Source organism: Microcebus murinus, chromosome 5 (assembly GCF_040939455.1).
Source record: "Microcebus murinus isolate Inina chromosome 5, M.murinus_Inina_mat1.0, whole genome shotgun sequence".
In the NCBI taxonomy this organism is placed as follows: Eukaryota; Metazoa; Chordata; class Mammalia; order Primates; family Cheirogaleidae; genus Microcebus; species Microcebus murinus.
Window position 1 is genome coordinate 60,241,547 of NC_134108.1, and position 72,089 is coordinate 60,313,635.

General features: G+C 34.1%; 2 pseudogenes; both read right to left on the reverse strand.

Moving 5' to 3' along the window:
* Positions 1 to 7,146: 7,146 nt before the first annotated feature.
* On the reverse strand, positions 7,147 to 7,281 carry LOC105874028 (small ribosomal subunit protein eS27-like pseudogene; annotated as a pseudogene).
* A 4,053-nt stretch (positions 7,282 to 11,334) lies between these two features.
* On the reverse strand, positions 11,335 to 11,414 carry LOC142871178 (uncharacterized; annotated as a pseudogene).
* Positions 11,415 to 72,089: the final 60,675 nt, after the last annotated feature.

Below are 72,089 nucleotides of genomic sequence, written 5' to 3' on the forward strand. Positions count from 1 at the left end.
ATATTAACTGAAGCACAGAGAGGGTAAGTAAATATCTCCAGAGAGGGTAAGTAAATATCTGCAATGAGTTAATATAAAATGACTTAGCAAACATATTACATTGCTTTAATTTACTTTAAAATATTTCAGCATAGAAAATTCTGTGTACATGGGTTTTGATTTATATATACCCCTGGAGTGCTTAACATGGGGTGGATGGGTGAGTGAGAGAGAGTTATCAGAATTTGAAAGATTTCATTTAAGGTCTTTATTAAAGACTTCAAAGGCAGCAGCTACAAGCAAGTCAAACTCTCTTTATCTCTGGTTAGAACTGGCATAAAGGATGTGAGAAATTGTTTGTGTTGATGACATTAATGATGTTTAAGATTTGTGGATTGGCTAGAGATATTAATCAAACACAAGTGCCTTTGCATAAACAAGGTTTAAAATCAAGAAGCTCATTCATTCCCTTTGGAGCAGTATTCGAAGGCCTAGATTCGTCTTGGTCCTGAGATGAATCACAAAACATGATTCCATTGCTTGATTTGGATTAAAGTCTGGTTGGATTCTGCCATTAGTAATTTTTACATCTGTTTCAAGTGGATCCTTTTGTAAGATAGTACAGTGCATAGAATGCTTGAAAGGACAGGGAGCTGAAAGATCATCAAGCTTCATACAAACAGGCTGTATGACTGTTCTTGTGCCCTTTGTTGCAATCTAGGTAGATGTGGCAGGGTTGAGACCAACTGTCACTGAAACATCCAATCTGTTATTGAGTATTGAGGTAGGACTTGTAGTCCTCTTCTGCCTTTAAGTATTTTAGGATTCTGATGTCTGCCATCTGAAGAATCTAATAATTGTAGGAAACAAATTGACTTAGTTCATAGTAAATAGGTAAATTTAAAAAAATAGACACAAATTTTTAGAATATTTTTCAGGGAAATATATTTCAAATACAAACAAAATAATGTTGGATAAAGAGGATCATTTTATAGTAATTAAAGGTACAAATAGGACCAAAGGCATGATAATAACCTGTTCAATAATAACCCTAATACCTAATAACCTAGGTGCTTGCAATGTGCTGAACTCTTCAGGTACATGATCCCGTTTACAGTTTCACACCTGTTCTGTGAGGCTAGGATTTTTTGTTATATATGTTTTCCAGATAAGGAAGCTGAATATTGGAAATATTAAGTAATTCTTCTGGGAGAAATCTATCTATAAAATGGCAGAGAGAGAGAGACTCAGAATCAAAATTTTCTCCCTCCCAAATCTATGCTACTAAGCACCATGTTGTACTATTTGGTACATTCTGAATAATAGCATCTATTCACTCATTTTTACATTTAGTGAGTATCTACTGCTAGGTGTTAGAGTTTGAAACTGGTAGTGTAGATATTGATACAACAAACAAATAAGACAGACACAATCCACACACTCATGGAAGCTAAATTCTGATTTTAAACTAGTAATTATACAACTACCTCCAAAAGTATAATTCTGGTGTTAAAAAAAGTGCTATAGGATGAATGAAGAGAGCTCTGAGAACATATAAGAAGCAGAACTAACCCACAGTGGCAGAAGGTAGAGGATTGATGGGCAAAACCTTCCTGTGGAGAGACTAGAGATTAGCAGACCTGATATCCTCCAGGAAATACAGATGTGACAGATCTGGGAGGTGCCCGGTCATATTGTTAAATAGAATTCTTACCACAGCTTAAACATATTACTATTAAATATATAAATTAGTGGGAGAAATTATTCACATCCACAGTGAATTTCTCACACCACAAAAAAAGACACAGAATCCTCTTATGTAGCACTTTGTCAAGTGTTTGTTCAGATTATTCAATTCTTAAAGACAGAGAACCAAAAAGCTGAAGGATTCCACAGTACCTGCTGTGTAAGCATCAACCAGAAATTGAAATGAAACTAATCTCAGCTATCATGAAAAATACTATCACTTGTTGGAGGGTTTTGTTTTCATTTTAACCAACAGGAAACTGAAATATTAAATTGTTTGTTTCAATTCCAGGTATGTTTTACATGTGTGGAATCATTCACTACAACCCAAAGAGATATGGACTATTAACCCTTTTATTGTTGGGAAACATCATACATAAAAATGTTATTTTAACTTGCCAAAGTTCACATGTTTAGTAAGTGGCAAAATTGGAATTCCACACCCCCCGCCCCCCGCTCCAGATTCAAACCTGTTTTTAACACTGTTAGATTGTTTAGGCACTTATGTTGAATGCTAATATATTAATATTTAGAATATATCCATATATTTTTATGTACCTATGAGTTGATATACCTATGAAATACATATATGTGTATATATATTTTTTAATTTCCAAATTTTTCTTAAACAGAAAGTAGAAGATAACAGAGGAAAAACTTCAAAATGTCTTAAAATAATCTGCTGAATGCTCTGGGAATAGAATGCCTTATTGGTAAATTCTCTTGAACTTTTTGGCATATATAATTTGTATGCAGTATATAATACTCCATGGTCTGCAGTTTATGTGGGGTATACTCCCATCTTATTTCATAAAGCAAACACACACTGAAACTCAAACTGGGAAAGATGGCACAAAATATTAGCCATACCCATCTCACTTTTAAACAGGAATGTCAAGTTTCTAAAAAGAATTTTAGGGAATATAGTTTACATAAATAATATACTATAGACAAACATAGTTTGCCTTAAATTGCAAACACAGTTAAATATTATCATCTTAATTAATATTATGTAATTCAATATTATCAATATTACATAATTTCATTGGCAGTTGCTTTTGTAGATATTTGGGATACATAAGTACATAAAGCAAGGATCCTTGCACTTGTGGATTTTATACACTAGTAAAGAGAGAGATACACAATAAAAATTAAATCCAATAAATAATCAAATTATGTTGTATGTTAGAAAGTTGATTAATTTTATGGAAGGAAATAGAAAAAAAGAAAAGAGAGCATGATAATGGAGATTTGGAGTGTTGCACCAGATGGAAAAGCCAAAGTACTGCATAGGGTGGGAAGCTGGTTATAATTTCAAACAAGGTTGTCACAGTAGACCTCACTGAGAATGTGACATTTGGGCAGACTTGACTAAGGTGAGAGTCCACCCTACAGTTATCCTGGAGGAGTCCATTATAGACAGAGGGAACAGCTAGTGCTTCAGCCCATGGTGGGAACTTACCTGGCATAGTTGAGAAATACGGGGAGGCTTGTGTGTCTAGCATGGACTGAGCTAAAGGAAAGGTAGTAGGAAATGAGGTGATGGAGACATCTATGAGAGAATAGACATATGGAGACTTGTGGGCCCTTGTAAGAAATGGGGAGCTATATTAGGTTTTGAGCAGAGCAGTCATATTTGAGATATGATCTAAAAGAATCCATCTGGCTGTTCTACTTGAGAATGTACTGTAGGGGAGCAGAGAGATCAGATTGGAGCCAGACAAGTAATTTGAGCCACACATGAGAGTAGAGATAATGAAAATAGGTCAGATTCTAGTCGAATTTTAAGGGTAGCCCCAACAGTATGTTGATGCATTGGGTTTTGGGTGAGAGAAAAAGAACGAGGTCAAGAATGTCTATAAGATTTTTGCATGAGCAGCTAGCAGGGGAGGATATCTGGTAGCACAGGCTTAAGGGTAGGGAGATGGGAGGTGAGCCAGGAGACTAGTTTGAAACACATTGAATTTTAGAAGTCTCCTGAGCACTAAAGTGTCAGATAGACAGTTCCAGGTATAGGTGAGATTTCTGGGGCAGTGGTACTAATTTGGGATTCATCTGCACAAGGATGGCATTTAAGGCCCTGAGAATGGAAAAGATCACCAAGTGGATGAGTATAGGTAGAAAAGAGAAGAGATTCACCATGGTCTGAGTCCTGGCACATTCCAACATTAAAAAGTGATGGACGGCTGGGCAAAGGGGCTCAGGCCAGTAATCCCAGCACTTCTAGAGGCAAAGGTGGGAGGATTGTTTGGGGCCAAGAGTTGGAGACCAGCCTGAGTAACATAGCAAGACCTCATTCCTACAAAAAATTTAAAAATTAGCTGGTTCTTACCTGTAGTCCTAGATACTCAGGAGGCTGAGATGGGAGGATTGCTTGGGCCCAGGAGTTTGAGGCTATAGTGAGCTATGACTGTGCCTGTAAATAGCCACTGTACTCCAGCCTGGGCAATATAGAAAGACCCTGTCTCTGGAACAGAAAAAAAAAAAAAAAAAAAAAGAGAGAAAAAAAGTGATGAAGTAAGTATAAGCCAGCAGAGAAAACTAAGAAAGGAGAACCAATGAGGTGATATTTAGTAATATACAATTAAATAAACTGTGATTTTTGTTTTTGTTATTGTCACATGTGCTATTTCTTACAATAGCTGAGGAAGTGATGGTGCTACCTGCAGTTGTGGGGACTTTTCTTTTTTGTCATGGCTGTTGAAAGTTGTACTGGAGAGTGAATACTGCTCTGAGCCTTATGAAACTAATATCCACTTGTTCCTGTTTGTAAGACAATTCCCAAGTCTGTCTGAATCTGTCTGTACAGCAGGTCTCCTCCCCTTCCCTCCACATCTTTTCCTCTCTCACTGAACACTACTCAGATCATACCTCTTCTTGCCTCACGGTGGCCATGGATACTAGTTTTGTACAGTGACATTTCCCAAGCCAGTATTTCTTGGTACTCTGTTCCACAATATGTTACTAGGCATTAATAAGTGTGCTGTGAAAGATCAGTTTCATGCCCTTCAACGTCGGGCTCTCTTACTCACCCTTTAAGCTCCAGTTCAAAGCCACTATTCTTCCCTGACATTGCTCCTCCCAAGCAGGAAGAAGCCTCTTTTCCTCTGCACTTCCATAACTCTTCATGTCCACCTGATTTATGGGTGCTTATAACTATTATCTTATGTTAGAGTTATTCTCTCTTGGACTCTAGGTTCTTTGACATCAATGTCTAGATACTCTCAGCAAAATATAGCACCAATTCTACCTCTCAATACAAATAACACTGAGTTACTTGAAAGCTAAAGATGAAAATACAATGGTCACCTAAGCCTATCCTGTTGTTATTTCCCTGTCCAGAACAAATCCAACTCTGAAAGAAGTTATAAATGCCAATTAGATCTATGTGAATGCTTTAAAAAATTATTATTAAAGAGTAGTTCAGGCATTGAAAATCTTCTGTAATAGTTTTATTGATTGATTCTAGTTGACTTTAAAAATCTGCCATGAAATATAGTGAATATATGTTTTTCAATACACAAAGCTAATGATTTAGAACAGATTTTCTTTCCTTAGAAATTACCTAGTGAAACATAAAAATGAAGCTTTATGGAGATATAAAGCAATAAGTATGAAAATACCATAAACAAGGTATCTGAGGTATAACCTACCATTAGTTTTCTATTAGCAAGGGTATATGATAGTTCCATTTGTTTTAGAAAGATGTATTATATAAGGGACTGAAATACCAGACACAGAAGGGAATGTACATTGATTTCTTTGAAATGATTTATGATTTAGGCTCTGGTGGGAAATCGCTGTTTTCATTTTACATCTCACTTGAAAATGTTCACCTAATTTGGTCTAAGAAAGTTCTTTTTCTCCTAAAAAAGTCCACTATTAAGTGAAAATTTCTGTAAAAATTCTACATTTTCTTATTGTTTGGGGGTTCAGAGTTTTTAAAAAAAGTAACTTGGACTTTGAATTCTTCTGTAATTATGTTAAGGACATAGATCAATTATAGCTTAGTGATACACTTTAAAATAGTATATGTTATGGGGAGACAGAGTTAGGTCAAGTTAGCTTTGTTTATGAACAGAAAGCTGTTCTTAAGTGGTTCATTGAAAAGTCTGATTTACCCATGTGATTTATATGAGAAATGATTTTACTGAATAGATTTTAATTGTCTAACTTCTTCTGTTATATTAAGAATGATCTAAACTTTGCTCATAGCATAATATTTAATATCACATCATTACTACTGCAAAAGTACTAACGTTTTGTATATCTAATAATACAGAAAAGATATATGAAATTCCAAACTTTCTTAAAAGTGGTAAATTTGGTAAATTTAAGATCTACAACTCTGATCTGATCTTTCTTAGATGTTAACATTAGAATTATTTCTACATAATAGCAAACAGGTTGATTAAGGCATGACTTATGAAAGATTTGCAGATAAAAATTGTGTAAGAATTTAGTTTTGATAGTTTAATTTTTAGCAAAAATGGAATAATATTATAGAAGGCTTTACAAAATTTTCAAAATTTTCCCAATAGTTCAAATATATGACTATAGAACAAGTTAAGAAATTGGATTAATTGCCCATCTGGAGTCCTCTTAAAAACAGAAAATGACAACTGAACCAGAGCCTTGACATTCTATTTGAACAATTCATTCTGTTTGTGGTTATCTGAGTATCATATTAAACAATTTTAGATTACTGTTTCTATAAAGAAACTTAGATTTTCAAACAAAATAGTATCTGTCTTTTTCTGGATTTTAACAATGCAAAATACCAATGTTTCTCCATTACGCTTAGAAAGCAAATACTCTACTCTTCATTAAAATCATGTTGATTTTAGTGATTTCTTTGTTTTCTGTGCTATTCTTAGCATTATTTAGAACTTTGTGAAAACTTGTATGTGGAATCAGCTACACGAATCGTATTATTCATCATCTTCTTTCAAGGAACTCATGGAGATATCTATTCAAGCCTATTACAAGGTCACAATGTTTAATGGCCAAGTCATGAAAGGAGTCATAGTACTGTGCAATAAAGATAAACTGTACACAAGTGTTTATGGTTTACAATGGAAAGTTCTATTAATATATGTATAGCCAGTATACTACACTATTACTGATATGTGTCAATTATTTTTCTTCCCCAAATTACATTAATTTCTTTCTTTCAGTTTCCTACTTCCATACCACCCTTCCCCTTATTTTTGCCTAAATACATTTAAAGAGCTGTATTTTCCCCCCATAATCAAAACTTTATTGAAAAATTGTTACCTAAATAGGAGAACACTGTTGTATACCTTACAAAATTATTTTGGTAGATTAACTAGAATTACTGAACTTATGATAATGCTTTCTGTGAGATAACACAAATTCAGGAAGTTGTGTAGATCATTAGTGTTGCTTTCTTCTAAATAATCACCCTTCTGTGGGTCTGGCCCTTCCTCCTGCAGGCTGGCAAAGCACTGTTGAACAACCTACACAAAGAACCACTGTCTGAGCATAGCTGAAAACTGTGGTAACCTTGTAGCAACCTGGACATTTTACATCCATAAAATAAGAGTCTAGACTTTGACCTAGGTGTTTTTTTTTTTTAATGTTTTTCCTTTTCCTCTTCCAAGGACAAATGTAGTAAATCTCTAGCCAAAGGCATCTCAATCCTTTCGCAAGCCCAACTGGTCCAGACCACTCAGACGACACTGGAACTGTGTTCCTGAATGTCATCTCCTCCCAATACCTCACCCTGATCCTGCCAACCAAAATTCATAATAAAAATTACAAAATAGTCATATTTTATTCTCTCTCCGGATTATAAATTGTATGTGAAATTAATTTTTTTGCTCCAGAAACTTGAATTACAACCTGTGTGTTAGATACAAGTACAGTAGACTCATTTAAATGACAGCAAAAAAAGCAACAAATCATTAACAATTAGAAGATACACAAAGGTTAAAAGAAAAATGTATGCAATATAATATAATTCATCATAAATTCTGAAATTTCAAGCTTTTGGTTTTATTTTAATGAATAGAAAGAAGTGCTCAAGAAGACAAGGGAACTATATAGCTTTTAAAAAGAAAGAAATTTTGTCATTTGCAATAACATAGATAAACCCGGAAGAAATTGTGCTAAGTTAAGGCACAGAAAGACAAATACTACATGATCTCACTCATATGTGAAATCTAAAAACATCGAACTAATAGAAGCAGAGAGTTGAATGGTGGTTATCAGAGAATGAGGGGAGGAAGAAATGAGGAAAGGGAGATGTTGGTCAAAGGGTGTGAAGTTTCAATCAGATGAGAAGATAGGTTTTAGTGATCAGTTGTATGGCATGGTAACTGTAGTTAATAATAATGTATTGTTAAAAAAAGTAGCTTTTAAATGTTCTCACCACAAAAAGTGAAAAGTGAGTGAGATAAAGGATATGTTAATTAGCTTGATTTAATCATTCTTCAATGTATACATATATCAATATATACACATATCACGTTGTACCCCCCAAATACATACAATTATTGTCAATTAAATTTTTTTAAATTACAAAAATGAAGACAAGGGAGCAGTTACTGACTTTATTTATGTACATTGCTATGAAGAAAATTGCTTACAGTCTTGAGCCTGATGCCACAGAGAATAGCCTGAAAGCTAAATTAGCATGCCATATGGACTGGTTAAACTCTTAGCTTTGCCACAAATGTACTTACAGGTATGGTAATACAGGCATTCATCATACTGTTTATGATTTAAAACTTTAAATTGTGCATAATTATAGTTGGACGACAGACGGTTCTGGAGTTTTTCTTTGTTTCATCAGTCACATTAACTGATATTTCAGCTTGGATGCTAATTTCTTAGTGCTTAAAAGACAACATTATGAATGTCATAGGTTAAAGGGAGAAAATGCAACATCAATTTGATTAATATTTTGAGCTAATGGAAAAAGAATGATTGATTTTAATCTCCTCCACTGCAACAACCATGCCAGTGCAACAATCTGCAGGAGAATGAAGAAAAGAATTGATGTGGTACTAGGCAGCTCTATTGCAAAGGTTAAGAGCGAAGACTCGGCAGTGTGACAACTCACATTCTAACAGCTTGACATTTATTAATGCTTGTTTCCACATAGGTTTATTGATGATTATGTAGATATTACACACAAAACACCTAAAATAGTACCTGGGACTGCAGTGTGATACCTGTACAAACCCACCAGAATGGCTAAAATGAAAAATTCAAACACTAATAAATGTGGAGAAAGAATGTGGAATATCTAGAACTCATATATGGCTGGATGCAAATAACAGAACCACAATAAATAAATAAATGAAACATAGAAAATGTGTTAGCATTTCACTGGTATATCAAGGCATGTCTAAATTCATATTACAATAATTATTTCATTGTTGTCAGCCTTATTGTTGATACCAAATTGGGACAGTATGTCTCATTAATGCTGGGAGATAACATACTTCTAAGAAATTGTTATTACTTAAAGTGAGTTTTCAATATTTGATAATCACAATGAAAATTTGGAGCAGATAATAGAGCTTTAATATTTCTTTTAATTTAATGAAGAGATGGTATATGTCAACAGATAAAATGACAATTTAGGAAATCAAGAGTTATATATTACCCACATTTAATACTGAATGAATTGAATAGTGTTGAATATGGGTAATATATATTCCCTCTGCAGTCCCCAAACCCCTGTTTTTCTCATGTAAATATTATAACAACAATAAAGAGATTAGAAGACAAATTTACTCTCTATCCCTCACTCTAACTCAAAAATCATTTTTAACTTTTACCATACACATACATCCGCACACAAATATGTATGTATTCTGAGCATGTACATGTATGTATTCTGAGCTTAGATTCTATTTTCTGTTCTGTACTTTTACTTAAAATAATATACTAAATTGTCATTATTTTTAGTATTTAAAATTATTGTGTAGTGGTTAATTGATCTATTCCATAATTTTCTCCTCTCTTCTTATTTTTTTAATGTTTAGGATAGGTGTTTTATTTTTTGAGGAGGATAGGTTTTATTTTATTTTTTAATTTATTTTGATAGAATTAGGGAGTACAAGTGTTTTTTGTTACATGGATGAATTGTATAGTGGTGAAGTCAGGGCTTTTAGCATACCCATCACCTGAATAGTGTACATTGTACCCAACAAGTAATTTTTAATCCCTTACCCTCTTCCAACCCTTCCCACTTCTTGGTTTTCAATGTCCATTATCCCACTCTGTATGACCATGTATACTCATCATTTCGCTTCCACTTGTAAGTGAGAACATGCAGTATTTGTTTTTCCTTTTTTTACAATAATGGTCTCCAGTTCCATCTAAGTTTCTTCAAAAGATATTATTTCATTCCTTTTTTATAGCTGAGTAATACTCCATGGTGTGTAGGTGTATGCATGCGTGTGTATACACACACATATATATCATATTTTCTTTATCTAATCATCATTAATGGGTACTTAGTTTGATTATAGATCTTTGTAATTGTGAATTGTGCTGCAATAGCAGGTTTTAATATTGCTTTTAGTTATTATTACTTTGGGATTACTAGGCTAAAGTTATATACTTGGTTGTGATTCTTGGGTAAATACTGTCATTTTGCTTTACAGAAAAGTACTAATGTATGCTATTTTCACACTGTACATTGCAAATATAACCAAGTTTAATTACATTCTGGTTATTAAATGACATCCTGATTAACATGAAATATCACTGAAGAAGTTGCTTTTACCAATTTATCATATAATAATGATACCATGTTTTAACTTTGATCAATAATGTGGTTATATATTTCTCAGATGTTTGCTTAAGATTGGATTTACTTTTCTTTTAAATAACCTCTTTATGTCCTTCGTCCATTTAACTATTTGAATCCCGATGTTGTTGTATTATTAATATAATCTATACAAAGTTGGGGTTAATCCTTACCTGCCATATTTGTCAGATTCCATGTATTTTTATCTTTTTTATAATAGCCAAAGCCATATATGTTTTCCTTTTGTGTTTGACCTGTTTTTGCACCAAGGATATCATTTAAAAGAAATTCTTCTGCACATCCATATCATTGTCCTGTGAGTTTTCCTCTACTTTAATCTTTTACATTAAACTCTTTAATTTTCTTAAAGTTTACTTTGTGTATGGTATTTGGGGTCTTCTAAATAATTTTTCTAAGTGTTTTAGCTTCACTACACATCACCAAACAAACGGACTAAATAAAACTAATTTAAGCCTTGCTAGAGGTGGGCATCACCCCTGATTTTGACAAGTGTCAAATACAATGTGATAATGAAATTGAAAGCCAAGAATTCCCTGGAGTTAGGGTTTATGTTTTTATTTTTACACTCATGACTCATAACCAGATGATAGCATAACCCAGATGTCAACTAGGGTCATGACACATTTTGAGAATTAAACACCAATTAGGCTAAACTTTTATCAGAAAAATGATGAGGATAATGTTTCTTTTAGTATGTCAGGGATGCATGGAGGAAGCATGCCTGCATTTTAGAATTCTGTAACTTCTCAACTTCTATTTTCATTGAATTCTGTATTTCATAAGTTCTTTTTTTTTTTTTTTTTTTTATTTTTTATTTTTTTAGCAATAATCGCGCCTCGGATAAACCTCATTGGCTACGATACTGCCACTGCGCAAAGCTTCATAAGTTCTTTTCTCCTGGGACTGTTCTCCTTTCTCTGCTTCAGGCATAAAAGAAAGGTCAGATAACTCCCTTTCCAATAATACACATGTGTCCAGGACTTTCATGTGTGCAACAAATTTTGTTATGTTTTTAGCACTTTTTTTCTTTTTGACTCAATAATGAGATTGTATATTCTTAGCATATATAGAAGAAATTAAAATTAAATGATCCTGTTCTCCAAAATATTTTAGACAGTCCACCAACATTTTTACTTTTATTCTTCTTGTCCAACATCCTGCTATGTTATTTGAACCCATTTCTTCCTCAGTCACAGACTCTTCTCTCAACTCCAAATTTCTGTTAAATGGTTATGTAGAGCAGTTTAGCTATTTTTTCACTTTGCTATTTCCGTATAGAACATGTCCCCAAGGGCTTGGTATTTTCCTTCCTCAGAGTTCTATCAAGGTATTTCCTAAGAAAAGAGAGTTTTCTCTGGGAATTTGGAGTCAAAATTTATTTCTAGTCAATTCACCATAATTCACCTCCTTATTTGACCAAAATAAAGTGATATTTTCTTCTTGTTTCACATTTGCCTATGGATGATGAATGGCATTTAATTTGTGGGAGAAGCCAAGATTTCAACTGTAAGTTTAGTTTTTATTTCCTAGATCTGACATCTGTTAAAATGAGCAAATGGAGAAGAAGTTCTGTTTCCAGCTATCCCACTTTCCTTGAGATTTTAGGAAAGTCATTTAGCCTCTCTAGTGGAAGTGTTCTCATTTGTAAAATGAATAAATTGGACCAATTGATCTCTTTCCAAAGCAATAATTTTGGCATGTTTAAAAAATCCTATTTTAAAATACATAAACTCTTGCTTCCAAGCTTGTGACCTTTTTGGTGTATACCTCTACATATTCAGTAACTTCTTGAATATTTTAAAAATAACATTTCATTTTTTAAAATTCTAGAATACTTAGGCTGTGTGGTAGGAAGCACCATTCTAGCTATAGGAGGATATCAATATCTACTACAAAGAGCCTAACTGTGGAACAACCAAATTTTCTTATTATTTCACAGTTTCAGTTCACATAGCTTAGAAAACAGATATCCCAAAGAAAAACTTATCAAGTGAAAATGATAGATAATGGACCACAGAGAGATAACTTTGAAACACTGTTTTTTAATAGTTGAGTTTTAAGTACATTATGTTCTGTTCTTGAATATTTTTATAGGAAATTTAACACAGTTTTCTCTTTTGTTTATAATTAAAACAAATGTGAAATTTAATACTTTAAAAAGTTAATGATCTATCAGTATGTATAAATATTTTCAGTATTAAATGATACAGTTTAAGGTCCTTATTTTCAGGTTTTTAGGCAATTAGCTAATCACTTCATGCTTAAGGAAAAGGAATTTTTTTTTCTTAAGGAAATTTTTCATTTTTTTTATTATACAGCTGATAGAAATGTTGAAAAGATACTAATACCCATGCCTGTGTGAGTATAGGTACACTGTGTTGGGTGGGGTGATTAGGTGAAGAGGATACAGCTGGGGTTGGTAGGTAGCACTTTAGGTTTAGAGTCCGAAGACCTGAGTTCCTTGAGAATACTATTGCACATTCACTGGGTTATCTTGAGGGAAAAATGATATCCTTACAAGGTACAATGTGCTGTAAACTACGTCAGGAACCAGCATGATAAGTAGTTGCCGTGATGACTTTGCCTGGGTCATCATGTTTCCTTTGGGGACTCTGTAGTTCCTGTGTTTGGAGCTGCATGGATAGAACAGGAAGCATGCTTTTTCCTTCATTTACATTACTATAAACACAAATACCAGGTACAATCTCCTGACTTCTCAAATGAGTGATATAGTCTATGAACAAATGGGTTATGAGATTCAGGTTTTGCAAAGAAGACTGGGAAAATATTTATTTTATTTTATTTTTTTAAATTTCAGCATGTTACAGGGGTACAAATGTTTAGGTTATGTATATTGCCCTCGCCAGATCCCAGTCAGAGCTTTAAGCGTGTCCATCCCCAGGACAGTGTGCACCACACCCATTAGGTATGTATATACTCATCTCCTCCTCCCCCTCCCATCTGCCTGACACTGTTATTACTATATGTGCACTTAAGTGTTGATCAGTTAATACCAATTTGATGGTGAGCACATGTGGTGCTTGTTTTTCCATTCTTGGGATACTTCCTTAGAATGAGTTCCAGCTCTATCTAGGATAATGCAAGAGGTGCTATATCACCTTTGTGTTTTGTGGCTGAGTATACATATACCACTTTTTATTAATCCACTCATGTATTGATGGGCACTTGGGTTGTTCTCACATCTTTGCAATTGTGAATTTTGCTGCTGGATTTTTTTTTTTAATAAGACCTCAAAAGCACAGGCAATGAAAGCAAAAATAGACAAATGGGATCACATCAAACTAAAAAGCTTCTGCCCTACAAAAGAAACAATCATTAAAGTGAAGAGACAACTTGTAGAATAGGAGAACGTATTTGCAAATTAAGCATCTAACAAGGGGTTAATATCCAGAATGTATAAGGAACTCAAATATTAGCAAAAAAGCATAGTCTGGTTAAAAAATAGGTAAAGGACCTGAATAGATGTTTCTCAAAATAAGACATTCAAATGCCCAATAGATTTTGAAAAATGCTCAACATCACTAGTCATGAGAGAAATGCAAATCCAAACCATAATGACATATCACTTCACCCCAGTTAGAATAGCTATGATCAAAAAGACAAAACCTAGCAAATGCTGTCCAGGATGTGAAGAAAAGGGAGCTCTTACATACTGTTGGTGGGAATGTAAATTAGTACAGCTGCTATGGAAAACAGTGTGGTAGGTCCTCAAAAAATTAAAAATAGAGCTACCATATGATCCAGCAATATCATTACTGAGTATATATCGAAAAGAAAGAAAATCAGTATACTGAAGAGAAATGTGCACATGCATGTTTATGGTAGCACTATTCACAATACCCAAAATATGAAATTAACCTAAATGCCCATCAGCCGATGAATGGATAAAGAAAATGTGGTATATATACACATTGGAATACGAATCATTCATAAAACACATGAAATCCTGTCGTTTGTGGCAACATGGATAAACCCAGGGGGCTTTATGTTAAGTGAAATAATTCAGGCACAGCAAGACAAATACCACATGACCTCACTTATGTGAGATCTGAAACAGTTGATTTCATAGAAGTAGAGAGTGGAATGGTGGTTACCAGAGGCTGGGGAAGGTTGGGTGGAGGACCAGGGGAGGTTAGTTAATGGGTGCAAAGCTACATTTAGACAAAAAGAATAAGTATTGGCATTCTGTTACATAGTAGGGTGACTGTAGCAAATAAAAACATACTATATATTTCAAAATAGCTAGAAGAGAAAATGCTGAATGTTTTCACCACAAAGAAATGGTAAATATTGAAAGTGGTGGATATGATAATTACTCCAATTTGATCATTATACCATGTATATATGCACTGAAACATCACATTGTACCCCATAAATATGTACAACTATTATGTGTCAATTATTTTTGAAAAATTGAATTAAAAAAAGGATCAGACATGGATAGACTGCTGCTGGCAAACACAGGAGGTGTGGAGGTCACCTCATTTCAGCAACTGTGAAAATCTAATAGCCCTTTCAAGACTTTGCTAAATTCTAGGGGATAGAGCGAGGGTGGGAAAAGAAGAAGGAACTTTCATTCTTAAGTTTCTTTTGACTGATTTCTGCTTTTGGACAAAGTCCTTTATCTTTGCCCTGGGGTTGATCCAAATGTGGAAACAGCTTTTACTCTGGGATCATAGCACTCCAGAGCTCTGTGGATAAAAGGAAGTAAAGTGAAACAGCTTTGTAGCTCAAGCTTTACTAACGGGTCACCTTGTTCACCTTACAATAACTTACAGTCACGCTGTTTGTTTCCCACCTAGACCTTGGTGGCTATTCCTATCCTGTTTGCACCCCGGCCTACTGCCAACTTCCTTGTTCTTTTTCTAACCTTCCTCTCATTTTTCCTCACTCCTCTCTCACTGTTATTTAAGGCAACATTTATCTCTCGTTCCTGGCCCCAAAATGTAAGTCTGCATCCACAAAAATGCTCAGAGTACAAATTAACAATATTTCTGCTCCTCTGAAGTCACTTGTGTTTATACATTGACAATTATTTTTATGTTAGGCTTGTGTAGCATATTCTATCTGTAAACATTTTTATAATATTATTCATTGGCTTATACAAAGCTGAGATATAAACCACTATTGGGATCACGTCATAAACCTAAGTGCATACTGACATTCTGTGAAAGCGACATTAGAGTGAAATTTTTCTCAGGCTGTGCCTTGAAGGGTGGTTTTGGAGGTTGCATTTTGAACTCTGTTCACATTACTCTGGGATTTCTTAGCCATTTTTTTTTCCTGAGTGCTATGCTCACACTCTGGATTTTTCTTCTTGTTAACTTGTTTAGTGACTCTACTTATAAATACAATGTCGTAGTTCTTATTTTTTATAGAACTGTTGATATAAGTCTAATGAAATTCACTCCTGGTGTTCTTGACCTTTATGTAAATAAAGTATGCTTTAGTATTAGAACAGCTAAGCCATTAGCAATTGCAAAACATCTGTTGTAGCATTTGTGATTAGATTTCAAATGATTTTTTTTATCATCTTATGTGCTGACATCATAGTTGTTGACAATCTATATATTGGTAACATAAGGACTCACTAATTTCCTTATCTGTGGCATCACTGCAAACCATAATGCTCTTTGGGCTGAATAAAGACAGTCTAATCTTTGCAGTATCCTTGGGTATATTTAAAGGGTCTTTTAAAATGTCAGTTGAGAGTTAGAAAGGACACTGCCACCTTCACAATAAGAAAAAAGCTAGCCAAAGTGAAAATTAAGGAATGTTCTTGAATCCATCAAAGAACTGTGGGTAGAGAGCAAACAACTAACTCAAAAGTGGGGAAAAACAGGATTCTGGAATTTGTTTACTTGGATCCACACACCATATAAGCTAGTAAGAAGATGTAGCTAAATTTTTAAAAAGATGTTGCTAAAGGCCAAACATGGGCTAGTGTGAGAGTGTGAAATCTTTGGGGGCCATAGACCAGGGGGATTGTACCCCTTGTAGGCTTTTCCTCCATGAAAGCCACCAAATGCTCAGAGGGAATATTATGGAGAATACTGAGAAAGAGGTTCCCTCTGGCTCTGGTTTGGGAAGGGGAATAGTAATCACTGCTAAAATACCACCCAGATCCATGTCTTCTGCCTCCACTGTGGAATGAAAATCATAATGCACAAGAAAGAGCAACAGAAAGTGTTGTCTTAGATCATTGTTGGAAACTCTTTGCAGCTGTGGGGAGCTCTACCTCTGAGGAGGGGCAGGACTACATGCTTAACCCAGAAAACCAAGCATTATTGCTGGAGGAAGAACAGAAACAATTGTGAAAGTTGTAGCATCTAGGCACAGCCTAGTGCCTGCTTAAGAATGAAGTTTAATCAGAACATCAGAGAATGCACACACTGATAGCTGGAGACTTCAACACTCATATATCAGTAATTGATAGAACAAATTGGGGCCAAATCAGTAAGGATGTAGAATACCTGAACAACACTATCAACAAAACTTACTTAATTGACATTTATAGAGCACTCCACTCAGCAACAGAATACACACTGTTCTAGTGCACATGGAACATTCACAAAGATAGATCTGTTTAGCCAGTTTACAACAGACAGGATCAATATTCAAAAGCAACCATAGCAGACAAAAACATTCACTGGGGAAAAGAATCTCTATTCAATAAATGGTTCTGGGAAAATTGGATAGCCACATGTAGAAGACTGAAACAGATGTGCACCTCTCATCTCTCGCAAAAATCAACTCATGACAGATAACAGACTTAAACCTAAGGCACAAAACCATAAGAGTTCTAGAAGAAAACATTGGAAAAACTCTTATAGATATCGACCTAGGCAAAGAATTTATGAAGAAGATATCAAAAGCAACAACAGCAACAACAAAAATAAATAAATGGGACTGGATCAAATTAAAAAGCTTCTGCACAGCCAAGGAAACTATCATTAGAGCAAATAGACAAACTATCGAGTGTGAGAAAATATTTGCGTGTTACACATCCAATAAAGGGCTAATAACTAGAATGTATATAGAACTCAGGCAAAGCAGCAAAAAAATCAAACAACTTCATTAAAAAGTGGGCAAAGGACATGAATAGAAACTTTTCAAAAGAAGATAGACCTATGGCCAACAAACATATGAAAAAATGCTCAGCATCTCTAATCATCAGGGAAATGCAAATCAAAACCACAGTGAGATATCACTCAACTCCAGTGGGAATGGCTTTTATCAAAAAGTCCCAAAACAACAAATCTTGGAGTGGATGTGGAAAGAGAGAAACACTCATACACTGCTGATGGGACTGCAAACCAGTACAACCCTTGTTGAAAGTGATATGCAGATACCTCAAAGAACCAAAAGTAGAACTACTATTTGATCCAGCGATTCCACTACTGTGTATCTCCCCAAAGGAAAAAAAGACATTCAATAAAAAAGACATCTGCACTTGAATGTTTATAGCAGCAAAATTCACAACTGCAAAGATGTGGAAACAACCCACGTGCCCCTCAGTACATGAGTGGATTAACAAAATGTGGTATATGTATCCCATGGAGTACTACTCAGCCAAAGAAAATGATAAACTATCTACTGTATTATTCTGGATGGAGCTAGAGCCCATTCTTTTAAGTGCAATATCACAAGAATGGACAAACACACACCACATGTACTCACCATTAAATTGGTACTTATTGATCAACACTCATATGCACATATGGGAAGTAACATTCCTAGGGTGTCGGGCAGGTGCAGGGGATGGGGGCATGGGTAAATCCATACCTAATGGATGTGGTGTGTGCTGTCTGGGGGATGGGCACACCTGTCAGACAGTGCAAAAGCAATTTATGTAACCAAAGCTTTTTTACCCCCATAATACTCTGGAAAACAAAAAACAAAAACAAAAACAACCATACTCCTAACAACAATGAACAACTGGAATTTGAAATAAATTTCAAAATATCACTTAAAATTGCTCAAAAACTGAAATGTTTATTAGGTATAAATCAAACAAAATATTTGAAGATTTTAAATTCTAAAAACTATAAAACCCTGCTGAACTAAATCAAAGAATATCTAAATAAGTGAAGAAATATGCCATGTCTTCATTGATTAGAAGACTTGATGTTGTTAAGATGTTAATTGTCACCTATTTGATCTATAGATTTAATGCAATTCCAATCAAAACTCCAGCAAACTTTTTTTAGAGATCAATAAGCTGACTTATGTGAAAGGCAAAGGAATTAGAAGAGACAAATCAATTTTGAAAAAGGATTAATTTAGAAGATATATTATTTGATTTCATGCCTTACTATAAAGCTGAAGCGATAATTTAGTATGATGTTGGTGAAAGGAGAGCTACATATATCAATAAAACTTAATAGAGAGCACAGTAGTTGGCCCACACATATATAGACCATTATATTAGCAAGCTGGTTTTGACAAAGATACAAAAGCAATTAAATGGAGAAAGGATAGTCTTTTCAATTAGTATTGCTGGAATATCAAAAATATCTTATGCAAAAACAAAATCAAAAACAGAACCTAAACACATATTTTATACCTTATACAAAAATTAAGTAAAAATAGATCATAGTCCTAAGTATAAAATGTAAAACTATAAAGCTTCTAAAAGAATACATAGGAGCAAATCTGCATAAACTTGAGATTGGCAATGAGTTTTTAGATACAACACCAAAAACATAAACATAACAGAAAACATTAATGTGTTGTTCTTTATTAAGTTTAAAATTTTGCTCTGCAAAAGGCACTTAGGAAAATGAAAAGACAACCTACAGATTGAGAGGAAATATTTGCAAACTATATATCCAATAAAAGACTTGTTTCAACAATATATAAAGAACTATTAAAATTTTATAAGAAAAATAAAATTAAAAAATAGAGAATCTGAACAAATCCTTCATTAAAGAAGATACAAAAATGGCAAATACACATATAGAAAGATGCTGGACATCATTATTTATTAGGGAAATGCAAATTAAAACCACAATGGTATATTACTACAGACCTATTCTATTGGCTAAAATGAAAAAAACCTGACAATACCAAGTGTTGATGGGAGCACAAAGCAATAGGAACTCTAATTAATTGCTGGCAGGAATGCAAAAATGGTGCAGCCACTTTGGAAAACAAAGTTTTCTTATAAATTTAAATACATAGTAACCATAGAACCTGGTGATCTCATGCAGAGGTCTTTACCCAAGAGTATTGAAAACTTCTATTCACACAAAGACTTTCTGTGAATGTTTATAACCCATGAAAATTAGAAAAAACTCAGATATATTTCAACAGGCAAACAGATAACAAAATCATAGCACATACATACAATGAAATATTGCTCAGCAGGAAAATGGAATGAGCCATTGATTCATGCAATAGCATGAAAGAATGAATCATAAATGTACTTGGTCAAATGAAAGAAAACAGACTATATAATATACAATTTTCTATATAATATACAATTTTATTTATATGTCATTCTTTTAAAACCAGTGGGGTGAAAAACAGATCAGTGATTGCCAAGTATTGGAGGTAAGAGTAAGAGGTTGTATAAGAGAACTTTTAGGGTGATTGAACTGTTTTGTATGGTACAATGGAGGTGGTTATAAGATTCTTTTATTTGTCTAAACTCATAGAACAGTAAATGACAAAGAATAACTTTAGTATATGCAAATTTTAATAACTAACCAAACTTTGGAGGAATCCTAGAATGGAATACAGACTAGAAAAAATAAATCCTAAGTATATCATGATATTATATAATACGATACAACCTCACTGGAAGTGGTAGGGGAAGAAAAGAACTTGCCTACATTTTTTGTTTGTCTAGAGATTCTGTAAAGCTGAAAAATGAAAATTGTCCACAAAAATCTGCACTCTAATTGATCTACTTTTTCTCTCTAGGGTATATTTTTGCTATTCTTAAATGATTTTATGTGTAAACTAGGATTGAACAAATAAGTAAATATACTGTAGATAATGAAAACCAGGTTTCCCATTGTCAAAGAAAGAAGTTACCAGTAAGCGAGGCAGGGGAGGCTTGAATAAACCCCGTGGTGCCAGATTAGAAGTGGTGATATCAATATGAATTTCTGTGTCTTTTAGTATAGATTCAAAAGGATATATACACAGAAATAAACACTATGGTTGATAGATTTGGAAACTAAAAATACTATACATCTAGTTAAATGTGAATTTCAGACAAAGAAGTAATTTTTAGCATAAGCATGCCTCCTGCAATTTTTGGAACATACGTATACTGAAAAAAATCATTGTTTATCTGAAATTCACATTTAACTGGGAAACTTGTTTTTTATTTGGCAACCCAATTATAGAGATGTGCGTGTACATAGCTGAATGTACATACTTAAATGTCCTAGCTGTGTTCATTGAAAGGGCCTTGAATCACTAAACTCTAGTAGCAATAAGCAAAACTATTAATAACTCCCAGATCTTGGTCTCTAAGTATTATTCTGTACAAAAATGAATAAGGGCTCTTTGCAGGAGTGGCTTATTCAAGATTTGGGGCAGAAAAATAAATAAAGATGAACCTGGGGTGTTTTTTAGTACTAGAAAGTTAGGAAGTACTTGAAATAAAACAAAACAAAAAGAAGTAATAAAAATATAGGGGCATGTCAAAGTACACTGGAGATATCCTGAAAGAGTTCCAAGTAGCCAAAGCTACAAAATTGGAGTAACAAAATAAATAACAATAGTATTAGATTATATAACCAAAGAATAAAATAAATTTCCTTAAGTGGATACTGGTATAAATAAATGAATAACGAATTAATGAATAGTAAATGAAGAGAAATGATAATATTTCTTACAGAAGAATTCTAATTAATAAATGTAGAAGGAATAAGGAAAATAGAAAATGATTATTAGTACTCCTCCGTAGTAATAATTATAGACAAGATACTGATGCTTGCTATAATCAGTGAACAAAATATTTAGGAGTAATAAGATATTTGCAGAGTATCTCACAGTATCACTATCAAAATGTTTACTGATTACTATGGTGTTTTCAGGATACATCCACAAGTTCTTTCATAGTCTTCTTTCTAGGAGGTAGAGCTTAGTTCCCCTCTTCTTGAGGGGGCTGGACTTAGAAATTTGCTTCTAATAAATTTAGAAAGGTAAAAATAATAATTTCTACATTAGAGAAAATGGACAGATATCGCCTTAACTAAGTGATGATAGTTAACTTCAGCAGTAGTAAGTCATGATGATAGTAGGCACACCAGATACAAGGCCATGAAGAGGGAATGTGATCTCTTTGGTAGTCTTCCAAAAATTCATGACCTCATGCAACAACATAAGACAAAGCTAAATTGAAGGACACTGTACAAAATGGCCAGTACTCTTCATAAGGGTGGAGTTCATGAAAGATAAGAAAAGATCAACAAAACTATCACAGATTGGAGGAGACCATGGAGATATGAGGATGTGGTACCCTAGATTGAATCCTGGAAGAGAAAAAGGACATTAGTGCCAAAACTGGTGATAACTGAATAAAGTTTATAGTTTAGAATAGGGGTTGATGAACTCTGACCAGTGTGCCAAGTTTAGCCCCATTGCTGGTTTTTGTACAATTTTTATTAGAACTAAGCTGTAACTGTGTTACATATTGTCTATAACTACTTTCAAACTAAAATGTCAGAGTTGAGTAGTTATGACTGAGGCCATCTGGCCTGCAAAGCCTGAAATATTTAATATCTGACCTCTTTATAGAAAAAGCTTGCAAGACCCTTGGTACATGGGAACATCTGTGTACTGTTTTTTTGTCAGTCTTCCATAAGTCTAAAATAATTTCAATATAAAAAATTTTTAAATGTCATTTGAGTTAAATCATCAGTACATTTTTAGCTACCATTGTTTGAGAGCTCACTATTTGTGAAACACTTTGCCAAGTGCTTTTTAGGACCTACCCTAATTAATCCTCTCTGCAGCACTTTATAGCTCATCCTATTTTTGTCCTCATTTTATACTGAAAGAAACTAAGGTTAGTTAAGTCAAATGACTTCCTGAAGGGCACAGAGTTTACATGGCTAAAAATGCAGAACCAGGGTTCAAACCAAAGTCAGCCTGGGATCAAAGTTCATATTATCCTGTTCTGTCATCCATACGTGTAGGTTAACTGCAAGTATCCAGTGTCACCTGCAGACAAGGCTCTGAAGTCATTTTTTAATGTATTGGGAACCTACCACATACTAGCTACCGTATAAGTAAGAGATCAACATGCCCAACACAATTTTCCAAGATCCACAGAAGGACAATTTCATTACTAACTGCACTGCCTGAACTTGCCCTTACTCTCTCAAAGCTCTGATTCGATTTACAATTATGTATATTCTCCTACCTTTCTAGTTACACGGCCTCAAAGGACAAAATATATGTCAAAGAGTAGATTTATGTGGCCCTTTCCTTTTCCTTGTATTTTAGTCTGTTTTCTGCTGCCATAACAGAGTACTACAGACTCGGTATTTATACCGAGTATTACAGACTATATACAGAGTGTATATATTACATATATATATTACAGAGTATTACAGACTATATACAGAGTATATATATATTACAGAATATATACAGAGTATTACAGACTCGGTAATTTATAAAGAATAGAAGTTTATTTTGCTCATGTTTCCAGAGGCTGGGAAGTCCAAGAGCATAGTGCCCATACCTGGCAAAGGTCATTCCATGGTGGAAGATGGAAACAGAAGGGAATGTGGGAGAAAAACGAGGTGTCAGGGGCCAGATTAGTTTTATAACAACACATTCTCATTATAACTAACTCACTTCTGCAGTAATTACATTAATCCACTCATGAGGGCTCTGCCCAATTGCACGTGACCCAATCACGTCTTAGGCCCCACCTCCCAAAACTGTTACATTAGGGATTAAGTTTTCAACATACGAACCTGTGGGAATACATTCAAACCATAGCACCGTGTTACATAGTTTTCTATTCCTTAGTGAATTCTGTGTTCCTCATTTGCCACCTTTAGTATCAATAGCAGTTGTCCTTGATGCCCTTTTACTTTTTTGTTAATCAATAAACAGACATACCCCAGTCTTTACTTGAAACTTATTAATAGTATGATTTTCTTCAAATTCTTGAAGTGATATGTTAACTTTTTTTCAGACCCTTAAAAACTAAAATAGCAGTTTCTGAAGTTTGTTGGTTATTTGCATTCCCAATGAATGCAAGTTCACTATACTTCTTGCTTCTAATTATTAAGTATTACTAATAAGTTATAAACATGTCCTTTGAAAACTAACCTTGGAAAAACAAATGTATTTGGTATTTACTCATGCTGAAGAGAATTTCTGGGTACTGCAGTTTCCATTAGTTAAAAGAGAAAAGGAAAACAAATAATCTCTTTGTTCTCTATGAATACTTTATGGTTAGGGAAAGGGGGGAACTTTTCCTTTGGAGGCTTGCAATTCATTTTAGTAGAAATTTACTTCTGCTTGACAGTATATTTTCAATGTGAAGATAAATGACTGACAAAATATTAAGCCCTATTGAACACAGTTAAAGCATTCTTGTTATCTGAGCCCTGGTTTGACATAACCAGAGAATGATTTTATTTGAGCCACACTTAGAATTCATGACAGGTTCATTTTCAAACACCAGATCACTGATGGCATTGCTGCCTATACATGATGCTTCAAGTCCCTTTTAAGAGGATACAATACCTGTTGGGATTTGACAAGTAAAGCTTAAGTTTTAATAACTCCAAAGATGTTCCATAGTTGGAAAGGAACTGATGAGAGGTTTAAAAGAGTTATTTGAAAGATGCCTTACTACTTTCATATTAGAACACATTTAAATAAAAAGCAGCCAGTTTTATTACTGTCAAGAAGCACATTTTCTAACTATATATTTCTATAGCAACATCTCTATATAGCAACACTTCAATGTTTAATTTGAGATATAGACTACATGAGGGACATGTTTCATTTTCTTATTTTGCAGGCAACTCCTAAACCTGCTTAGGAGTGAAATCAGCATATGGACATGGTGAAGAATCTTAACATGCTATTTTATGGGTAAGGGAAAAATAATTGTAGCTGCTATGGTGACTTATGGTTTACTCCTAAGAAATAACCTCAAATTTGATATTTGAAGTCCTCCTCAGAGGCTGTCCACATATAAATGATTTCCCCAAATTCTTTGGGCTACCTTGTTGTCAGTATCTCTCTAAACTTCAAAATTCTCTTTCTCCACCTTTGAAATTTACAGTATCTTTATTGAGATTTTTATGACTTCCCAGGTGGCATATACTTTCTCATTCTCCTCTAGTTCCAGGTTACTGCTTTTATTCCTTTTAAACAATTTTTCCTCTGCCTTGTTTGTGTGGTACCTGATTCATACCATGTTGATGTGAATGTGAAACTCAATACCTTTTTAAAATTTTTCCAAAAAAACTACTTAAAGATATTTGAGCTGAACATGATGTCTCATGCCTGCAATCCCAGTACTTGGGAAGCTGAGGTGGAAGGATTGCTTGAGCCAAGGAGTTAGAGGCTGCAGTGAGCTATGATCTTGCCATTATACTTCAGTCCAAGGCAGCAGAGCAAGAGCCCACTCTTACAAAACAAAAACAAAGACTTGAGTAGATGAATTTGTTCAAGGTTTAAGAAGACGAAGGAACATGACAGCAATATAAGAGGGTAGATCCTAAGTGTTTATACCACACGAAAAAAGTAACTATGAGATGATGGATATGTTAATTAGCTTGATTGTGGCAATTATTTCACTCTGTATATGTATATCAAATCATCAAGTTGTACATCCTCAATATATGCAAGTAAAACAAAATGAAAACAAACCACAAAAACAAAAATTAAAGTTAATTATTCTTGTTTATAAAAGTCCCTTGGCTATTTCAGTAACAAGGCTCCATTTGCCAGTTACATTACTTTACCCTCTCTTTTCTTTTACCCCTCTTTTCCAATTTTCAGACTTCCTCTTGGCTTTCTCCAGACTTTCTAAAGACTTTTCCCTCTTTAGCTCTTGTCTACAGCCTAGTCCTAGCTGAGCTCATCTTCTCCCTAAGTGGTTCCCAAAAGTTCTATTTTAAACAAATACAGGTTCTTTAATAGGAAGAATTTTGGTGATGACTCTTCAGATACTCCATTGTATCTGGATATCATAAGAGTTTTATTTAAAGTGAGGGTGATTGCCAATGGTTTTTGCTTTATCATCATAAAACCACTGGCAGCCTGGCTAAAATTCTAGCTCGCTTAATTATTATTATATGTGCCATTTCTAATCTACTTTGAATGAAAAGATTACTCCCCTCATATTAAGGCTGTGATAATGAAAAGGTAAGTGCTCGACACCTGCTAAGTTCCTTTTCACCCTTTCCCTAAACATTTCATAGGCTCACAATTTGCTCATTAATCAGAAAAGTCATCTCCTCTGAGCCATATGATCTCCTGTTAGTTTCCATAATGTTGATAATAGTCTTCCTGTCTACACTGGCATGCCTGACAGAGACAATTATTCTACTTATTTTTCCCATTCCCAAAATTGGTTTTCCTGCTTGCTCAGGCATTTGGTTTGGATTGAATACCTTACCTGTCTATACTGAATTATTTACCTGTTGTTGATCCTGTCTTAGTGCCAGCATGATGTCAGATTTTGTAGAAGTCTGAGGAGTCCGTCAGTCTACATTGCTGAACTCCAAGTGGTGTCTCAGTGGCTAATGCTGGGACAGGGCAGACCTACACCTTAAGGTGGCCTTGGGGCACTGCTGAATGCACTTTCCTGACCACTCCAGCCACTGCTGTTCTGCCTCACTGTATGCTTTCTTGAGCCTACTCCATCTTTGTCCTAGACTGTGTGTCTATAGCAGTCATTCCTGGAGATAGTGGTCTCCAGCCCCCTAGGCTGGAGCCACATACTGGTCTGTGGCCTTTTAAGAAAACAGGGCTGCACATCACTGCTTTGAGCTCCACCTCCCCCTACCTCCTTCCATGGAAATTTTTTTTTTGTTATTTCAGAATATTACAGGGGTACAAATGTTTAGGTTGAGTATATTGCCTTTGCCCCACCCGAGTCAGAGCTTCAAGTGTGTCCATCCCCCAGATAGTGCACACAGCACCCGTTAGGTGTGTATATACCCATCCCCTCTCCCCACTCCCACCTGCCCTACACCGGATGAATGTTATTACTATATGTGCACTAAGTGTTGATCAATTAATATTAATTTGATGGTGAGTACATGTGGTGCTTGTTTTTCCATTCTTGTGATACTTCACTCAGTAGAATGGGCTCCAGCCCCACCCAGGATAATACAAGAGGTGCTAGATCACCATTGTTTTTGTGGCTAAGTAGAACTCCATGGTATACATATTCCATAGAAAAATTGTCTTCCATGAAACCAGTCCCTGGTGCCAAAAATGTTGGGAACTACTGCATAGGTTTCCTAATTATAATTATCAATTATATGTTGTTAAAGCATGTCTTTTGTATTTACTCTTTTACCTCATGGTTTCATGAAATCTCCTAATAAAATAATAGAGTAAATTTATTGTGTACTTGAGCACAGTTTCAAAATCTGCTTAGGCTCTATGAATTTTCCAGCAGGTATGCACTGTAGAAGTAGACTACTCAAATTGCAGATAATCAGCTCAGTGAAAACTTGTTACATTATTGGAGTAATGAAGAGATGAAGTTCAAAGTTACAGAAAACTGTAACTGTCACTTTGGTTTATAGTGCCTTGTATTGGGAAGGGAAAGATTTAGTATGTGGAAAAGGTATTAATACTTAGTTACTTGTATTAAAGTTTATAGTTTTAATAAACTAAATTTACAAACCAACTCTTTAAGCTTAACTTATAAATTTTATTTTTAAAACAAATCTATTTTTTGCTTAAAATACTCATTTTATTTTTCTTCTATTAATGTTCAACTAGCTTATAGATTTTTTTTTTTTTTTGAGACAATGTCTCACTCTCTTGCCTAGGCTAGAGTGCCATAGCATCAGCCTAGCTCACAGCAACCTCAAACTCCTGGGCTCAAGCAATCCTCCTGCCTCAGCCTTCTGAGTGGCTGGGACTACAGGCATGTGCCACCATGCCTGGCTAATTTTTAAATGTATATTTTTAGTTGTCCAGCTAATTTCTCTCTATTTTTTTTTTAGTAGAGATGAGGTCTCGTTCTTGCTTAGGCTCTTCTTGAACTCCAGAGCTCAAACTATCTGCCTGCCTTGTCCTCCCAGAGTGCTAGGGTTATAGGCATGAGCCACTGTGCCCGGCCCTAGCTTATAGATTTACCTCACTGAATTTCTTAGATGTTAATTCTATTCAAAAAGTTGATTAATGAATAACTTTAACTATTTCACGCTAAAATCTTAAATCTAATATATGTAATTTTCTTGGGAACATTAAATATAGAACAAGACACGAAATCATGAACTCTTAAATATGTTTTATGAACCTAAAAATCTGTACACGTAGATTTAATAAATTGTATTTTCTTTATCTTTTAAATAAAAAAATATATTTTACATAAATATCATAACTATAAACAACTCAAATTATCCTTAAGTATTTAAAAGAAAAAAGGTAAACCTAATATTACAGTCAAGATTCAGTTTAGAAACTAAAAATACTTCTGGATATTCAACACAGAAAAAGATTGAATAGAGAAAATCTTTGAAAAGGCTGAGCAGGCTGCCACTGGAATTACTGAGTGTAAACCACAAAGTCTGTCATCTAAGAGCCATGAAGTTCCTCTAACCAGGGGCCTCTGCTGCCCCAGCTCTGTCTCAACACTTGCAAAATGGATGAGTAGAAAGAATGGGAATTGGCTGCTATAGTTCCTTTCCACCCTTGGTTTCCAGAACACTTCATGTCAGGAGAATACAATACAAAGGGTATTCTCTACCTTCTTTCTACTTTCTAAGTCTCCTGAGATTATATCTAACTGGTGGAAATTATTTCATATAGACTCCTAGCTGCAAGGAAGCCTGAGAGATGTTATTTTTATCTCTCATCTCTTCAAAACAGGAGGCACATGAGAGGGTGCAGTATAGCCTAGTGAACCAAATCAATCATGTCCACTGAGAGTTCCATCAGATTCTTGAAGGTTATAAATCCAACTTGTGGACTCTCACCATTAGTTCACAATTCTGGATCAAAATTCCAGAAAGATTAACCTCAAATATACTTATTTATTACTTGGATCCATTTTTGTAGTTTGGCTTTATCTGCTGTATCGACAAGGGACTTCAAATCCAGACCTTTCCGCTAAGATTTAATGTAAGTTTTATAACCCAGGTAGTAAGGATCTTCAACCCAATTTTATCATAACCTCAGAGTAACCCCTTTCCCAATTTTTATCATCTGACATTAGGTGTTTGAATTCTCACCCTTCACATAGATTGCAATAAATTTTTTATTGCCTAATACAGAAGATATAACTTCACCAGCAGTGGAACTAAATCTCTGTTATAGTGAAACACTTTGTAATGTGATTTTACTTAATAGCATTCCATTTATTTCAATTATGGTAATAGACTTCTGGTTCATAATTGTGATGTACATGTTATCTTGGAAAGTTAAAGCTGAATTTTATAGTCATTATGGTACTATATTAACTTAAGCAATAATTGCTCTTTTGGCAATTTGAGTTTGATCCTCTACTAATATTACTAATCAATTTCAGTTATTTATCAGATAATATTTATATATTTATACCTATACTGGACTCTAATTACCTTTAGGACAAAACTCTATCTTTTGTCCTTTCAGCATTCAGTAGAAGTACTGTGTGCATTGCAGATCAAGGTTTTAAGACATTTTTAAAAAATCCATTTTATTTTTCATCAATGTAAAAATCTCACTCCTTGAATATTATTTAAAATTTCAAAATAAACTAAATGTATTGCTGATAATTAATAAAAATGGTCATTTCAGAACATTTTAATCTTAGAGGCTATATAATCAGCCCTCAGCCCTCTGTATCTGTGGGTTTTGTATCCTTAGCTTCAACCAGCTACAATGGAAAATATTTTCGAAAAAGATAAAAAATAATAATATAACAAAACATAATACAAATAAGAAACAATACAGTATAACAGCTATTTATGTAGCATTTACATTCTATCAGGTGTTATAAGTAATCTACAGATGATTGAAAGCATATGGGAAGATATGTTTAGGTTATATGCAAATACTATGCCGTTTTATTTAAGGGACTTAAGCATCCTTGAATTTTGGTATCTGCACGGGGGGTGGGGGGGGAGCATGTCCTGGAACCAACTCTGTATGGATACTGAGGAATGAAGGTATATCTTTTCATGTTAACTTTGTCCCTTCCCATATACAAGACCATTGTTAACCAAGAGTATGTTAATTTTGTCAAAAATCAATTTATTATATTTGAGTGGGTCAATTTCTGGCCTCTCTAGTCTGTCCTATTGATATATTCATTTGTTTGTTTTACCAGTACCATGCCTGTCTTGTTTACTGTAGTTTTATAATAATTCTTGACACTAGGTTGCTTGAATTCTCCAACTTCATTCTTTTTCTTACATACTGGGTTGGCTATTCTAGGTTCTTTGCCTTCCCATGTACATTTTGGAATAAGATGGTTGATATCTACAAAATATCTTGCTGGCCTTTTGATTAGGGTTCTGAAAGATCTATAGATAAATTTATGAATAATTGATGTCTTAACAATATTAGATCTTCCATTCAATGAGTATGGTACATATCTCAATTTAGTCTTTCTAATACATTTTTTCATCAGTGCTTTGTAGTTTTCCACATACAGACTCTGTTCATATTTTATTAGATTTGTACTTAAATATTTCATTGTGGTTGGGTGCTGTTGTAAACAAAATTTCAAATTCAAATTGCTCTCTGCTGGTGTATAGGAAAGCAATTGACTTTTGGCAACTTTGCATATTATGACCTTGTTATACTTATGTATTGCTCCCAGGAGAATTTTTTTTTTTTTGCTTTTATCTTTACATATTTTTATGGTTTTCTATATAGACAATAATTCTATCTGCGAACAATTTTATTTCTTTCCAATTTGTAAACATTTTATATATTATTCTTGTTTTATTTTATTAGCTACGATTTTGAAAGTATGATGCTATATAGGAATGATGAGAAAGAATATTCTCATCTTATTCATGATATTTAACGGATGTGTTCACTCTCTCACTCTTAAGTCTGATGTTAGCTGTAAGATTCTTCCCAATAGTCCTCATTGTGTTTTTGAGGAAGTTGCTCTTTATTCCTGCTTTGCTGAAAGTTGTCATCATGAATAGTGTCGGATTTTATCAAATAACTTTTCTGAGTCTAGTAATAGGATCATGAGGTTTTTTTTTCTTCAGGCTGTTGATGTGGTAGATTACATTGATTGATTTTTGAATATTGAACCAGCCTTGTATACCTGGAATAAATTACAGTTAGTGGATATATATATATATATATATATATATATATATATATATATATAATAATGTTGAATTACATTTGCTAATATTTTGTTGTGGATTACAATGGCAAATGCATGAACTATTCTGTATAACATGAAACTCTTGGTAGTATCTTGACCAAATAAATTTTTGAAAATGCAAATTTCCTGACATAGAGCAGATGCTTACTAGAGCCATTATAATTTAAGAATTATAGAAAATATGATTTTATTTTAGATCACTTGCTGGCAAAACCTGTAGATTTGATTTCATCTTCTTTCAATGTAATGAGGTTGGTATAATTTTTGTCATTTCTCAGTTTAGAAAGCTGACCATTCACAGGTGAGGAAGAATATTAGCACATTGTTTAGAATGACACAGCTGATAAGTTGTGGAGCTCTGTTTTGAGCCTGGTTTTTCATACTTTAAAGTCCATATTTTTTTCACCACAGTAGACAGCCTTGCTAAGAGTATTGGAGATAGAAAGATGATACATTAAAAGCCACAAAGCAAGTCAATAGTAAAATTCCCAAATGAAATATGTATTTTTCATAACTGCACCAAAACCATCAGTTTAAAGTATCTAATCAAGATTATGTATGTATTTATGTATACACGCACACTAAATATTGAATATAAACCTTCTAAGCCATGTTCTTGTGAAACTGTATTCTGTGTTCTTCTTTAGATGATACATTTAGAGTAGAAGAAGCTAGGATTGACACATGGTTGTTTGCTATGAGAAGCTGATATAGAGTCTATACACCTCCTCGATACTATGTTCTTTTAAAACTATGAAAAAGTATTGTTTCCCTGAGCCTCAAACTCATTTTCTCTGACACAGTGTTCTCCTATTTAACAGTGTCTTTTGAGAAAATTATCAATGCAACACTACTAATCATTTAGCAGCTGGTACAAGAGAGAGCTGTTAGTATAAGATGCCTGATACTTAATTCAATGAACCAGAGCTGCATCTTTATTCTTTTGCCCTTATGATTTCTAAAATTGGAATGTTTAGTGTGTGATGTTTAATAGACTTTATCATATTTATAATTTAGTGCTATGAGAACAATATATGGAATTTTCTAATGAAAGAGGAAAACGAATGTACAGAAAAAATTATCTTTCCATTATCTTGAGGTGGTTCATTTTTTTCCAGTTAATGAGACAAAATAGCAGTGAAATATTCAGCTGAGTTTTCAAAAGGAACTAAGCATTTTATAAATTTCCTATAAACTAAAATGTTACAGAATGTATAAGATTTTGACTCCTATGTCTATGAATCTGTGAGTATGGAATTGGCATAGTTAAATTTTATTTTAATATCATTAGGTAATATGTTTTATTGTATGATCAAAACTTATTAACTAGACAGCAAAGCAACATTTAAGAATTTTGTAAAAATTTACTTTTTATTATAAAATAGTATATGCTTACTTTAGAAATTTTATATAATAAAGATAAGCATGTAGTAAAAATTAAGTTATATAAGAATCCACTATCTATAAATAATTTTGTTAGGAATTTTTTTCAGATAATCAATTACATTTATATATTTTGCTATATGTACGTATGTGTATGTATACAACAAATGCATAATCATAAAATGATTGAAAACAGTGTTTCATAATAAATTGTATACTGTTTATCAAACATTTAAAGTGAAGAGACTTTATGAAGCAAAACTCAAAGTGATAACCAAGGATTTATCCAAATGGGCTGAATGCTAGAAGGAATGCAAAGAACATGAAGCAAAGCAAGGAGGACAGGACATTCATTGAATACAAAGAATTTTTTTTTTTTTTTGAGACAGAGTCTCGCTTTGTTGCCCAGGCTAGAGTGAGTGCCCTGGCGTCAGCCTAGCTCACAGCAACCTCAAGCAACTCCTGGGCTCAAGCAATCCTACTGCCTCAGCTTCCCAAGTAGCTGGGACTACAGGCATGTGCCACCATGCCTGGCTAATTTTTTTCTATATATATTAGTTGCCCAATTAATTTCTTTCTATTTATAGTAGAGACGGGGTCTCGCTCTTGCTCAGGCTGGTTTCGAACTCCTGACCTCAAGCAATCTGCCCGCCTCGGCCTCCAAGAGTGCTAGGATTACAGGGGTGAGCCACCGCTCCAGCCAAATACAAAGAATATTTAAAACTAGGATGGAGGGAATACGAGGAAGCTCTGTCCTCTGGGCAGCTCCTACAGACCCTGCATCAGGGCTTGGTGAGAGAAGAGTGGCAAGCAAACTGTGAGGATGATTTATATGCAAAATCTTTGTAAGACTTGGGAAGTCAAAGAAGCTTTTTTGAAATCATCCTGACAATGTATGATATATATGCATGTAGCAGGGTGGCCAATTTAATTTGTAATTATTTTTTAAATATTTGATACATAGAGGTTGATATTTGCAGAGAAAGAAGTGGGAAACTTTGCATAAACAGGATTGTTCCAAATGAGAGACAAAAGATATAAATGCTAAACTTTCCTAAAATTCAAAGTTACTGAAACCCATTGAATGGATGGGGTTAGGCTTGACCAAGACTTGGAAGCAGGAAAGTCCACAGAAGCCCTTGATACTCCCATTTCTATGTGTTAGAAAATAAACAGGAGTAGTGAACTGCTTTCTGCACATGGCCAGGGGTCATGAAGTAAGTATGTAGCTTACAGCAAAATTAATTCATATCTAGCCCTCTTACACCAGAGGAAGATAAAACATTAGTGAGCCTAAGTTGTCATACCTCTCAGAGCTCAAAACAGTACTTTGGTTGAGCCTGGTCAGGCAGAGGAAGGCCGCCACGCAAGGGAATCTTCCTATCTTGAAACTCAAAGAATACTAGCATCTAAGACAGGCAGCTGCTGACCTGAAACTAAGGTAGGAGTCTCAACCTTAGCCACATTGCTTTGGACAGGACTGGAGAAGTGTGCCAATGTTGATGGTTATCCGAGGGTTGCATGTATGTCTTGGATATTACGGGGGTGTCTGACTGCCTACAGAGGGTGAGTTCGAAGTAAACCAAACCTATGTTGTTTGGTTCCAGTATCTCCCAGCTTCAAGGGGTTAAATGACAGCCTGTAAAGCAGGACCAGTAGGTCTGACTAATTGGAGATAAGAAAACACTCTGGGGATTTTGAGGACTATCATGAGAATGGGGTGATCCTGTGGAAATAGCATTAAAAAGAGCATTAAAAATGATGGAATAGTAGCTGAATCCCACACTAGTAAGAAGGGAGAGACCTTATGTATGGAGGAGGGAGGGAGTCTCTCTATTTCAGCCAAGCAGCCTCAACATGCTGTGGCCCTTATATGGTATAGATGGCATAGTAAGACCATCAACAGGGAGTGCATTTGTTTCCTATTCTGCTGTAACAAATTACCACAAACTTAGCAGCTGGAGACAACACAAATTATTATCTTACAGTTCTGGAAGAAAGATTGCTAAAGTGTGTCTGTAGGGCTACATTCCCCTTGGAGGCTCAGGAGAAGAATCTATTTCCTTGCCTTTTAGGAGCCCGCATTCCTCAACTCATGGCTGTGTATCACCCTGACCTCTGCTTCCACAGTCACACCTGCTTCTCTGACGCTCTTGTCCTTGCCTCCCATTTTCACTTACAAGCATCTTTGTGATTATTTTGGGCCGACTTGGATAATCCAGGATCATCTCTGAATTTTAAGATCTTTAAATTTAATCCCATCTGCAAAGTCCTTTTTGCCTTGTAAGGTAAAATATTCACAGGTTCCTGGAATTAGGACATCTTTGGAGGCCTATTATTCTACCTCCTACAGAAAACAGTGCCAAGACTGGGCATTGACATAAACATCTGTGCCAGGGGCTGGGCCCCTGCTTATGTCTCTAGCTCATTTCTGTAAATACTAGTTTCTATAGAGTGTGAAAGGAAAATATTCACAACTAAAAAATTTCCCATTAGATAAATTGCTATTTACTAGAGTGGCATTTTTGGCTATGGAGAGATCTCTAAAAAATATTGCATGTGTGCCCTTGAAAATTTTTACTGAAGCCATACCTTAGTCAAGTGAGAGATGAATCAAAGTTTAAAGTAATATGAGGTAATTAAATTTTAAAAAAACAGGTTGTAGATATCAAATAGTCACTAAGGTTAATCTAAATTATTATTGTAAATATTGTTTTTAAAGTTAAGTAAAGTCAATATTTTTGAAAAAAATGATAATGCCAAGAGTATGAGCATGTGGTTTATATAGCCATAGGTTCAAATACAAGCTATGCAGTATAATAATTGAATTTTTACATGGTTAAATTATTATATGATTGATGATGTTAATTAGAGAAATAAAGAAATATAAAAACATGTTTTTAAAAAACTTATGATAGACATTAAGACAGTAAACTAAAATTGTTTACTTAGTAGAAGATCATTAAGGATAATAGAAAAGAAAAAGTTTCATGTTGTACACATATGATTGTTAACTATTCAATTAATTCTTAGGATGTTCTAAAGGAAACGATAGCTGATATTTTACTTTTCAACATTTTTGGAAAATACAGTGGGAATATAATTAAAATGCATATTAAAAATGCAAACCATTTAACACAATAATTCCATGTCTAAGAACCCATTTTGTATAACATGAAACTTTTTATTTTACAACCAATATCAACTATATTCTTGAGCCCACATTATATAATAGTGTAAGCAATGTGGTTTATTTCATTATGGTAATCTTGATCAGATGGCTTTAAAGTCAGAGCCAGAGTTTTTATTACCAAGTGTCAGAGCTCTGTGGGCTCCAGCTGTTCATGTCCCCCTCTGACTGGTCTGTGGTGCTGGTGCATAGCTGATTCTGACATGTGGCCCACTTGGTGACCCAGCTGTGCACCTGCCCCACCACCTGACATGTGGGATTCTAGAGAAGCAGTCCATGCATTGTGATCCCCAAAGTCCCACTGATATAGGCTTTATTCTCTGCCAAGCTGTTTCTTGAAGGTGGCAAGCCAGCCCCTTCCTCTGCTATCCCTCCCTCTACCTTCTGTGGCTGGCTCAGTGTACCCTTGCAATTTTGTGGAGATCTTTAAGCTTTCTCTCCCACTCTTTTCCTTTTACCACTCCAGGTGTGTTATGTTTTAAGGGTATGTGTGTGTGTGTGTGTGTGTGTGTGTTACATGCATACTGAGACTTGCTCATTTTGGTTTATTGTTCTTTTGCACAAGTTGGCTAAGCACAAGTCTCTATGAGTGATTCAGATGAGAAGTACTCACCAGCCTCCCGTTTTAAATTACAAGGGAGATTCTTCTTGGGATGGTATGATCAGGATGGAGGAACAAGTCACCTTCCCTATAGCAGGATTTACTCTCCTAAATATTTGCCTCTCTCTTTGCTTTATTTTTTTATTTGTGTATTCACTTCTGGTAGTTAGGGGAAGACAAAACCAACTCTTTGGAGTTTTCATTGTTTTATTAATACAGCTACAAGATTGTAAAGTTTAACTATCTGTAATTTGAAGATTATCTTCCACAAAGAAAGATGGGACGGTTGCAAGGGAAGAGAAGATGACCAAGAACTGATAGTTGACATCCTGAGTTACCATTGTGGGATAACCTCATGTGTCACTCCATTAGGGCTCTAACAATTGATAGTGTGGTACTGACAGAACAATGTGCAGAATATGGAATGGAACATGCATTGGTGTACCTGCTACACCTCATTGGTGTAGCATTAAGTATATGCTAATGAAAGAATTATACACCAGTCTTTTATTTAATAAATGGTATGAAAAAGTTATTTCTAGATGGATTAAAGAATTAAATGGGGAAGAGTACTGAAGGTAAAGCACATTGAGTGTAGAATTTTTCAAATAAACTAATATTTTAGTGATAAAAATGAAATATTTTTATTTTCTGAGGTTCAGGCCAATGAACTTCAGAAAATTTATCTATCATACAAGGACCACTTTTGAAATTATTCTTGAAGGAAGAACTCCAGCAAGAAGAGAAATAAATCTAAGAAGTTGTAACACTATGGAGCTATAGCTTTGCAAATGTTATTATTGTCTTAATAAGCAAAAACAATAAACAAGCAGATAAAAACAAACAAATTAACTTCATAAAAATCAAGAATTAAAATTCTAGATGATTCTAACATGATAGGAATATGAGGAATGTTGGAGATCAGTGGGGGCCGAGAATAATTTTCTATTTCAAGGAAAATATATAGATAGTAATAAATTTAAGAAATTAATAGTTAAAAATAAATTCAAATTTGATTTTTAATTAGACATAATTACACAAAAGCAAAAATAGTGCGTCTTCTGTTTTACATAGAATTTAAGATGCCATCAATTGAAAAATGTGCCATCATTTCATTTATCACTACGAAAAAGGGCTGCCAATCAAGACACTATGCTGTCTTATCATTAGACTTTGTATTCATATTCAAAGAGCTCTTTTATACATCATCATTCTTATGAAAATAAAAAAGAAAGCCACAATAAAACCAGTAAAGATATTCCTAAAAATTCTTTATAGGAGTCCAACTCTTCTAAATTATTTCTTAACTTAGCATCATTGATGTTTGTATTTTCCTGCACAAAATTATCCTATGTGCCATAAAGAGTGATGATGCAGTATTTTTTAAAGAATTTATAAAAGTAAAACTATTATGCCTTGCAGGTAGAGCAGGCCTACTTTAGATTCCTGCTTAAGAATGTTGCTAAATTTGTCCCCTTCACTGTCTCTGCCAACCCCTTTCCCCATATCATTTCATTCCTAGTGGTTAAAAATATTCTCCACTCCAGTTTTCTCTAGGACTTTCTTCCAAACTGTTGACACCAATTCTGTATGTTTTGATGCTGGAAGTTGATATTTCTGCATGTTCAGGAAATGAAAACTGGGTCACAACTACCGCCTGGCCAACAATGTTTGTAGAATGCTACAGACTTCATACAATTTTGGCTTTCAAGATATTAAATTGTAAAATACATACAGTTTAGAAACCATACAACTTTCAATAAGCTTAAAAAATTTAACCTTCTTAATATAAAAAGTAGGAAAGGAGGACAAAAATAAAGAAAATATGGGAATTTAGAATACTAAGCAAGAAAATCCCATTTTAAGGATAATTGCAATAAATGTGAGTTAAACTAAAAAATCTAGAGACAGATTAGATTCCAAATAAGATTCAGCAGAATGTTGTTTTATTAGTCAACACCCCATCAAGGAAAGAAACTGGGGATTTAAAGGAGATTTTAATACAGGTAATTGGTTATATAGATGTTGGATGAGCAAAATGCAGATGATCAGTTGAAGCAGAAAAGAAGATGAGGCGATACCCAAAGAATAGAAAGAAGCTTGCCGACACTTCTGTGCTGGAGCCTGGTTGTCCACACCTGCTGATGAAGTGATGGAGATGCTGTCACTTGTCCACATGGCCAGGGCTGGGCCCACGGCCCCACACTATAGATCCAAGTAGTGCTGGCTGTGTTGTGGCCGTTGTTGCTCTGTCACTGCTTCAGGGCTGCTGAAGACTCTCACAACCCGGAAGCAGGATGAGAGGCATTTTTCCTCCTCTCCACCTTACAAAAGTCCTATTAGGATTCCCATTAGCAGAACTTGACAGGAAGCCACTTGGCAAGAGATCGTGGGAAATGTCACTTGCAGGCTCTCAGCCCTCCCAACATATAGCAGAATACAGAAATGTGGGAATAGGGGCTTAGATAACTGACACTGTTGTCTGCAAGGCATGCATTTAAACTAAAGGGTAAGGAAGTGTTTGTTTATTGATTCAACAAATATTTATGGAATGGCTGCTAGGTGTTAGCTCCTCTTCCAGGTGCAGTGATACAGCAGGGAGCAAAACAGAAGAAAATATCTGCTTGGTGTATTTTTGACCTTTTAACAGGGAAGACAGGCAACAAACAAAATGAATAGTTAAATTCTATTGTATATTGAAATGTGACAAAGGTTACAGTGAAAAGTGAAGCAGGGAAGAAGGGTAAGGAAGACAGGGGGTTTGATAAAACAAAGGACTGATAGTGCAATTAACAAAATCATGAAATGTAATATTGATTTAGTACTTTTATCTGAAATAAAATCATGAAATCAAATCTTGCCAGTTGTTCCAATAATCACTTTTATAGAATTTTTTTCCAATCTGGGATTTAATCCAGGATTATTCACTGAATTTATTGTCATGTCTCTTCAATTTCCTTTAATCTGGAAGAGTTCCACAGTTTTTCTTTGTTTTTTGAGACATTTGAGACATTGACACTCGGAAAAGTAAAAGAGTTGTTTTGAAGAATGTCCTTTAATTTGGTTTATCAGATTGTTTCCTCATCACAGTTTAACACCCAATGCTGATAAGGTGACTTTGTTATATTGACAGAACACTTTTGAATTTGTGCATTTTTGGCAGAAAGACTACAGAAATAATATTGTGTTCTTCCCAGTGCATCACATCAACATTGATAACCTTAGTGGCTTCAGAATATTACACGGAGTAGATATATATGACAGTTCCTTTAACCAATTCACCATGGTTACACATTCAGGTTATTTCTAGTTTTCTGCTATTATGAATAGTGTTATAATGCATACATATACTCATGAGAAATATGTTTTTGTATTTTAGATAATTCCCTCAGGATAAAATTTCATCAATAGAATTAAATGGTTTGTAGGATACAAACATAGTTTTGACTCTTTATATATATTGAAATTCATGTTGCTTTTCAAAAGTGTGGTATCAGCATAACATATCATAGGAAACTTATCAGCTTTGGGTGTTAAAAGGAATTAAAAGACTATATTGTTAATAATTTTAAGAAAAACAAAACAACAACAACCAAACAAACAAAAAAACAGAGGCCTGGAAGTTATCTGAGTGAACCTGCGCAGGGAGAGTTTAGCCAGCACAACAGGCCAGGGTGTAGCAAGAGAAGTCAACAGATATGACAGAGTGATACCATTTGGTGTGAGCAGGGCTGAAAGGTGTCTTTTACTATTTATATAATATCTATACTTTTAAGAATTTTCATAAGGCAGCTCCAGTCCAGAGACTGACTGATTTCAACATGACATTAATTTCACAGTCTCAGGCTCTCAATTTTTTGAATCGTCTGAGGACTTCATCATCATTATAAATAAGTCAGAAGCCACTGTAAGTGATTTGTCCTCCAATGACCCCCAAATGGAAATATATTTGACTACTTACATTCAGTGTAGAAACTTCAGGAACCCTCCTATGGAAGCCAAAAGATTAAACTGACCGGAGGGCCAGTCCACTTCTGAAGCTTTGCAGTCATGGAGAGAAGACGTCAGAACACTTGGCTGCCATTGCTTAGTGGAGAAGAGAGTGCTAATACTGTTTCCCCATCCAAATCAAAACACAGCACAACAAAACAAAAATCTTTCCAATTTGAGAAGATAATCATATCATTCCTACTTGGCAAAAATGTAGAGATGTCTATAGAATAAAAGGAACTGTCTGAATTCAAGCTATTGCCTCTTAATCCTTTAATTAGAATAAGTCCTCCAGATGGAAGCCCCTTTCGTACTTATTACAGGAAAACAGGAGCAGATATACACTGAGATATCAACTCACATATGCACACATACACAACTGGATGTATTCATATAAATATGAATAAATGCCATGGTGAGAAAACAAACAAACTAACAATAAAAATCCAGTAGCCTGGAAAGTCTTCGTGACATTTGAACAAAGATATAAGGAGGAAGCAGTGTCTGAATGAAATCTGAAATAATTGTTTTAATAATGCACCAAGTAGAGATTAAGGTGAAAGCATAGAGGAAAAAAAACGATGTTATTGGTTTAAAAAATCAGATGAAGAATATATAATGATCATGTACATATTTTTATCACTGTAGCTTAACAGGATACAACGACAATCCTTAGAATAAGGAAAAATGGATATATTCAAAATTGTGATTTAAATTGAAAGATATAGCAGACAAAACCTCTTAATATAATATATTTGGGTCACACAATTAAAAAATTTAGCTCCATGTAGAAATGTATACCCAGAAACAACAAAAATATTCTTTTAATTAATTCTTGGCAGATTCCATGTACAAGACCACAACAGAAGCCTTAATAAATTCTAAAGAATCATCATCATATTAAGACTTTGCTCTTTCACCATAATTCAATAAATTTAGAAATCTGTAACAAAAGGACGTCTTAAAAAACCCTTTATATTTGGAACCTAAAATATTTCTTTTGCTAAAGAGGAACTCATAGGAAGTTATAAAATACTGAATTAAATAAAAATAATACATATTAATATAATCTCAATATTTGTGAAATTAGACCAAAGTAGAACTTAGAGATGGACATCTTTGAGTACATTTATCAAACACAAAGATTACTGAAAATAAAATTACCCAAATTCAAAATTATAGTAAAAGAGCAAAGAGGAAACAAAAAATTAGAAATAACAAATAAAAGAATAAAAATCACTGAAATAGGGACCAAAAACAACAAAGGTGGGTAACAAAAATTAAAAAAACAAGTAATGAGAAAAAAATTTTTGGTAAGGTTAATCTAAAAAAAAGAAGATACTAATAAAATACAGAACAACAAAAAAAGAAATAATCATCATGATAGTTATTCAAATAATAAAAGACATCACTAATAGACACTAATAAATTAGCAAACTTATGTGTCAAGCTGTCACATTTTTTTTTTCTCTTGTCCTTTCAGAGTTTCAACAGTGGCCATTAGCAGAACAATAGGCTCTGTATGTTCAGTGAAGAGATTGTCAAACCACCTTTTCTCCCATTGTTTAACTCATTCTCAGGTCCAGGCTGCATGGGGCAGTAAGAGTGATGTGAAAATAGAAGATTAGAAAGAAAAAATTTCTTTAAATTGAGAACTATTAGAGTGATGTTATGTTCCACTTCACTCCCAAACAAGTGAGGTGTTCTTCAGAGACCACCTGAGGAGTTTAATATATATTCTTGGAATTTGGAGAACATAGGGCTAGTGATTCATTTTGTCCTGGACAAATATTTTAAAGATGAGAGGTTATCTTGACAAATCTGTAGTAGCAAAGCCAAGAGACAATACTACATAACAATTTTTATTTGTAGATTTTGAGGAGGCACTGGAGTGAATACATGTTTCCTATAGTCCCCCTCATTCCAAGAGCATAGCCTGAATAAGTGAGAGCCCCAGCAATGGAGTTTCTGTGGGGTGCACACCAGAAACCAACAGCTGAGAGAGAGTCGTAACTTGCTGGCCAGACACAGAATGTCCCATATTAAGGAATTATAGATGGTGGATCTTCAGAAATGGATCCTTAGAAATAGGTCCTCAATGGACCCTCTAAGACAGCTCTACAAAATAGTCAACATCAGTCACTGGCCACACCCAAAAGCCATCAGTAACAGATTACAACAGATTACATTATTGGTTAAGGAAGATCTTTTTGCTTTACCTCTTTTCTTCTACCTTCTTCCCCTCCTCTCTGGAAGAGTCAGGGTGAGCATAGTGATTATGGGAAGAAAAAGTAGAAGAAAAAGGTGCTGAAGAAGGGAAGAAACTAAGTCAGACCTGAGCTGGGCAAGGCAGCAAGTTTCCAATGGAATGAGATTTAATTAGACTTGGCTTTAACTGTTAATATGTGATGTGACAAGGAAAAAAAACCCAAGACTTCATTTAGAACAGTGGCAAAATATTCGAAGAGTATATAAAAGCAGTGATCCTGAAAAGATTAAGTTTCTTTTTTCTTGAAACTTACCAGGTCCAACTTATTCAATAAACTGCATATATCCGAATGAAGTAGGCACGGTTATAAAAAAAGTTACACAATTGGGACAATAAGAAATAGAATATTTGCATATTCTAATAATCATTAAATAAAATAAAATAGTGATCAAAATCTTCCCACTCCTCTTTTCTGCAAAAAGTTCAAAGTCTAGATAGTTTTATGTCTGAGTCCTACTAAAATTTCAAGGAATAACCTCATCTAAAACAAATTATTATAAAACTCATTTAATGAGATTAGTGTAAACCGAATTCTATAATAGATAGCACAGTTCAAAATATAAAACTAGAGGTAAATGTAATCTATATAAGTGAAAAATCCTGGCTGGGTGCAGAGGCTCATTCCTGTAATCCTTATACTTTGGGAGGGCAAGGTAGAGGATTGCTTGAGGCCAGGAGTTTGAGACAAGCCTGAACAAGAGAGAGACCCCATCTCTACAAAAAAATAGAAAAATTAGCTGGGCATGGTGCCAAGTGTCTGCAGTCTGAGCTACTTGGGAGGCTAAGGAAGGAGGATTGTTGAAGTTGCAGTGAGTTATGATGATGCCACTACACTCTAGCCCAGGAGACAGAGCAAAACTGTGTGTCAAAATAAATAAATAAATAAAATAAAACTCCTGAATAAAATAGTAACTACTTTTATACAACAGTATTTTAAAAATAATGTATTATGGTCAAGTTAGTGAGTAAACATCAGGAATTTTTGAAAAATATTAGGAATATTTTGAAAAAAAATTAGTGACAGAAGGGATATTCTTGACTTGCTAAATTCTATTTTTAACATACCACACTCAATAGAAAAAAAATTAGACACATACCTTTTAAGATCATTAATAAAACTAGGATGCAAACAATCATCCCTTGGTGAATGAAATTTTTAAAAAGTCATCTTTATATAAAAATTCTGTTTCTGTTAATTAAATATATATATCTACACAAAAAATCTCATGGAATTTTCAAGTGTGCAAGAGTTGTTGTCCATGGAGCATGTAGAAGTGGAGGCAGATTAAATAAAATAAGAGCAGTGCCTTATAAAAAAAGATGCCATGGCAGAAACTAAAGCATAAGATAACTAGTTCTATGAATCTGAGATTCAAAAACTAAATAAAACTAATAAAAGCAATGAAAGAAGTCAACAAGAAAAACACATGTGAGAAGAGAAAATATTTTTTTTCATTTTTAATTGTGGTAAAATATATATAAAATAAAATTAAACATCCTAAGCATTTTTAAATGTACATTTCAGTAGTGCTAAGCATATACACATTGTTGTACAATTAATCTCCAGAACATTTTAATCTTGCAAAATTGAAACTCTATACCCATTGAATAACCTCCCATTTTCCCTTTCCCCCATTTCCTGGCAACTATCATTCTACTTTCTTTTCTTTGAGTTTTACTACTCCAGATACCTCATATAAGTGAAATCATACACTATTTGACTTTTTGTGATTGGCTTATTTCATTTAGCACAATGTCCTCAACATCCACATTGTGGTATGTGTCAGAATTTCTTTCCTTTTCAAGGCTGAAAAATATTACATTGTATGTATATAGCATATTTTGTTTATCCATTTCTCCTTTGATAAACATTAGGGTTGCTGCTTGTGCCTTTTGGATATTGTGAATTATGCTGTTCTGAACATGAACGTACAAATATCTCTTCAAGACCCTGCTTTCAATTCTTTTGGATGTATATCCAGATGTAGAATTGCTGGATCATATGGTAATTGTATTTTTAATTTTTGATGAACAGCCATGCTGTTTTCCATTTTATAATCTCACCAAGAGTGCACAAGTGTTCCAATTGCTCAACATCTTGCCTGGCACTTGTTATTTTCTGTGTTTTTTTAATAGTAGCCATTTTAATAGGTTTAAGGTAATAGCTCATTGTGGTTTTGATTTGCATTTCTCTAATGATTAATGAAGTTGAACATCTTTCCATATGCTTTTTGGCCATAAAATGGTTCTGATTTTCAGAAGTGTTATAAACAAATATTTCTAGAGATTTAAAGAAAGAAGATGCAACACCCTTGCTATAAAATATATTACAAAATAATAACATTAGCATTTCAATGAAAATAAACAGAATTCACATAGAAAGAATCCATAATATTCAATAGGGTAAAAATTTCAATTATTTTAATAATAAATGTAAATATAATTTGAAACATCAAGGTGCTTTATTAAAAATATCAAATTGACAAAAAATTAAAAGCAATATCAATGATATTTACTGCAACCTAAGGCATATTGAGATAGCTATATTAATGAAATGATGTAATTGTTTTGACCCTTTTAGAATGAAATTATCTGTTTATTTCATCCATCTATCTGTCTTTTTCTCTTCCATATATATCATATTTATTTTACTTTAAATTTATTAGAAGAAAATGTTTTTTATGATACTTTAATAAAGTCATGATAAAATACAAATCACAAAGAAAAAAATGCATAAATTTAAGTGCATCAAATTGAAAATTCAGAAGACCATCAGCAAAATTAAAAGACAAGTGGTAGATAGGTAGAAGTTATTTGCAACAGAAATAATAAATGATAAATGCTTAAGATAAATAAAGAACTTCTACAAAATAACATAGTAAGGCAAATCAAACCATAGAAAACAAGTCTTTGAATGGCTAATAAATATAAGTAAAAGATCTCTAGATTTATTAATAATAACAGCTTACAAAGTAAATTACAATGAAATATATTTCTGTTGCTTTAGATTGGCAAAAAGTTTATATAACTATACCTAATATTGGTAAGGAGGAAGGAAATCAAATTATTATTCATTGATGATTATTCACTGTATGAATGAGACCAGAACTTTGGCAGTATCTCTTAAACTTGAATGTGTGCATATGTTAGTATTAAAAATTCCATTTTAGGTATGTATTATTGTTTAGAAAAAGGGCCACAGATTAAGAATTCTACTTTAAAAAAAAAAAGAATTGAAATGTAGGAAGGAAAGTGCTTAGTAGCTTGAGCTAGGGAGGACTGTACCTCATTTTCTTTACATACTGAAATTACAGGCTTTATACAAAAAAGCATGAGTAACTCCAAGATGTTTCCCCCTCCACCTACATGCACACACATGGATTCAGGAAGTTCTTGGTGATCAGCAGGGGAGGGAAGCTATAAACTCAAAACAAACAAAACATTGAAAGAGAAAACTGAGGACATATATTTGACAAGAAGTCAACCATATACACTTGAAAACAAGGTAACTCAAGCTATTTATTCAGAAGAGCAAGGGTGAGTGTGATATTGAAGATTTGTAACAGGTTAGGGGTGATTATTTATGACATTAAAACATTACTATTAGCTGAGTATTTAAGTAAATAACTGACACAAATTTCTTTTGGTTGTGTCTGATTTTGTCAAGACATCATTCCGGTGTTATACACAGGATGATATGAATAATAGCTTTTAGGGTGGTGTTGTCATATAATAAGAAAAAAAATAGAAAAAACCCAAATATCTATAAATAGGCAAATAGAGAAGTAAGTTTTTGACAATTCATGTAATGGAATATTATACAGTACCTAGAGTAAACTAGAGCTAGAAAATAAAAACTCAGAGACCAAAACTTGAGTGCTGAGTGGAGGCTTTTATTACCAGACACAGCCTAATCCAGCACAGCATCTAAATGTTGATGTGAAGTATCCCAAGAATGGAAAAAACAAGCACCACATATACTCACCAGCAAACTGGTATTAACTGAGCAGCACCTAATTGGTCACATAGGTACTACAGTAATAGGGTATTGGGCAGGTGGGAAGGGGGAGGGGGCGGGTATATACATACATAATGAGTGAGATATGCACCATCTGGGGGATGGTCATGCTGGAAACTCAGACTTGTTGGGGGAGGGAGGGAAGGACATTTATTGAAACCTTAAAATCTGTACCCCCATAATATGCCAAAATTTTAAAAAAAGGAAAAAAAAATAAATGTTGATGGATAAAGTTCCAGGGAGGAAAAAAATGTAGTAGGTCTTTTAAAGCAGAAAAACCTCGAATTATTTCTGTCCCATATTAGGAAAGCACAGTCTCAGAGTGCAACTCATCAGTTGGTGGTAACTATTACATGATGAATGGGAAGGTTTCGGGAGGCACGTCTCACTTCACCACTTGCCTTGGGATTTCAGCATCTGACTACCTTTGTTTTTCAGGTGAGTTTCTTGGTTTGGAATTATAATACCCAGATATCTTTCAGTAAAAATGGTCTTGCCTTGTTGTCAAGCCAAGTATCAACATGGGCAGATTTCAGAGATAATGCTGAATGCAAAAAGCATATTGCAGAACCACTGAGCAGCATGAATCATTTATGTATATTATGTAGATTTAAAAATACATGCAAAAAGTGGAGCATATTTTGCTATTTTGAGCAAATTTTAAAACAATATTCTTGGGATGATTATTAACCACTTGTGGATAGTGTTTTTTAAATTTTACTAGACACCGAAATCAAAAAAGAAAATGCTAAGCTAACTGGGTTTACTTATCGTTCCATGAAAACTAAAATAAATGAGTAGCTGCTTTTCTCTTATAGCAGTTAAGAGCTAGAGCCACCAGGCATAGCTCCTTATATGAAGTGTGGAGTCATCAGCTTGAAATTTCAGTCTTGTACAATATGGTCCTTACATGCTCTACCAATACCTTGTGAATTGACAATATAGAAACGGTGGCCCCTGCCCTCCTTTCAGCGTTTTCACATTCTGCTTTTCAGTGCTGAATAATAGAGACATGAAGCTCTATGTTAAAGCCAGACAAACTTCTCTGGAGGAGCCATTTCCTTTCAGGGGTTTCTGGCGAAAGCTCTAGGCATCAATATTTCCTTTTCATCCAGTAGCAATAATTCAAGGACTGGGAGAATCACTCAAATATTTATAGGAGATACCTGCCCATGCCAATGCCTGGGGCTGTCATCAGTTGTAAAGAAAGGCATGAGCCCTGTCATCAAAGCCAGGTACTTTCAAAGGAAAAACAACACACACTCTCATATATCTTCCATGGAAAAACAAATCTTAATTCTACTGAAGGTGTTGGTGTAGATGGGATAGAATGGTGAAATTTATTCTTCTATGTGAAAATGTTGCCACTTCAGTAAAAATAACACTGAGCTTGACCAAGCTTCACATTAAATCTCTGTTTTTGATTGTCCTCACTAATTAGTCTTTACCAGCTAGAGAGCCACTGGAACAAGGTCCTCAGATTTGCATTGCTGTGGCTGCTTGAACCTTACCAGGTGGTCAAATCACACAGCTTGCCCCAACCCCAAACCTGCAAACCTCTGACATCACAATTTGATTGTGATGCAATCACAATCTGCAAATTGGTTGCAGAAAATGTGCCTCCCTTTGCTTTTTTGAAAGCCATCTAATAATGTAGGCTCCATTTTCCCATGTTATTTATTTTGTCTTTAATCAGGATTGTCAAAGGTTTTTATTTTTATAACCAGTCTTCATGTGTTCTGTGACAAGCTCTTCAATGGATCATTTCAGATTATGTGACCTGCTTTCTGTTTCCTTTTCATTTCTCTAACTTTTAATAACTCAACTCATTTCCTTCTTTCAGCTGCATTAGCAATGTTATTTAGTACAGTTTTCAACACACTTCCACACTACTTGCTAGCAGAATTTTAAACTGGGCATTTTAAAGTTTGCTTTTTAGTCATAGTTTTACTGTAATGCAATAATGATTCTTTCATCCTTGATACATTTTTTATATTAGCAGGTAAATAAAGCAGTAACTGCAGAACATTTACTAGTAATATTATTTATTGCCAGTAGCCAAACACCTGCTGAAAGCCACAAATTCTCCCAAATGTATGTTAATTTATTTACTAGATGTGTTAGTCCATAGATATATTCAATTAATGCTAGTCCTTTGGTTGGTTGATTTAGACTATATTTGTGAGCACATATGTTTGTCTAAAAATTTTCCAGGTCAATTTAATCAGCCAACCAATTAGGTCAGTCTAGGCAAAATTACCAACTGATATGATTGCATATTTTTATTAACTATATTTTTAAATTCATGCTATTAAAACAATAGGCTTATTTATTTTATATTTGTGTTCCCCAATATTCTAATAGTGCCACATTTATTAATGACTTGAATCATGGCTAGAGTCCTTGGAACTATATAGTTTTCTTCCAAGTTGATTCTGAGGGATGAAAAACCAATCATTAGACTTAATTCTGAATACTGTTGTCATTTTACCATCTACTTCTTTGTATTGTTTATTTCTTACTGCCATTGTTTCTCTATCTGTTTTATGAACTTTAACATTTCCATCCTCTGATTGAGGCCCTTACTAATCTCCTGCAGAGGAGGTGCTTTCATTTATAAAATAATCTAGGCTCTTAAGACTTATTCATAAGTTAAAATCTTTTATTATTATGGTTAGAGTTTTGTACTTCTAACATATTGATTTCTGCATTTAGCATTGTTTTCTCCTCTGTTTCATTCAATTAACTGAATTAATTAATTCAGTCATAACATTATGGACTCTTTCCATGTGTCCAACATTAGGCAAGTAAAAAAAATAAGAAAGACAATTCTTATACTTGAGGAATTTGTACTCAGGTGAGAGGGAAGTGTGAAAAAAAATATAACCCACACAAATAATTTCAACACAGAGCAATAAGAGGAGCGGTGTGTTGTGGCAATTAAGAACACTGACTATTCCTATAATGGCTTCACCACTTAGAAATCATGCAGCCTTGGGGGAAATTTATTTTTTCATGCCTCAGTTTCCTTATATTTTAAGTTAGGATATCCACAGGACTTTCTTCAGACTGTTGTAAGTAGGAAATGAAATATATCAATACATACACAAAACTTAGGCTAATTCCTGACACATAATATGTAGTCAACACATGTTGTTATTATTAAAATATGATTATTATTACTACCCACCCCAACTTTAGAAGGGAGAGAAAAGAGGGGATTTGACACAATAGGTGTATTGCCTTTTGGGTGAATGAGAACAAGTGTTTGAACTGTGAGATTTGGTTTGGCTTTTGGATTTGCTACTGAAAAACTAATCCCTCCCCCTTTTGGTACTTAATATATTTTACATAACATGAACAGCTTTAAATAATTTTTTCCCACCAAACTTAGGTTATGTATAGACCTTTGAAGACATGTTCTCATGTATCTCAATATTTAACATTATTTTTATTATAATGTTACTTAAATAAGTACTACCATAAAACAATATATAATATAGGACAAATATCTCCTGTTTTCGGCTTGATTTGCCTTTGTCTTAATTTTTTTTTGTTTGTGTCCACAGAGTACAAATAGATATGACTTTATTCTAGCCTTCACTATTGCTTTTAAATAGACTCTGTAGGATTTTTTTTTCTCAGCCTTTTGATGGCATATTGGGCATAATTTTTCAGTCATTTTCATATACATAACCTGAATCTCATCATGAGGAAACATGAGACAAATCCAAATTGTGGGTCATTCTACAGAATAACTGACCTATAATTTTCAAGTGTCAAGGTTATGAAAGCTGAGGTAGACTAAGAAACTCTGCTAGACAGAAGGGCATCAGAGAGACATGACAGCTAAATGCAATGTGTTTTCCTGAATTAGATTTTTTGCTATAAAATACATTATTGGCATGATGGAAAAAATTAGTGAAGTATGAGGATTTGATGCTAGCAATGTATCAGTATTAATTTCCCAATTTTGATGGCTGTAGTATAGCTATGTAGGAAAAATCCTTGTTCATAGAAATAACACGCTAAAGTATTAGAGGATGATGGGATATTGTATCAGCAATTTGCTCTCAATTGATTCAGGAAAAAATGATTTCTATTGTACTTGCAACTTTTCTGTAATTTTGAACTTACTTAAAATTATTTAAAAATTATTTAATGTTTAAAATATTCTTCAATGGGTCTGAAGGGAAATACACATACATATATGTATCCAATTTAAAGCTAAATAAAAACTTCAGTGTCTTATTTAATATTTTGCTTCCTTCTCCGGTTTAGTCCTGAACTGCAATACTGCAGAGCTGGTAGAGAACAGAGAGTGTCTATTCTATTTTTCCCTGCTCCTCATCTCTGCTACTCCTACTTTTTCTGGGTCTGGGACATGAGGAAAGGTGATTAGAAGGAAAAAAACAGTCTTACTGACTTGCTCTATTGAAATCTGGTCACGAGTGCCATCTCCTGTGGCAGAATCCACATTTTTGCTTTCTTTCCCCCCCTGTGGGGCACTTAATAAACCTTTTGTAGATATACTACAGGGACCAACACAGTGGCATCCCCTAATGCTGATAATGTGTGCTCCAAAGAACTCCCAACTCCTACTTAATGAACTCTACCCCGGGGTGTTTTTAGCAGGATTTTTTCAGTATCATCTTAGCCATATTAACTTCTGTGTCCACTGAGTCCCTGGGAAGGTTCATCACCTTCATTCCATCAAGCTGTAGATTTTTTAGGCTCTTCCAAATTATGCTGTCATCCCTATTCAGCCACCAGGGGAATGCCAACCAATCTCTAATCTTCAGAGGCATCCTGCCCAGTGACTAGCACCTGTCTCTTTTCACCCTGAAACCTGAGAGAAATCTCCAGTGCTCTGCTCTAATCTATCAGTTTTGTCACTCATCTAGCATCTAATTAGGAAATAAGCATTTTTGCATTCCAGAAAATATTGCCCCACTATCACAGGGGGACTCTCTTAATGTGCTTTTTAATTGTACTGGGGAAATGCCATAGAGTGGAGGAGGAACATTGAGGCATTCTCTTCTATATACTTCTTTCAAAGAATCTTCTCTCCTTTTCAATGAGTTCTGTGTGATGGGTGATTCAGTTTCTTGGGTTTTTGACACTTCAGAGTTATTTAAACGATTTCATGTTATAATTTTGCTGAAACTAAATTGCTGTAAGCAACGTAAATATCGTACTGATGATTAATACAGGAATTCTTTTAATTTTTTTCCTTATGTATTTGTGTAGTAACTCAATTCTTTCATTTATTTTCTCTATTTAAACTGCTAGGAATTAAATAAACTGATGTGATTCTCTTCTTATTGGCTCAAGAAATTAAAATAATAGTTTTTGACCTTTACATGATTGAAAACACAATTGTAATTCAAGATTTTTCAATTGCATGGCAAGTATAAGGTACTCATTCAGATGGTTAAGAATATCCTTTTCAGATTATCATTGAATTATAGACCTGAAATATATAGATGAATCTTGATTTGAGAAGCATTGACATGGACCAAGTAATTTTATATCATCTTCCAAATATAGAATCGCTATGGTGATTCTAACAGCATAAAACATTTTCTTGCAATTATATGGTTAAACATAATCTGGTCTTGTCAAAATCAGATTGGACCTTTAAAAATATCTGATTTATATGCTTTGTATAGGAAACTATCCTTTCTCAACATTGTTTCTTAAAAATGGTATAGAAAACTTGCCTGTAGCATATATGTGAGACATGTTATTTTTGTCTACTAGACATGTCTGTATAAGAGATATGCAAACCTTCAAATCCCATACTCGTTAGAAACAGAAAGTGAGCTTAGTTATCACTGGGTATCTTATTGCAATGTCTGAATGTTTTTAAAAGTGTTCTTGAGATGTTTTTCTACATTGTTAAAGTCATTAAGGTGCCTGCCCTTAGAGTGTGTTTTTCCAACTCCCAGGTTTGGAGAAGTATGTGGAAGAAAGTAAAAGAGGATAAAAACTACCTCTATGTTTCCTGGTCACCCCTACTTTATCAAATGTTGCTATCAGATGCTCTGGCACCAGATGAAGATTTTACTGAGTATATCAAGGTTCTCTGGGACCATATTTTCAATTTCACTGTATTCTTCACAGTTTCACACATTGATGCATATGTAGAAGTCTAGTAGTCTCATGATGTTCAGATAAATGCTGAATATAGCTCAGCAATACTGACAGGATTAGAAGGACTTTTTTTGTGTGAAATTGTGGTTTGAATTTTGGTAAGAGTGTAATAAATAAATATAATAACAAAAATAGCACTGAATAATCTCAATTGAATTTATTGTTTGTTTTTCTGAGCCTCATGCAGACAAGTTTGCCCAGAAGAGATAATTTTAAAATTTATTCAAACCAATAGGAAATCACAGGTTTCTTCCTTAGTAACATAACTCAGGATGTAGGATCTTCTGATGTAAATCTCTTGGGCTGTACTTCAAGGTGCCCCTGCTTTTTATTTGCAGTCTGCAATCTTGATTTTGACAGTCTATGATTTGTAATGATGCTATGCAGGATGCAATAACATTGCGCACCTCTTATCCTCCAGGGTGCAAATACAGAAAATTATTGTTTCCCAGTATGTTGATGTCAAGAATCTGCAAAGATTTTAATAATATCACCACCAAAGTTTCCAGAAAATGCTTTCTATTTTTGCACTAGTGTATTTTCTGTTTCTCCTACCTGGAAATTTTGTAATGGCTGTCTCTAAAATAGAGTGCAGACCTTATTTTTATTTTCATTTGTTTATTTCTGCTTAAAATTAAATTACATTAGTTGTATAAATTTTAGTGAAGAAATTGTTTTAAACAGTTGTTTATTAAGGTTAGTGTTTGCAAATTTCCCCTGATTTATATCTGTGCTCAAAAATGATAACTAAGAAATATTTAGATACATCTGGCAATAAGAGATTTACATAATAGCTGGGCCAATGAAACTCATTAGCTTCTAAAAATAATGTTTATGCTAGTTGTATAAAAGCATGTTTGATTTTAAATTTTTTCATTTTGATTAATAACTTGGCAGTTGTAGGAATTAACTGATTCATAGAATAAAGCATCATTATTTTGTAGTCTAAATCATGAGATATAATTTGATTGCCATAAAGCAAATATTTGGCTGATTTGAGCTTGCTTATTTTATATATAAAAATCAATATCATGTGAATTTTCCAATATAAACTATCAAGATGTATATCCTATAATATGTCTAAAGCACTATAAACAAAAAGGAAACCTATGTTCAATGAGAATTATGTAAGTGAAGCCAGTATCATTAAGCTAATAGCTAAAAATAACTGAGTCACATAAAGCCACTAATCAAAACCAGAGGAGAAAAGCATTCTTAGCACCATCCTCATTTTCTCTTGGTAATTGGTTTTCTTTCTTCATACCTTTGGAATTAGAGAAGACTTAATAGTGGAAGAAAAAAGCACACAGAGAAAATGAAAACTTGACAGGCTCACAGGATTAAAATCCGGCTCTCTTTCCAGATTTGTTAATGACAGACTTGCTCACAATGCCTCTAACTCTAAGATGTCTCATTCATTGGCAAGCCACTTTTAGTTTTCTATTTGCAGCAGATCATATATATCTGACTTGTTTTTCTTCCTTGTATTTTACTTTCTATGTTCGTCTGAAATATTAGTGCTGGATGGCAAATGTTGAAGTAAAAATTATCCTTCCCTAGATTTAAAAAAAAATAGAATTTTAAAATGAGAGTGGGAAAAGTTCAGGTATTCAGATCAATGAAGCAGGAGTGTCTTTCTATAAGCTGTCTGGTGAGCTCCCTTGGCTCTAGTACAAAACTGTTCCTCCATTAGCATTGAAAAGTTACAGTCAACCCTTCACCTGTGAATACCAGAGGAATTGCCACGATTCTCTCAAATTTTATAATTAGTATCTCTCTCTCCCCCCATTTCACTTCTCAAATTAAACCCCTTATTATTATTGTATTTTGTTACTATAGGAGTGGAAAAACGTGATACTTTTCTTCACCCATAATAAGGGTCACAGCCAACACTCCTATATAACAAAAGACATGTTAAGAAAAAAACATAACAAATTTATTTAATCAAAGTTTTATGTGATATGGGAGACTTCAAAAATGAAGACCAAAAGACCCAGGGAAAACTGTCTATTTTTGTGCCTAGATTTGATGAAGAATGGACAGCCTTGTAGAAATGTGATTGGACAAAAAGGCATGATCTAATGGTAACAAGACTGAGGTGTGAAACCCAGCAAGGTCTGTATGTTCAGATTCTCAGCTTCTATGTAGCATTCCTTCTGCCCAGGTATAGGACAGGACCCCTCTGGGGTGAGCATCTTCAAGGGAGAAGGAAGAAGAAAGAAGGAAGAAGAAAGACAGTCTCTTTTCTAGGTTTTATCGCTTGGTTTTGGGGAAAGGGGTTCTAGTTTCTATGACCCAATTTGAGGAAGAAGAATTCTGGTTTTTGTGACTTGCTTTAGGGGAGAAAAAGAGGCAGGAGATAGGTGGGCAGGAAAGGTTAGAAATATCTTGATTCCTAGGTCTTTTTAATTTCCTTCATTTCAAAGGACTCAGCATGCCAAAGCACCATATTTTGGGGTATCATATTCTGAGCCCCAACATTACTATAATACCTGATTATGAAAGTAATTCATTTTCTTTGCAGAAAAATGTGAAAAATAGAGGAAAAATATGAGAGCAAGTAATTCCATCGAAAAATGGGACAGTGTTAATATTTTTGATATATATTTTATGACACATTTCTTTCTCTTTGAAATTTTTTAAAAAATTAAAACATTTTTTAATTGACACAATAATTGTATATATTTATGGGGTACTGTTAGTGCTGTTATGATACATAAAATGTATTTTGATTACATCAGCATAATTAGCATATCCATCATCTCAAATATTTATCATTTCTTTGTGTTATGAACACTCAATATCCTCCTAATAAGTACTTGAAACTATTAATACATAATATATTATTGTTAACAATTGTCATCTTACAGTGCTATAGAACACTAGAACTTATTCCTCCTATCTAACTATAATTTTGTATACTGTAACAAATATCTCCCTAACCCCTCCTTATCAACCCTACCCTTACTAGCTTCTAGTATCCTCTGCTGCAAGATTTATTTCTATGAAGACACACACTTAGTACATATTTTAATTTTTTTGAAATCTGGATTTATACTGATTGTACAACTTTAATCACACTTTTGGTGCTGTTCAATAATGTTATTTGCCAAGTGTTTTCATAATGATTTGTAAAAGTTTTTTACATATTCCCCATATTTGTCTCATATATCCACTGAATATTATCTCCAGGTTATACTTTGCATATTAATTATATAAATGGTGTTTTTGAGATAATTTTACTTTTTGTAGTCAAACTATCAGTTTTTGTCTTACTGGGGTATTTTGGTAATTACACGTAGAGCTTTTTTTGTATTAAGGCTATGCATTATTAGGTGTGAATTAGAAATAATTCATATTTTTATTCTCAGCAATATTCTCATAGTGGGGAAATTACATCTTCCAAAGAAGTTTAAAGTATTGGCCATTTTAAATTGTTTGGCTATGACACCTTTCATGGAATTTGGCTTCTGACAACTTTTCCAAAATTTTCCAATGTTATTGTTAGAATTAGAATTCACCTACTTGAGTTCATTTACTTTTGCAGAATATCATCTATTTTATGGAAATTTTGTAATTTATCAGCATAGAATTGTGCCCATTATTTTTTTATCCTGTTTGGTAATCTCCTTTCTTATTTATTGAAGTTTTCTATCTTCTCTCTTTTTTCTTTACTACAGTAGCTACTGGTTTATTTCATTTATAAAATTTGTCAGGTTTTTTTGTTTTATTACCTAATGTGAGTTTCTTCAGTTCTTCCATTCTCTGACTTGTATGAACACCATGGAGAACAGGATTTCATGTACTATAGAAGGCATATTTTCCTTATCATTTCAAGTATTTCACATTCTATCTTCAATGTATAGAACAGTGTAGTAGATGTTCAATAAATGCTTGTTGAATACACATTGGAAAGTGGACAGCAAGTTGGGGCAAGGAGGTGAACAAAACAGAGTGAATGTAAAAGACATAAATCCAAGGAAAATGAACAAAGAGAAAAGTAAGGAAATATCATTACATTCATGAGGACTTCTCTGCTTTACATCCTAAATTATGCCCCTTTTGGCTTAGGGATTACAGATATTCAAATTCTGGTCTAATGCCCAATTACTGGATATGGAGGGAAGTATACTAAGGCCATCTGTGCCCAAAGGAAGCTATCTTAACTTCTTTGCACTTTGGTCATTTTGTTTGGGAGAAAGATATCCTCTTTCCCTGCATAAATCATATATAAAAATTGTCCTGTTATCATGAACTCTGAGGATCTCATTTGAAGGTGTGCTGGGTTGCTTCATACAATGCTATCACTTTGTGGAATAATAGCAAGATCTCTGGGGATAGTTTTCAGACAATCATATGTAATCAACTTGCGATATTTGAAGAGAGGTTGAAGTTTGAATTAGCTTTGTGAAGGAAAACTTGTAAATCTTTTAAAGTATTTCTTAAAGTTACTTTCAAGAGATTAATCTCATTTCATATTCTTCTTTGAGCCACATAAATTTCCTCTACACATCACAGGACCTTTACCAGAAGCATTCGTTAACTGTGGCTTCTTTTTTCCCTTGGCCATATGTTTTCTTATCTTGTAAGTTGTTAGCTCTATCCAGTCAATCAGGGAGAACATAGAAGTGCATTCAATTAATTTTTTTGCTCAAAGGCATCAATCCACAGTTTCTTACAACCATTACATATTTTGGCAGTGCCTTTTATGAAAGCTGACTGCTATTTCTGAGACAGCACAAATTTAACCTGAGCACTTGGACAGGTTTTCTTGATGATGGTTGATTTCCAAGGGGATTTTATTTCAAACAAGAGCATGTTTTTGAGAAATGGTAGAAGAGGTATTGGGGAACAGATTTACTTCACAAACTCTTTAGAAATCTATTTTTTTGTTACAAGTCTAAGTTTCAACATAAATGACACTTAACTTTACATGGTTGCAGAATTCTTCCAATGTGTTAAAAATCTCTATGATTAATTTTCTTAAATCAGGATTCATTCAACATGTACTGTTGATTGTATACCATGTACCAGATACTGCACTAGATGCTGAAGTTTCAAAATAAGAGGCATGTTTATTGCCTCAAGGCATATGACAGTATAGTAGGGAGGCTGACATCAAACCAGTCTAATAGAATAAAGTACATGTTATATGTTGCAATGAGATTGTGTACATAGGGCACTGAGGAGAGAAATAATGGGATACTTCTTAAATGTTATGTTCTTTTGTTGTGGAAAAAGATAGAAATAAACAATGGCTAGGATTTGTGACAAGATAGCAATTGTGAAATGAAATAGGTGTCATGGTTACACTGGAAGTGGAATGATGATTTAGTATTCAATTCATAAAATGACTTTATACATTCACAATGGATTATCTACCAAACTCATGTCACATTTGGAAAATGGCAAAGATTCCACAAAAATGAAATCCACCAATATTATTTGACTTTCAGTGTTAACTGTTTTTGTTTTCTTATGGTTTTATTCAGTTGTGTTTGGAACATATGTTCTTATTTTTTGATAGTTGATAAATATCTGTTTCAAATATATTACTCTTGATTCATAGGGGAAGTATTTTTTTATGAAAAATAAAAATCTACGATTAGAAATAAGGATGAGGCTGACTTCTTTCCATTTCAAGCCCCACAACAGGGCTTGTAGTCTTATATCCAACATTTTTCAGAATAGAAAGTTTCAACTGAGAGGATAATCTAGCATTACTAGGAGCTGGTGAAGAAAGAGTTAATATATCAAGCCCAGTTGTTATCTACACTTGGTCAGTGTCACCATGGAAAGATTCTTTATGTTAACAATTGATGCTTTTGCTATGTACACTAGGAGCAATGGATTGAGATACACCAGTGTGTTCACATTGCTTTGTGCAAACATCAAGAATGATGATGTGCATCTGATTTCATTGTTGTGGTCCTGACATGTTTCAGTTGCCATGGTTGATTACATCGTAGAAAGTGCCTATGTGACCAACTCTTCATAAAAGCCTTGGATCCTGAGACTTCAATGGGGCTTTCCTGGGCAGAGACATTCTGCACATGTCTGTGTGGTTTGATGCTGTAGAGAAAGCATGCCTTGTGTGGCTCTAGATGGGGAAGAACTTGGAAGCCTTGTGCCTGACCTCTCTGAACTCTGCTCACTGAGTATCTTTTTCCTTCTGCTTTTACTGTATATTCTTTGCTGTAATAAACCTTAGCCATGAGTATAATATGCTGTTGAGTTCTGTGAATCCTGGCAAATAACCTATCTTGAGGATAGGAATATGCTATAGTTTGAATATTTGACCCTGAAAACCTCACATTGAAATGTGTTCCTCAAAGTTGGAGGTGGGGTCTGATGGAAAGGGTTTGGGCCATAGGGGCGGATTCCTCACAAACAGATTAATGCCTTCCATGCATAGGGGGTATGAGTGAGTTCTCACTCTATCAGTTCCTGCAAAAGCTGGTTGTTAAAAAAAGACTGTCACCTCCCCTACCCTTGCTTTCTCTCTCACCATGTGGTCTCTGCACACACCTGCTCCTATTCCCCTTCTGCCATAAGTGGAAGCAGCTTGAGGCCCTCACTAGATGCAGATACCAGCACCGTACTTCTTGTACAGACTGCAGAACACTGAGCCAAATAAACTTGTTATCTTTATGAATTGTCAGCATCAGGTATTCCTTTATAGCTACACAAACAGACTAAGACAGTACAGGACCCCTGGAACAGATCCATCATAAAAATTAAATCTCTTTTTAAACTTTACTATAACTTATATGAGCTTTTATAATTCATTAGAGATTCCTGATCAAAACAATATTAAGAAAAGACTATTTTATACATTGTTCTTTTTCCACAAACTTCTCAACTGAAAGCTAGGAATGCATAATGCACTGAAAATAATCTGACTTTTAGCTGTCAAAATTAGGTTATGGTACTGTTTTAATATTTTATTAGTTATATTTTATCAAAGGCAGACACAGATTGTCATGCTATAACTCAATTTTTCTTTTACAGAGATCATAGGGAAAAGTTGCTGACAAATTTCCCCTTATCCAGCATTGAGGGAGAGGATCTTAGAAGGAGCACTTGCCGACTCCTAACTACCTAACATCTAAAGTGCCCACTTCCCGAGGCTCTGCAATATTTAACTCAATTTATTCTTGTCTGTCATTAGACTTTTTAAAGGCTACTTGGCTGTGGAGGCATAAGAGCAAGCAACATAAGAGTCTGCCCTACGTCTTGATCCCTATGAATTGAATCTAAGTGAATATAACTGTAATGTTGTAAGGTGCCTGGTTATCATCGACTAAAATGTAAAGACTAAAATGTGTGAAGTAAAATGTTTTATTTATGCTGCTCACATAGGTGATCAATATGATAGTGTGACTGAATGAATGAGTAATTAGGCTTTTAGTTTTCAATAAGCACTGAACCTAAGTTAGTAGAAACACCTGTGCAAATCTGGAGAGCCTGTGTTTAGGCATAATCAGACTAATTACACAACCAGGTTTCCTATAGGTAGTAGACTTCTCTGTATCATCCATGTAACAGCCTTTTGCAATATTGCATTTTCTATTTTGTACATATTAATTTACTAGAGGATGCACAGAAATTTTAATACATTTTAGAAATATTTTCACAATACAACTGAAGTAAAAATGAATACCTGTTTGAAGAAAACTCCGTACTTTTAACTCTTTAAGTGTACAAATAGTAATGTACACTTTTGGCAGCTACCATGATACAGTTTGTCTTAGTCAGTTTGGGATATTATAACAAATTTCTTAGACTAGGTAATTTATACACAACAGAAATTCATTGCTCACAGTTTTGGAGTTTGTGAAGTCCAAGATCAAGGCACCAGCAGATTCTTGTTCCATACTTCAAATATGGGGACCTTCTTGCTGTGTCCTCACATGGCAGAATGGGCACAAAAAGGGGCAAACAGGCTCCCTCAAGCCCTTTTATAAGGGCACGAATCTCTCTTATGAGGCCAGAGCTCTCAAGACCTCATCACCTCCCAAAGGCCCCACCTCTTAATCTGATTACCTTGGAGATCAGGTTTCAACATAAGAATATTGTAGGGACACAAACATTTGGACCATAGCACAGTTGTGAGGTGTGTTAAAGTAAATTAAAATAGAGCTAGGTCTGAAGAATCTCTGAACAAGCAAAGCCAGCAGAGCTTCAAAAGTGACCTTGTTTGATTTATGAACATAAGCAGAACTTGAGCTATTTCTTGTAAATGCCTATATTAAAGTAAAAAGAGAACTTAAGCTCAACAGATTGGAAATAGCCAACTAACTTATAATTACATAACTAGGATAGACCAAATAAGGCAACTGGATAATGGTAACTAATCAAATATTGTATTTGCTTTACTTTCATGTTTGTTCTACAAATCCTCCCCTTTGCATTTCCTTAGTCAAGCTCCTAAAGCACTTCTGGTCTGGAGCTGCCCAATTCATGAATTGCTGTTTGCTCAAACAAGCTCTTTAAAATTTAATTATGACTCGATTTACTCTTTAACATATGAAAGTAAAAAAATCACGCTTAAAATGTCTTCTAGTTGTAACTGAGTATTTTGGTTTGGATTAGAGCCTGTTACTTTAGATAAAGAACAAAAGAAATGACCAGCTATCTCATATAATCATTAAAGGTGTTTCTTACTGGTAAACAAAATTGGAGGAAAAGTATAATAAAATAAGTTATAATTATAAAAATAGTTTTCTTACTAAAATGTGATTCTGATACAATTTTCCCCAAATTTGGAGCTATCAGTCTTATATGCAAAATATCTCTTATTAACAATGAAAATATTATTTGTATACTCTTCAAAATACTGGATTTATGTTTATGTATATACATAATTTTACTTTGATACATTGCAACTCATTTAGTGGCTAATTTAAAAATTCTTGTGTTTAGATGAGTGTTTTAAAGTCCCTGGGTTTCAGTGAATCTTGACTATAGGTGAGCCATTTTAACATCTATACAAATGGCAGTCACCATGATGAGATGGAATTCAAGGGGTCTTTTATAGCAGTGGTTCCCAAAATGGGGTGGCCAAGGTTATCCTTTAGGATGTGCTAATATTTAATCGAATACTTGACACCAGCACCCCCAGCCGGCATGTCTGTCATATGGCAACCTCTTGTACGTTATCCTGACAGAGGTGTAGGTGTCCCAAAACAAAGATGTTACCATGAGTCCTTTGTACATTCATTTGATTTCAATATGTTGTGATGGTTGCAGTTTCTTTGTGCCTAGTTAGTTGAATTTGCAGATTATATTAATTAATTTTGAGGAAACTAAGCCTCTCAAAGTGAACAAATGGTTCAAAAAAGACTCCTGCAAAGAAATCCTAGCTTGAAAATACTACTAATAATGCAAGAGCAAATAAACAACAAGAAAATGGCAGAGATAATGCTTCTAAAACTGAAAATTGCTTTTCTTTAGCTACATGGTGGGTACAAAACAACAACCTAATAAGATTTGAGATGTTGGTAAAAATAAATTGAAATTGTTAAGGAGACTATTTGAAATTTGAATTACATTTAGTATTACTAAGGATGAATCTTGTCCTAAATGGAAATGATTTTTTTAGCCCTGCAATGTTAAGTAATCATACTATAAAGCCAACATGAGAAAAGGATATTGAAAAACTAAGCATTTGAAAGAAGATCATTTTTTCAGCAGTTTAGGATTACATGATAATCCATTACTTTACAAAATTTAATCAAGTATAATAAATGTTTAGATGACAACTTTGAGGTTTCTTAATAGTGAAAGACAAAATGCCATGTACTATTAGGAAAACATTTGTTCTTGCTCTGGTAAAAAGTAGTTGAAATATTACATGGGAATTAATATGGGGACAAAATAAAAAAAACATACTTCTTGTCAGCAAGTGCTATTGAAAGATGCATGAGAAACTTTATTTGTTACTTTACTAAATAAATAAAGAAACATATTAAAATGTATTTTATGTATTTGGGGAGGTTTGCTTTATAGCTGGATGAAATGTACAAGTTTTTCTAACATTCAGTCTATGGTGCTTGCTAGATAGTTTCTTTTTGTGAGCAACCAAAGAAAGATGTCTGACAGAATATATATTCTCAATATAGATGACTTCTTTAAATAAAAAATGTTTACTAACTAAGTATATACATGTAATGACTGATAAAACTGCTGATTTGTTTGGAATTGTAAATAAAAAGCTTCTTGGTTATGGTTATAGAGGAATTTTTGTAACTGAAATTTAATCATTGTATTATGGGTAGAGAAGATTTGAAAATGAAAATCACACCACTTTCAAATGTTATGAATGTAGTTAATTTTGTTAAAAGCTAGACTTTGAAGTAGCAGAACACTTGGTATTTTATTTTTAACACAATACAAATGACCATGAAAATCTTTTTTAACCACAGCAATTTGCTGGTTTCATAGCAAGCACTTAAAGGACCTGGCAACTTAAAAAAAAAAGATACAATTTTTCTTTCAAAAAAACCCAAAACAACAAAAAAAACCACAAGTGTTCTAAATTTGCAACCTTTCTGGGAATGAGGAGGTATACTACCTGGAAGATGTATATTTTTAAAAATAAAGACACAATTATGTCTCTTCAAGTCAAAGGTGATATTTTAACAAAGAGCTAGAAAATGAATACTTGTTCAAAGAAGCTTGTGTTATGACAAGAGAATTTTGAAAACAGATATTGGAAATATGCCCATTATTATGTAGTTTTGTTGACAAAAGCAATTTTAAGCATTTCACCTGTAAACTCTGAAGTCTACATATCTGGAAACAGAATTTTCTAATCGCCTTTAAAATCTCCCAAATGAAGAGCTTTGGTGGGTAGGTTTTAAATCTATGTTTTAAATAGAACAATATGTTTTGTAAGACCTGATTTCCAATAAGAAAGATAAAAATTTACTAAATTGTTTTCACAATTATTTATATTGATGGATGGAATTGAAAAAATGTATCATGATTTAGTAGAAGCAGTGGTAAATCACTTTTTTTATTGGGATCTCTATATATTTTACAGGGCATCTTTTCCAGGTATATATATGCCACTCAGCCAGGCATGGAAATAGATTGAATTTATAAACCAGATATGGAAATTAGTGTATCACAGAATATTGTACAAATATTGATACAAATTCTAAATATTGTACACTTGAGATATGTGTTCACATTTTCTGGCTTACCATTTGAGTTCAGGATGAAAATATCCAGATATCACCGATCTCAGCACGCTGCCTGCTTCAAGCTGCCCCAGACCTGAGCTGCCAAATTAGATGAGACTTAATCCCAGTGCAAGGTCCTCACTATCAGGGAGGTCCACAATAGTTCATTTCAAGACAGAATGTATAACATTTCTATGTGATATTCATTCTTTATTTTTTCCTTTGTTTAGAGAAAAGCATTATCCTACATTTTCTAAAAAAAAAAAATTGAAGTGTCACATGCTGAAATTTGACTGTATTCTCTTCTTCTCCAGCTAAACTGTGCCTTCCCATGGATCCTCTCTCCACTCTCACCACCGCACACCAACTTTCCCCCTCCATTTTCTTTCTATTTCTCTATGCTTTTAAATGCTCTTAGTTCTTTTCTGTTTTGAAAACAAACCAAATCAAACAAACCTTCACCTATACTCTAGTTGTTGTCTAATTTGTATTTCATTATTCCCAAAGCATCAAAAAATAGGGAATCTATTTTCTGTTCCAATTTCATCTTCACCCAATCCTTTTTCATACCCCTGAAAATGTGCCCTCCATGATTGATATGCAAAAATTTTCTGTTTTTTTTCAAGGTCACTAATGCCTAACTGATAATTAAATGCCTTTTTCTTGTTCTTCTTCCCTATGGCTCCTCTGTAACATTTCACAACATTGACTTTTCACTCTTCTTTTTCCATCAGTTCTGTGATGTTATACTATCCCTCTTCCCTGAGATTTCTGACCACTCTTTGCTCGTGTCCCTGAATTACCAAGTTGTGTAGTCATTACTATTTTGCCTCTGGCCCTCTGGATCAAAGAATAATATTTTCTTTCTATATGTTTCTTTTTGTATTTCCCACAAAGAATTTTTCCCATCATCTGATTCACAAAACTGCCAGGAAACTAAATTTACCCCCAGATTATTCAAATGAAGAGACTTAAATGAAAACATTACAGAGGTGCAGGCTGAGTTAAGGGCTCATTAAAAGGGATGGTGTGGTGCTCAGAAAATAAAGATGTTGGAAAATTATCTCCACCTCGGCTAAAGGAAAACAGAGAGTCAAATTTACAAGAGGCTATGGAGGCCTGAAGCCCAGCAGGAGGTAACTGCTGCATGGGAGCTGTTACCAAGGAGAGACACAGTTACTGTCAGAAACCACACTTGGAAGCAAGGAGGAAGCAGGGAGTGCTTTCTCCTTCTACCAGCTCTGCAATTCCCTGCCCCTGCCCACTGTGGGCCAAACCCAACCGGAAGCCAGCTGGTGAGTGAGGTTGGATATGCAATCTAGACAATGCAGCCTCTTTAGACAGAGTGGGCAGAAAGGGCAGAGACAGACAGTCGGTGCTGTCTCTCTGCTGATGACTATAAATTTTTTTTCCAGTTGTACCTCTCACATAAACCTGATTTCTAGGTCAACTGTCTATTGGCTATTTCTACATGATTTTCTTTCTGCTCCTTCAAACACAGTACATCTAAAAGCAAATACCATCCCCTTTTTCCACACCTGACTCTCAACTAGCTTTCCATTTCAATTCATCCTGTGCTTGCTTCCTGATTTTCTCTGACCTGTATGCTAGTTCCACTATTTTAATTCTGGGACCATATTCCATTGCTACCTGAATCCTAGGACTCAGTCTTTACTTCTAATCACACTGCTGGAAATGTAATGCCTAATTTGTTTCCAGGGGCCATCTTATCTTGCTCTTCCTATTACCCCATGTCTTTGGGAATTGAAGTTCTGTCCTAGTGGCTGGAATGGGGCAGCCTGTGTATGCTCTTCTGAACGGCTTGGTCCACCTGGTCTGCTTGGGTCTCTGAAAAGCCCCTATTCTTGGAGCCCTCCTAGTTGTCCTGCTCTGCCCATTTTTAGGGCACCTTCTGGATGGGACTTTCCCCATATTGCCTGCCTGTGTGGGCACTTGTGGTTAGTGTTAGTCTCTAGGTATGGTGTTGTGTTTGCTAGACTAGATTTTTTTCTGAACTTCTATCCAAATCTGTACTCCCTACTGTCTGCCTCATTCCTGCAGGCAATTCTAGTTCTGCGAGCCAGTCCTTTTCAATTGGAGGTGCCAACTGGGTTATTCCAAGTTATGAAACTGCTGTGATCTAAACTATGACAGATGGTGGCTTAACTCCAGTTGACTAAGTCGAAATTTTTGACATTTATTGTTTTGATCTGAAAAAATTCCACCTAATTATAAAAATAGAGTAAAATACAAAAAAGCATTGAAAACAAATAAAATCCATTTATATTTGTAGTGCTACCATCCTGAAACAAAAACTAATAATATTGACAGTACTTTTAACTAATTCAAATATATATTGATATATATAATGTGTTATAATTAATACATTTTTAACATATATATACCAGTAATATTTATATAATGTTTCATATATATTTAGAAAACAATAGATACATATATATTATATTCATAAATGCATATATAGGTAAAATATGTATGAAGACATAGGTATAGATCTGTGCTACATAGTTATATCCCATCTTCTTAATATTTTCTTCATGAGCATATAACTAAATCCTTAAATACTTTTGGAAAACATGATTTTACTGGTTACATAATATTGCATGAAAGGATGCTTCATAATGCATTTGATCAGTCACTTTGTTGAATGCTTATATTGCTTCCAGACTTTCCTATGACATATATATTTGTAGGGCATCAGATTTGTTTTTTTCCTTGTAGGACAGAATCTTCAAAGTGAGATTACTGAGTCAAAAGGAATTAAATTTATTAACAGGCTCTTGAGACACTCTGCAAAGTTGCTGTCTAGACAAAATGAATCAATATGCTCCTCTACTAGAAGTGTTTGTACACATATGTACCGATGTCCCTTTCTTGCTGGATTCTTCTTATAGGGATTATTTTTATATTTTGAAAATTGTTCAGTTTGTGAGGTCAAAATTTTATTATTGTTTAAATGATACTTCTCTTTGATTCATCATGATAAACAGGGAACATTTTGAAGAAACTACACTGCTTATTATCTCACAGTAAACAAAATGGAGGACGCCTTACCTTTCATTTGTGTCCTCTAAAGCTTCTAACATTAAATGTGTTCTGTCTATTTACTTGGCTAACGAGGAGTCAGTGAGATTTGTATTTACCTATGAGAAAGACAGTACATGAAAATTACTTAGGATTCCCTTCCTGGATGCCTGCATAGCAGTACTGCGATGTAAATCTTGCATTCTAAGGTTAGCAGTCTCAATTGGAGGCCATTTCTTTCGAAAATTTAGTTCACAGAGTGTGGCACTAGCAAAAAACTCTGCTAACCTTCTCTTTTCTGTGGTAAAACATGTAGAAGAATAGAAGAGATTTCTTTGTGTAGCCTTTAAAAAACTATGTTGATTCTCCCTTTCTTGTTCTCACCCCCATTTGACAAATGTGATCTTCGTTGATTGAAATGTAAAGAAAATGCAAGGTATAAGATTCTGTGGTACTTTTCTTAGTTTTGAGAATGGAAGTGTGAAATTCTTCAAAGTACTATGCTGAAAGTGCTATATAAATGCTGTCCTGTTTGGGGAATTAGCTCAGCAAACTAATATTCCTGATGTTGCCCATAAAAAAGGAAAGCCATTCTCTTCAGTTTGTTCTATGAGGCTTTATTTCCATTCATCAGCCATTCCCTCTACAAGCTGAGGAGGATCTTGAAGATATATATGTATGGATTGTTATCTCACTGTATTAAAGACAATGAATCCCTCATGTGAGAGTTTATAGTATAAGCTGTACTGTCTCCATGACAAATGAAAGGTAAGACAAAGCAGTAAATATTTATCTTAGTCAAAATAAAAGCTCAAAAGTACTCTTCCTGTGTTGTTAATTTCCATTTTTCCCTGTCATTAGCTTTGTACTACTTCTTGTCAATTTCACACTGGGGAAATAGTGCGAAACAAATGGAAAAGAGTTTCCTGGCATCCCTTTTCCCTTAAAAACATTAAAAAGGAAGAAAGAAAGAAAGAAAGAAAAAAGAAATCCCAACTGAAAACAGCATTCAAATCAAGCTTATAGTCACACATTTTGATATTAAAAAATGTTTTGCCAGTTGGAGACCAAAAATATGGATCTAATAAAAATCTTCTTTTCTCATCAATTTCAATTTTCTTTTAGAAGCATTTACAATGTTTCAAAGGAGAGCTAATAATTTTCCTTATTTGTGGTGTAAGTCTAAGAACTATGTTATCCTGAACATAAATATTTTAGAAAGAATGTACAGATAATACTCAAATCCTTTCCATCAGCCTTTTGTACCATGTGTGGTGAATTATGTCCTTCTTGAATTCATAATTAAAGGAGGGAGCAGATGGCTGGGACTGATTGTAAAATTATGTACCTATTAAACAGTAACTTATGCATTCCCAGTAACTATTCTCTGTAGTGGATTGAGCCAAATATTTAAAATAACTTTTTAAAAGAGGAAACAAAGTACATTTTTTCTTGCAGGTTAATGTGCTATATACATCAGAATCACTTCACAGTTAGTTTCAAATTACTATATGCTAACTCTATGAAATCTTTGTTATGAGTCCCTTTCATGGATTTTTTGATATAGATACTTTTGGAACAAGGGTTTTTATAGTACAACCAGCAATTTATCCCTTTGCACTGTATTTTCAAACCCTTTCTCTATGATGATTATTTTGAAAGGTATTTGACCAACATTGCGGCTCCATTTCTTCTTAAAAAGAGACATTTGAGCATGAAGGCTGTGAATAAAGACAGGTGATCTAGCTCATCATTTTCTGATTTTGTTCTATTTCTACCCAGAAGAAGTGTTGAGAGTAGGCAAGTGCCAGAAGTATGCCTATGTGTCCTAGTGTTATCCACACATTCCCAACCACAGAATTAGAAGCAGGTCAGAGATTCATTCACTCATTCTCTCACTCCCTACCCCATTACTTGAATAACCATGCTCACCAGGCATTTTCTACTTTCTCTCTATGTACATTTTGAGATTGCCTCCTGCTAGCTGTAAGAGGAAAAATCATTCTAATTTAATGAGAAATGAGGTATGACCATAAATAGTCAAGTATAATGCTTTTGAAGATAATATCATTATACCTTTAACATTCGACTGTCAATTGGCAGAATTGTTAGACTTAAAGCATGGCAGTGGCATTACAGATGCTGTGACCCAGAAGGAAGATTTTGGAGTGACTTCTACTCTTTCCAAACACTCAGACAGATTTTTGTTGGTATTGTAGCTCTATTTTTTTCTTTGCTTAAAAATGTTCTTTCAGAGAAACAGTAGGGCCTTACTTGGTGACTGAGTAAGGCAGGAATTAAAATAATGAATCCATTTTTTATTCCTGCTCTGTGTTTTCATGTTTGTTAATATGTAATTGTTAGAGTTTTTATCTCTAATAAAGAAATATTTGTGTAATATAACAACGATTACATGGAAATTCTAGAAATCTCTGCTTTGGCACTCAATGAAATGAATTTACAGATGCATAATCTTATGTCAAATATTATGTTAACAAAAAGAGGTTGCTCAAAATACTGATGGGCATAATTAATGTTTTCTTAATTAGAAAACCACACATTCTTTACAAAGATGCAAAAAATATATTACATGTATTTTGTTGAAAGAAAAATATTTCTAGATACTTTCATACAGCCAATGAAAGCAATACAAAGAAGTAGCTGATGTTATGTTTACAATAAAGCCTGGCTAGGCCTCACTGGTATTCTTAGTTGTAATAATTCTTACATTTTTAGGACCAGACTTCTTAGTGGATCAGCACTGAAAGCCGATATACCTGAAGGGCCAACAAGCATCATTGGCTTGTCTTATTCTTGACCTTTTTCATTATCTTTGAGGATTCCATTGTTTAAAGAGCATTGAGAAGTCTAGGAGATATGAATGCTAGCAAGATTAGGATACTCCTATGTATTTCTTTCAGGTTCATTATCTTAAACTTTGGCCTAGAGCATTTCTTCTACAGTGCCAGATATCCAGATTGATCATACCATTGACCCAAGACTTGGATTGTTCTGGGGAAGCATTTTAGGATTCCAGATCAGTATTCCCAGACTTCTGGAGTTCCCCTTCTTAATAAAGTATGTAACATAGGAGATTTTAATAGAAATTACATACCCTTTTGCTACTTCTCCCAATTGATCGCTGTTCTCATGTAAAGTGTACCCCTCTGAATGATGTGGCTTTCATGTTTGATACACAAGATTTGATCCATGTGTTAAAAGGGTCTCTGAAAGGCAGGAAGAATGGGGGTGGTGCCCCAAAGACCAGCAACAATGATTGATATCCAGGTGGATTTGTGAGTCAGCAAAAAAGTTAAAAATGATTGAAATCATGTTGGCTTTGTAAAGACAAAAACTTTTAGCTAATTATTGCAGTATGTGATAATGTTGCATATATGTATGTGTATATTCATATAATATATAATGTAGACTCTTCTATTCCAATCACCCTCCCCATTCATTCATTGGAGTCAGAATATTGTATTCTTTAAAATAATAGAATAATATTTTGGACTTTTTAATTTGATTATCCTCCCTTAAGACTCTGTGATTTTTGCTTTGATTTTCATATGTATGTGTGCATATATGTATATATATGTATATATACATATATACATATATATACACACACACAAATGGCAACTCCAAAAAGTTCATTGAAAATGGAATTAAAAGATCAACATAAAAATATAAAACTTATTTCTCAACATGAGGTCCATTAAGTGTAAGACGATTTTATAAGCAATGATATCAGCCATTTAGTCCATCCCTAAAGAACTGAAAGTCCTTGGAATTTAACTGTGTCAATGCAGTCTTTTCTTACATTATTAGCTGAAGACAACTGGGTGCCCTTTAAAGATTATTTTAAGATTAGAAAACAAAAAAAGTCAGAAGGAGCCAAATCAAGACTGTAAGGGGGATGCCTACTGATTTCCCATTGAAATTGCCACAAAATCATCTAGGATTATTGTTGTGGTGGAGAAGGACTCTCTGGTGAAGCTTTCCCAGATATTTTTCTGCTAAAGCTTTGGCTAACTTTCTCAAAACACTCTCATGATAAGCAGATGTAATCATTCTTTGGCCCTGCAAGAAGGTTAATAAGCAAAATGTGTTATGCATCCCCAAATAACTTTGCCATGACCTTTGCTCTTGACAAATAAATTTTTGCTTTGGTTGGACCACTTCCACTGCTTGGTAGCCATTGCTTTGATTGTGCTTTGTCTTCAAGATTGTACTGGTAAAGCCATGCTTCACCTTCTGTTACAATTCTCTGAAAAAATGCTTCAGGATCTTGATCTCACTTCTTTAAAATTTTCATTGAAAACTCTGCTCTTGTCTGTGGCTGATCTGGGTGGAACAGTTTGGGCATCCATTGAGTGGAAAGTTTGCTTACCTTTAATTTTTTAGTCAGAATTGTGTAAGCTAAACCAATCCAGACATCTATGGTGTTGACTTGTTTCTGCTATGAATTGTTGGTCTTATTTAATTAAAGCCTGAACAAAATCAATTGTTTTCTCACAAATTGATGTGGATGATTTGCCATTGTGGGCTTCATCTACAACATGATTTCATCCCTTCTTAAAACCAGTTATTCACTTGTAAACTGCTGATTTCTTTGGGACATTCTCCCATTCTTCCACTCAGACTTCACTATAAATTTGACGTTTTGCTCTTGCTTCAATTTTAGCCCAATTCATGTTTCTCTGAAAGGAGCTCTTTCAAACTGATGTCTTCTCCTTCTTTGTGCTGCAGACTAGATCCTGTTCAGATATGTTATAAGAAGTTAGTACAAGTTTATTTTGGTTCAAAAATTTTTTGAAATTCTTGCAGTTATTTCATAATAAGCATTTTCCATGAAAATAATAATAAGCATTTTCCATGACTTAAAAATATCTTATATATCTTTAAAAATTTCTCTTCAATCCCTCAGAAATTGATAATATCTTTCTCTCACATTTATTGCCTCTAATCAACTGCACCTATATAAAGTAAATTAACCAATATGAAACTAGAGTTTGTCTTTCCTTTTTAATTCTTTTGAAATTGCTTTGAGAATTTGTGAAAATTGTAATCTAGGATAAACATTATATTTTAATTTATATATAAAAACATCACATATGATATATGTTATCGAGGCATTTTTCTCTCCCTATATCTAAAAGATTAAATTTTCTTGTA